The sequence below is a fragment of the Nothoprocta perdicaria genome, unplaced genomic scaffold (assembly GCF_003342845.1).
Source record: "Nothoprocta perdicaria isolate Ctin4 unplaced genomic scaffold, notPer1 scaffold_177, whole genome shotgun sequence".
NCBI lineage: Eukaryota > Metazoa > Chordata > Aves > Tinamiformes > Tinamidae > Nothoprocta > Nothoprocta perdicaria.
In genome coordinates, this window is record NW_020454949.1 from 591,749 (window position 1) to 660,197 (window position 68,449).

General features: G+C 50.8%; 6 protein-coding genes across 6 annotated transcripts in view; 2 read left to right on the forward strand and 4 right to left on the reverse strand.

Annotated features, from left to right (window-relative positions):
- Window positions 1–22,455: 22,455 nt before the first annotated feature.
- On the reverse strand, window positions 22,456–27,039 carry CRYGS (crystallin gamma S). Its single transcript, XM_026036404.1, has 3 exons — window positions 27,019–27,039; window positions 23,593–23,835; window positions 22,456–22,728 (listed from the first exon to the last, which is right to left on the reverse strand). The coding sequence occupies exons 1-3, from the start codon at window positions 27,037–27,039 to the stop codon at window positions 22,456–22,458; spliced, it is 537 nt and encodes a 178-aa protein (XP_025892189.1).
- A 2,299-nt stretch (window positions 27,040–29,338) lies between these two features.
- Window positions 29,339–34,533, reverse strand: TBCCD1 (TBCC domain containing 1). The gene is made up of 6 exons (XM_026036422.1): window positions 34,352–34,533; window positions 33,350–33,716; window positions 32,764–32,950; window positions 32,120–32,617; window positions 30,204–30,367; window positions 29,339–29,729 (listed from the first exon to the last, which is right to left on the reverse strand). Exons 2-5 carry the CDS (start codon window positions 33,663–33,665, stop codon window positions 30,238–30,240), a joined length of 1,131 nt encoding a protein of 376 aa, XP_025892207.1. The 5' UTR covers window positions 33,666–33,716; window positions 34,352–34,533; the 3' UTR covers window positions 29,339–29,729; window positions 30,204–30,237.
- Window positions 34,534–35,280: 747 nt separating this feature from the next.
- On the forward strand, window positions 35,281–43,768 carry DNAJB11 (DnaJ heat shock protein family (Hsp40) member B11). The gene is made up of 10 exons (XM_026036412.1): window positions 35,281–35,353; window positions 35,458–35,614; window positions 36,410–36,507; window positions 36,971–37,103; window positions 37,662–37,804; window positions 38,143–38,225; window positions 38,524–38,581; window positions 39,146–39,257; window positions 39,645–39,804; window positions 43,577–43,768. The coding sequence occupies exons 1-10, from the start codon at window positions 35,286–35,288 to the stop codon at window positions 43,639–43,641; spliced, it is 1,077 nt and encodes a 358-aa protein (XP_025892197.1). The 5' UTR covers window positions 35,281–35,285; the 3' UTR covers window positions 43,642–43,768.
- A 7,847-nt stretch (window positions 43,769–51,615) lies between these two features.
- Window positions 51,616–53,511, reverse strand: PROCR (protein C receptor). Its single transcript, XM_026036415.1, has 4 exons — window positions 53,457–53,511; window positions 53,153–53,389; window positions 52,127–52,393; window positions 51,616–52,048 (listed from the first exon to the last, which is right to left on the reverse strand). Exons 1-4 carry the CDS (start codon window positions 53,509–53,511, stop codon window positions 51,936–51,938), a joined length of 672 nt encoding a protein of 223 aa, XP_025892200.1. The 3' UTR covers window positions 51,616–51,935.
- A 464-nt stretch (window positions 53,512–53,975) lies between these two features.
- PFKL (phosphofructokinase, liver type) lies at window positions 53,976–64,047 on the forward strand. The gene is made up of 22 exons (XM_026036393.1): window positions 53,976–54,030; window positions 55,422–55,495; window positions 55,891–55,968; window positions 56,122–56,311; window positions 57,147–57,312; window positions 57,399–57,443; window positions 57,681–57,789; window positions 58,152–58,247; window positions 58,333–58,425; window positions 58,886–59,011; window positions 59,106–59,170; window positions 59,530–59,593; window positions 59,771–59,917; window positions 60,186–60,256; window positions 60,386–60,473; window positions 61,076–61,228; window positions 61,308–61,472; window positions 61,813–61,874; window positions 62,141–62,252; window positions 62,381–62,480; window positions 62,881–62,986; window positions 63,116–64,047. Exons 1-22 carry the CDS (start codon window positions 53,976–53,978, stop codon window positions 63,261–63,263), a joined length of 2,313 nt encoding a protein of 770 aa, XP_025892178.1. The 3' UTR covers window positions 63,264–64,047.
- A 1,774-nt stretch (window positions 64,048–65,821) lies between these two features.
- Window positions 65,822–68,449, reverse strand: part of CFAP410 (cilia and flagella associated protein 410) — a 5,441-nt gene continuing 2,813 nt past the window's right edge. Inside the window, exons 6-7 of the mRNA XM_026036421.1 lie at window positions 67,878–67,971; window positions 65,822–66,892 (exon numbers count right to left, since the gene is read on the reverse strand). Coding sequence (XP_025892206.1) covers window positions 66,767–66,892; window positions 67,878–67,971 — 220 coding nt within the window. The 3' untranslated portion in view covers window positions 65,822–66,766. The remainder of the gene's footprint in view (window positions 66,893–67,877; window positions 67,972–68,449) is intronic.

The following is a 68,449-nucleotide window of genomic DNA, read 5'->3' on the forward strand; positions in this document are numbered from 1 at the left end:
TGGGATTTATTCCAGGCTCTCTCTTGTTATTCTGGGCCAAACCACATACCATGCTTCTAGTCCATACTGGCAAAGGGAAAAACCTTCTTTCCTTCCCAAAAAGCTGCACAAGCTCTACAGAGCCATTTGACTTGACCAAAGCCTGGAGAAAGGCTCTACAGGAGAGAAAAAGTCCAGGTCTGTCATTAAGCCATTCAGATCCTTGCAAAAACTAAAAATACAGCACAAAAGTGCCAGACCTTCTTGGCAATTCAGTTGTCAGGTTTTTTTCTCCCTTAAATAAGCAGCAATGCATTTTCCCTGCATCATGCTCTTGAAACCGGCTGGACTGTATTTTACTCAGGCTTTATACACACACACTCGTGCACAGAAAGATCAGCCCAAGCCAAGGGAAACTGCAAAACTGAAAATTCAAGCCTGAATGCTGGCAAGAACACAGCACTGAAAACCAGCATCCCTTAACAGGAATTGTCTGGCAACCTCAACGGCAGGCACCACTGCCAGCTCCACCAGTAATTATAGCTCAGTTTCAGAGTGCTCACAAATAAATTTAATGGCAAGAACATTTGCCAGTGAAAGAYTTCTGGTCAGTTAGAAGTCAGAGTCATTTGCAGAGAGGACCTCAGACTGCCTGTTTCTCGTGAAATTCTCACAACATGGAACCAGAGAAAAGAAGGGGAAAAGGATTGGTACAGCATTTAAATCAGTGCAGACCTGCTGTAGAGCAAAATATTTGGAGGTAAGGCCCTCAAAGAGGGATGCATAGATAGCAATGGGAACTTCAACACTCCCCACAGTGGGAGAGTTGCTTTTGGCTTCCAAGTTGCAGGGGAGAACTCCATTAGAAAGACTGAAACATCAAAGCCCTGGGACTTCTCCCCATATGGTTTTCTCAGTTGGTCTAGATGATCTCCAAAATTCCCTTCCAGCCTTAATCATGCTGTGATGCAGTAGGCATCACTTCATGCTCAGTGTGAGGGAAGACTCCTGATATCTAGCTGGCATTCCCTTTGCTATAGCTTGTGTCCTTTGCTTCTTGCCTATTCACTGGACACCTCTGAGAAAAGCCTCTTCTCTATCAGCTCTGAAAGCTTTATAAAGTTATGTATTTTGGGGGATTAGTTGAAAAGAGTGCTAGATTCCTCTCCCTTACCCTCCTTTCTCTAGGCCAGATAAAATCAATGCCCTCAGCTTGGCAAAACCTCTTTATTGTCAGCATATTTGTTCAGTCCCTAAAAAATCAAGTTAGTGTATTTTTATTAAGTAATGGCCCTTCCTTTACTTAAAATACATCATTCAGCTAGAGGATGAGCCCTACAGAGCACATCCTGCCTCTTCACTGCAGCAGGCACAAAAATCATTCTCCGCAATCAGGTTGTAAGTGAGGTGCAGATGCCAAGAATCAAATCAGTGCTCTTTAAAACATCTCCTTTGTGAACTGAAGCACTCCCAGGAACAACAGTGTTTCACAGACAAACCTTATTTCTGGATTTCAGCTAATATTCTAAAGCTATTTAAAGCCAAAATGTCCCTTTTCTCTGAGATATTAACGTTCTTTTTGTCCTTAATTCCACTTTAATAACAGCTTTGTTTTAGAATTGTCACGGGTTTTAATACTGTCTTTAGCTTTTTAACCAGTCTCCAACACTTGGCAAAGATCTTGAATTCCTATCAAATCTGAGGCTGTGCTGGCAACCCGGTCTAGGAGTCTTGCYGCGACTCCAGAATGCAGAGGACAAGTATCACCATGCTCTTTCCATGCATCCCACCTGGAAATGGGTTTCCCATCAGTTGAGCCAGGGATGACTGTGGCTGGCAGATGGGATGCTGGTCACAGGGCTCTGCTAAGTTGCTGCAGAAATCAATGTGCTCAGGGCACAAACTGGCTAGTAGGGCTGCAAAAGCCACCAGCCCCTGTGTCCTTGGCACTGAACTTATCTTGATCCACCCACCAGTTCTCAATCTGCAACAGCACCTGAGACCTCAAAGGCTCCAGCAAACCTTCATCATCTTCTTACCTGGTAATGCATCAGAAGTCTCTTGCATTGGGATGAAACCTTGCAAGCATCCCCAGGGAGATGACTAATCTGGGTTTGTTTTTTTTTTTTTTGCCATCCTCTTCCCAGTTTACATGATGCTGTGATCTGTAAACCAAACAAAAAATAACCCTGGGTTTTCAGGCACAGTTTACATTGGATTTCTCAGAAGCATTTCATTTCAGCTTAATAAAACCTAATAAATCAAAGATATATTGATTAAATACCAGTTGAGCTGGTATAAATACTTTCTGTGCTTTACAGGGCTGCAGGCAACAAACTGTGTTACCACCTAATTATTCTGTCTGACTGGGGTCTCCAACACAGAACGCAGTGCACGTTTGTCACATTGCTGCAAGAGGAGGACCCTGGGTGTTTTAAACTTTGTCACTGCTCCATGTTTGCAAGGGAAGCAGAGGGAAGAGGAGCCAATTCCACCTCTTCGACTCACCCAGGGTTTTCCTGGAAAAGAGCGAGAAGAAGAGCCACTGCGTTACTCTGCTCACCAGCAATCACAGTTGCTAAAATAGCTTTCTGTTCTTACACCAATACTCCAACATCACTGTTTCAAGCACCAGTGAAAAACATCTCACTTGTGTGACCACATTCAGCAGAAGGGAAAAAAATATCTTGAGGAAAATGCTTGGAACAAAACTTCAAGACATTGGGAATCAGGTCGCTGTGTGACCTTGAGCAAGACTTTCAATTCCTCTTTGCCCACAGTTTCCACTCAGAGAACCTGCTGCTGTCTGGAATACATTTGTGGGCTATACCTGAGTTGTTATTGTCTTATTCCAGCCCCTAAAACAMCACAGTCAATCTGTTTTACTATTCTCATAGCCAAAAATAATTTATCCTAATGTTGCATAATGATGGGAAGAGAGTTCTTTAAAAAGGGATACAAAGGGCCAATTCATTCTAAATTAAACTGCCTTTTCTTTATTTTAATGCAACTGTAATCCAGTCTTTGTTCCAAGCAAGAAATCTACCACGCACTGACAACTGCCAGCCTCAGCTTTCGGACAGGATGTTGAAATTCTTTATCTTTGCTTGGGAAATGCATCCCCATGCACTTGCATCTAGCCTCTATGATGGCTGGTGCTGAGCACCTTCCCAGAGCTCGGCAAGAAAGGAATGACAGCATCCTGCCTAAGCAGCTTTCAGAACYAGGCCATAAGTGATAGACAGTAAAGAAATATGTCCTTCCTGTCTTGTTCTTTTCAGTGCTGGGGGCAGGCAGATGGAAAAAGGACATTTGTTTGTTTTTAAACACTCTTCAATAGCCTCTCTATTCCACATGTCATTTCCAGGCTTAAGTCATTGGGAGTCTTTATCCATTGACCGTGAATTCATTCAACCCCACAAATGCCAAATTAAAACAATCACACAAAATAGCATCCTACAACCACACAAAACATCCTCTTGAGTTGTCAAGTATACTCTAAGAAGGGGTGAAAAAGCATATGGTGATCCAGAGCTGGGTGTCAAGCTCACCCACAACAGAACTCAAAATAATTGTGCTGTTGTTTGACAGGGAGTAAAATTCATGGAGGGCTATTAAATCAATGGCAAAATAATGTGGAACACTGTAGATTAAAAAAAAAAAAAAAGGAAAAAAAACAGAAAAAAAAAGAAAAAAAAAAGACGGAGGGTTCACAAAGAGAGGTCCTTGGCAAGATTCCCTCTTGAGTTCCTAATAGGTTTGATTTGTGGCAAGAGAGGTTGAGAGGTGCATAAAAGGATGGGCACTGGAGAAGAGAAGAAGGGAAAAGAGAAGCAGGAAAAGGAAAATAAATGTAAAGGAGGAGACAAGTGAGGGGGAAACGGGAATGAAAGAACTTGAGAGTAAGTGCCAGCAAGTTATTAGTGCATATAGACACCTAAGTCTTACTACCTTTTCTGCATTAATTCACCAGTTACATTATATCTTTCATTATTTTGTTAATGGTCGAGAGTTCCTCGCATGAACTGTCAGCTCCAGTCTGCTCTGGCAGCCAGGAAGAGACGTATTGATTATGCTCAAAAGTGAAATATGCTTTCATCAGCTTTAGCAGGGCTCATCCCCAACATGGGAAAACCCTTCAATTTTACAAAAAGGACTTTTCCAAAGCACTCTTCTCCAGACTGGAAACCAAGATTGAAATCTGCATAAGGAATCTGGAGTGCTTCGTGTTCAGACTCCTGGTGTCAAGGACCACATCCCACTTGCGTCACATGAATTTTAAGGCAGAACAAGGAATTCTTCCATGCAGCAAGAACAGAATCTCTGATGGCATGATCACATCTGGTCCATAAGGTTGCATCAATCACAGTGAAGAAAAGCCGTCTTCTTCAGGGACCTGGCACCTGTTTCAGAGCTTGAAGTAGAGCCAACCTTTCTGAAAGCCATTTAGCTGTTACTACGAGGCACACCGTCGYGACGGATGCTCTGCTCTCCACAAGAGGCTGTCCCAGCAGTTAATTGCTCTCACTGCCAGCATCTTAATCCCCTTCAGAGTCTATCACACTTAAGTCCAATCGAGTGCTCATCTTAGGAGCACTCCGCTACACGAGCTTGGCTAGAAGTGCTGGGTCTATTAGACCAGAGATCCCTTCAAGACCAGAAGCCTGTGTTAACACCGAGATCCCCCAGTCAAACCGCCTCTCAAGCTTCCCTTGGGAAGACTTAACTCTGCATGGTAAGCCTCTGTGTGGAAGGTGTGTTTGTACCTCTCACTTTTTGATGTGCTTGTGACTCTCCCATTCATGTGAAGACTAACCCTTAAAGTGGTCTTGCAGTAAGGATCACGCCTGCTCTGTTCATGGAGGTGGCATCTCCAAATCCAGGTGTCACATAAGCCATCGTGCCTCAGCAGAACAGAAGCAAGAATATATTCAGCCACTGCTTTAGAATAACTGCCCAAATCTATTCCAATTCACTGCTTCCCAGCATACAGTCACCCAGCCCATCAGCAGTTTTTGCAGATTTTTTTTCTAAATATTTTACCTTGCGCATGGTGGCATTGAAGGGTATCTTGTTTGATCCAACYTAGCATGGCAGTGATGTGTCTGCATCATTACTTGCCATACCATCAGGTCTGATTTTGTCTACAAAATATATCTTTTTTCCATGCTACAAATTACATATTTCCACCTTGCCTTTTTTTTTCTGAAGGTCATAATCCCAATTTGCTGCACTGATATACTACCTAGTCATTGGTCAGAGTACATGACTAGTTACCATTTCAGAATTATCAGTGCATATTTCTTAGTTCATATGGCCCCAGGTTAATTTTATGAAACTAYTTTTTCCTCCAATTGGAAAGTTCTCCAGTATTATCTGAGTAGATCACAGAACTTTCATTCAAATAATTTTTTTCTTTGGTTAAAGTTATGATTCCACAGTATTTTTTTTTCCTCACAAAAATGTYGTCCTTTGCTACAAATTACTACATATTACTACTATTCTGTAAAGAAAGCATTGAGGGAGAATTTTTACTGGAAACTTTTTATTAGAGTTGGATGTACAAATAAGGGATCCTACTTTCTCCTATCAACCCAGTGTCACTGACTATAAACAATATAAGAAGACTGTTAAGTGTATTATGTCTTATTACTAGCAAAAATTTTACTTTGTTCACCTTGCAGRGAGCTTCAGACATAACTTATATCCTTTCAGATATATTCAAGTTCTGCTGAAAACAGAAACCTGCTTCACTGAATTTTTCAACAGTTGCAAACTTGTACTCCACATGTCTAAATACCCAGTGAAAGACAATTTCTCAACTATGTTCCCCCTATATTAAAAGTAATTCGTGTTCCCTTTTTGTCCTTAAATCTTTAGGCTATAGAGCTTAAAATTGTGTGCCATTTTTAAGCAATTCAGTTGAAAGTCATTAATATTTACAGTTACATAATTTTTCCATCACCAGATATCTCAGTAATTTTCCTCCTGACTTTAGTGCATAACTCTGGAGCAGCCTGTTCAATCATACTTCCTTAGTGAAGACTCTTCATTTCAAGGGTCATCCAGACATTTTAGTCCCAGAGTTCATCTACTTCATCCAAATGGGGCCAGATATAATATTTGCCTTGAAAATTCCAACAATGCGGAAGAAAGAACCAAATCAACCAATGGCATAAGAAAAGTAGAAAAGGAATAAGCCCCATGACATGTGATGTCGCATTTGCATTTGGTAATCTGTGAAATACGATATCAGAATTTGGGAACGAGAGCTATCCTATTGAGGTGTTGACACCTGATGGGACACTTGGCATCGCACAGGCTTGCGGTGCCCGTAACAAGCTCAACAAGGCGGCAAGGCAGCACTTGCTGACACAAACCATCCTTGGGCTAAGTTAGATTTGGGGGGCCTCCACACTTACCTGAAGTGCCTGACAGACTTTTATTTTCTTTATTTTCTTTCTTTTTATACAAGACCAAATAACTTTACACCTCAAAATTACTCCCAAGCAAAGATATTTCTAATAAATAGAGCTGAAGAATGTATTGTTGGGACTTCTCAGAAATACCTGACCACCAACAAGACCAAAGTGGCACTTCAGACTGGTCAAAAAGAATGCTAAGGAGCTTTTTGAAAAAATAAATTACCTTTTATTTTGTCCACAAGCTTTCATAAATTTCCATGGCTTGATCACTTAAAAACCTTTCTCCCACCATTGCTTAGCATCAGACCATCACAAATGACATAGTGMAGATAGACAGGAAAACTTTCAAATGTTTTCAGGGGTTAAGGACACATCAAATGAAAATTCACTTTAACGCAAGTGGAATAACCCCCTGATGAAGCAGAAGACATACACAGGTCAACTCATCTGGGAATCGCTAGATATGGATGAAATGTAGTAAGAACTTTGCAAGCAACAAGTCATTTGAGAATTGGGTATTGGGAGCCTGTGGAGCCTCTCCTGAACTCCAGCAGAGACGTAACCACTCGAGGAATTTGGAAGACACTTAAGAACATGCAGGATTATAAAGTGCTCCTACTTTTATCTCTCTTAAAAAAAAAAAAAAAATCCAAGCAGGCTTAATTACATCACGTTTAAAAGTCAGCCAAGGCTTGAAGTTACATTGTATAACAAAAAATAGAGACTTTAGCAAATGAAGGCATATGCATATAACTTCACTTTAAACACTGCCACTGTCAGCTGAGATTCTGTCATTGGCTACTGCGTCCTTTAGCCACCTTAAAAGAGTTTGCACAATAAACCCAGGCATTTCAATGGTAATTAAAACCCAAAAGCAATTAGCCTTTTGTTTATTTTAAATGGGGAACTTGACCAAAACCTAAACGGGAATACCAAAAAAAATAAAGAAAGAAAAATCTCCAGCTTCAGTATAGACCCAGATGTCTGAATGATGTTCTAATTAAGTCCTACTACAGCATCACAAGCTGCCCATATATATATGTGTGTGTGTGTGTGTGTGTGTGTGTGTGTGTGTGTGAATGTGAATGCTCTTCATTATGTGTTTTACAGTCCTGCCTGCCTCAGCAACTCATGTGCAAGATCTAAGCAAGTGGTGATTATGGATGGAGGAATTGGTCTGAGGAAAACTAACTAAATAAATGGGAAGAAAAAAGCCCAACCTGCATAAAACTTGGCTACAAATGAGCTCAGAACACAGGGATGCAAACAATTTGGAACCTGCATAATTGCATGGTCCTGTAACATCGCTGCATGGGAAGGTTTATGTCTCCCTGGCTATATTCATGTTGTCTTCTTCTGTATAATCTCAATTCAAGCCAGCAAGGCTGACTACCTACCTCCAWCTTCCCCTTGGAAAGGGGACTGAGACAGGAGAAGGAACTCCTTCCCAAGAGCAGAACCACAGCATGGAGAAGTACAAAATAAATGGAACTGATTTCTATAGGTCCAAAAAACCCCTCTGGAAATGCTGTTCTCAACAACAGACACCAACCAAATAATACCTTGATGGTATTAGCTGCCTGACTGTACTCTAGCAGCCAGTAAAAACCACATACAATATTCAGAAATATTTTTATGCATAAAAATAGCACGTGCACCAAGCACCTTCTCCCAGCCTCTGCCTTGTGCATTATTAATATCAACCACCAGATTTGCATAGCTGCATAGTCTATATGTTTATCCACAAATTCACCTGCAAATGTCCGTAGGAAAATTGAAGGATCACTGTTTGCTGGCAGTTATCATGTTGCAAATCTAAGCTAGGAGCATGAAGCAAGGAGTAGTCCCTGATTAAAAAGAAGGGAATAAAACTGAGGACTTTTATCCCCAACATAAATGTCCAAAAATAACGCTTCTGTTTTCTAAGCTAGTCTATATTCAAATAGCATTATACTGCATTGAATAAATCATGCTCAGCAGTAAAAAGAACACATGGTTACTTTAGTATTTTAGGACTCTGGCAGATAAAAGATCCTGCACCCCCCCGGCCCCCTGCCTCAACAGTTGTTTTTAGGGACTACCCCTCAACTTTGTATTTCCCACCATCTTCTGCCCGATGGCAAATGTATAAACTGACAACTCCATTTCAGAGTGAGAGCATCAACGTGGCTTTTCTAAGGGTGRTTCAACCTTTTCAGGTGCTTTCCAGGAAGTCTTCAGCTGGACAAGTAAGCATGGTTTCCAGATTTTCCTAGAGGTGTTCCAGTCACAACTCCCCCTTCCAGACATTTCCCACCTCTCTAAGGATCTTGGAGAAAACTTCTACATCCTTATAACTTGCATTAAACTCAATTTTGTCCCATTTGCTGTTACGCTTTTTGAAGTGATTGGATTCTTTCCTTCATTTCACTGTCTTCTTCAGATTAGCCCCTGAGCAGAGAGGCTTTGGGTGTGAAAACTGATCCAGCTTTGAGCAGGACACTGGGCAAGACTCATCAGGAGCCCATTTCAGCCTGAATTATTTTATGATTTTGTTTCTCAGTCACCATGTTATATCATCAAATGAGAGAAAGAAAACAGAGAAAGTCCCTCTGCAAGCTCAGGTATTCTGCTTTTGCTCTGTCTCTTCTAGATCACTATCAACCCCGTCTTTCCAAGGCAACAGACAATAACGAGAACGCACTTGGTGGAGCTTCCCCCCGTCAAAGCTAGGTCTAAACCCATGCAGCAGCTAAGGCCTATCCTGGGGTTTGTACGGCATATAGCTCTCATTGGTGCTCTGGAAGGATGTTTTCAGAGAGTTCACAATTTCAAGTACCCTCAGATCAGCTTCAAAGATCYCCTGGCATTACCTGTGGGCTCCCCATCCAGGTCTTGAGCTCTCGTGACTTGTAACACATCAACACACAAATGAGCACTAGGTTTCCCCATCCACTAAGGAGTTAATGAAGAGCATAAGACAGCAAGCGCTCAAACACTCAAAGAACTGCTAATGGCCAAACTCAAAGATCCCAGGCTCTCTCACTGCTGCTTCATCCCTTTCCCTATTTCCTCCATCTTCCTTCGCCTCCAAAACCTTCCTTTTTTTCCTCTCTTCGATGGAACAACTAGCTCAAGCAGTGAAAGGGAGAAAATAAACCAAAATAAAATAAAGAAAGAAAATAAAAATAACTCCATAAMAAATGCCTTTCAAATATTCACCCTCCAAAGGGATAAAATGATTTCAATTTTGGGCTGTCTCATTCACTTTCCTCCCCTCTCCCTCCCTAGGTATATATACATATCTGTATATTTAGAGAGAGGTTTTTTTTTAGTATTATTATTTAGTTAATATGAATTACAGGCCTCAAGCTGCCTCCCCTCTAAACCCAAAATGAAGCAGCTCTCTTTTTTTCCTCTTTTTTTTTTTTCCTCTTCTTTCCCCCTCACCAACACGATTTACATTCTCAATGTAATGTATTAAAAAGTTGACAGGGCCGAAAGGATTCACATGATGTCGGCTAAGAAACCCAATTTCCATGATGAATTGCCCGGAGCCCCTGAATCACAAACCATTTTTTCCGCTGCTCAGAAGTTGATTTTTTTTTTTTTTTTTTAAATCTTCTTAAAGCTTCTCTCCTAATCTTCGGCTAGAAGAGATGGGTGAAAGGATTTTTTTTTTCTAAACTAAGGAAAGTATTAGCATCTTGGTTGTTGTGCATCAAATTTGAAAATGCAAGGTTAGTAATATTTCAAATCGGCTACGGTCCAAGCCACTTGATAAGTATGCTCGCTGTCTCTCTCCCTCGCTCTCCCTCTCTCCCTAAGTTCCTGCTGGCAGGATGCTGCAGTGATGGTGCACAGGCACACGCGTGTGCGCCCAGGTGGGAAGGATGTCTCAGCCATCCCGGCGTTTATTCTTCCTCCCCTCTTTCAGGGCTGGATGGTTTCCCAATTCGATTCCCAATGGTTGCAGGATTTGGGATGAGGCAAAGGAAGTGATRGCAAAATCCTAACATGAGGACCAAGCAGAGTTTCCTGTTGGGAGAGACTGCTGAGCTCTTGCCTGGATGCTGGAGTACGAGCCTTGGGCTAGCACAGCACGCCTTGAGGGCAATTTGAAACTACAGAGAGAAAAACAGTCTTTTTGCCACAGCAATGACATATCCAGCCATGGATCCATGCATTTTTTCCCTCTCCATGCTCCAAGAGAAAAGACATTTGCAAACCTGGGACTCCTTCTATCCATCATGACACTATTCCCTTTCTAGGGTCATTTCCTGTCTTCTTGGTTTTGCAGGGGAAGGGTCCCCAAACTTCCTTGCCTCTGGGAATATAAAGTTTCTGGAAAAGTGCTTTGGCAGGTTCTGACTCACTTCTGCAGACCTCCGTTCTCCACGCTCCTTCAGTGTTCTCCAGATTTTTTACTACTTCTCCAGATGCCTGAAGGCAGGGAGTAGATGGCATCCAGCATTTTGCATACAAATCCTTCCTAGTGAGGAAAAACTCTGCTCTGTAGACAGAAAAGAAGCTGCCTTCAAATGCCATTTATTTTTTTTCTCTTGCTGGAAGTGGTTCTGTTATAGGTTATTGCCAGAGAGATGCTGGAAGCAACGAGTCTCTCTTGACCTTGGCAGAGCTACTGTGWGCGTCTCCACTGGCTCTGTGTCATATGTCTGAGCACAGAATCCAGGGGCCTGCTTTATTTTTATTCATAAAAATCTCTCCCTGATCATCTCCCAGACATGAAAAAGTAAATACACTGTCATTCCATTGCTATAACCCATCTCAAGAGCCCTTGGGCTCTCAGCCTCCTTACCTGCTGTTTTCCCACTTGCTCAGTCAATTCACACTCCAACATATCCCTCTCTTTTCAATTACCAGCCTCTTAATTAGAAAAACTATCTCATTTCACCTTCTACCTGGCACCATATCAGTACCCATTTCCACTTTGATCTCCAGAAAGCACACTTTTTAGAGGCTATTGCCTTAATCGTCAATTTTATCAATATGCTCCAGAAACACTTTAAGAAAAGCAGAGTTTTCTTTGCTAGAGCCAGGTGACAAGGACATGCAATTGGGGAAAGATTATTTTTGTTGATGGAGGGGCTCCTAAGAGTTATAGGCCAAAGGCCAACCACCTTCTTCCAGGTACAGCAGCTGATGTTAATGAAGACCAGGCCAAGTGGGTTTTAAACTCAGGAGCACCTTGGGAGCCCTCACAGGGTCAGAAAAAAAAAAAACCAGAACATCAGCAGCAGAGCCTTGTTTCTGCAATCATGTCACCAGACTTTACTTCCTGAATTTAGCACCACAAACAAGCATTTGAAGCAGCAGCAGGAGAGAGCTGACCTAGTGAGAACTGATAGACTGAGCAGACTGGATTAGCTCCTGATGGAGACCTCCTCCTGTGTCCTGAGCTCTCAATCCCTGTGCTGCCTTACCCCAGAGGTGTCAAGCAAGGCCTGCCGCCTATCCCGCAATCCCACTGCCCTCCTCCTCCTTCCCTAGTGCTGTCAAATCCAAGAGATGCCCAAAGTGATGGGTAGCCTCCCTATCCCAGGAGTACCTCCCCTCCCCTTTTTTTTTACATCCCCCTGCAAGGTATCCATCACTGTCTTATGCCCTTTTCTAGTACCTCCAGCCCAAATACACTTGTGCCCAGTCCTGGTCCATCCCACCTCCCACTCTGTTGTCAGCCTTTAACTCTGACCCACAGACTCTGCTGTTTCAGGCCAAACTGACCCCATGGCTCCACCACCAAGCTCAGTCTTAATCTGATACTCCCCTAGATACTTTTCACAGCCCCTGAGAACTTGCCCAGCAAGTGTTCCCATCAAGCTGGTGCCCGATGAGGCAACRAGACACACCTGGAGGAGCCAAGACAATGCAGGGAGGCTGGGGCGTCCCATGAGGGTAGGAATGGTTACCAGGATAGAATCATAGAATGCTKAAGGTTGGAAGGGACCTCAGAGGTCATCTAGTCCAAYCCCCCTGCTCACGCAGGGTCACYTAGAGMAYGTGGCAAAGGGCTGCRTCCAAGTGGGTTTTAAAGATCTCCAAAGAAGGAGACTCCACAACCTCTCTGGGCAGCCTGTGCCAGGGCTCTGTCAYCCGCACTGTCAAAAAGTGTTTCTTCAAGTTCCTGTGGAACTTYTGGTGCCTCAGCTTGTGGCCGTTTCCTCTAGTCCTGTCGCTGTTCACCACTGAAAAGAGGCCGGCCCCTCCTCCTCACTGCCTCCCTTGAGGTATTTACAGACACTGATCAGGTCCCCCCCTCAGCCTTCTCTTCTCCAGGCTGAACAGGCCCAGCTCTGGATAACTTGAGAAGTTTTCATACTAAGGGCTTGATCAAATTTTAACAGGCAGGAAAAAAATCCCATGGGAAATAACAGTTCCAGAAGTCACCAGCTCAGTTACTGGCACCTTTAGAAGGCACATATCTATGAAAGCTATTGAGTATTAGCACATTATTCCCATCTTAATCTCCACAGGCAGCAACAGAGGGCCTTAACATTCTCTGTTTCCCACAGCCATGGACCACAGGATTTACCAGTTCTCACCAGACCTTTGGTAACTGTTGACCTGCTAGAAAAATGCCTTATTCTGTACTCTGTCCTCTCACAGACTGGCCAAATTTAAAGCAGGAGACCACTGGGATTCCACCAGAAGCATGAGCTTTTGGATGACGCATGAACAGAAAACAGCAGGGAGCAGAAGAGRGGGCAAGAGGCAGGGCTGGAGATAAGCTATACAAAGGCGGCTATATCCAGCAGACAAGCTACACACAACATGGGTTCAAGGTCTACCAGGAGACAGACACAACAACCCAGGCCAGGCCTGAAGTGAAGGCCCTAGCCTGAGCTTAAACAGAGCTACTGGTACCAGGGGGATATGATGAGGGTCCCAGGTGAGTCTGCCAGGGCAATTACAGCCTGTTAGTGTCCCAGGGACCTGATGTTATATCAGTGGAGCCTAAAATAASTTGATAGGTGTCTCTTTTTATTTTTAATTTTTTAAACAATTTCTAAATCTAAAGGAAAAATAAAAAGAAAACTAAAAAATATGTATTTGGCATAAAAACTCACTAGGTAATGATTCATCAAGAAGATCATCCTGTTTTTTCAAACTGTTAGAGCAGAGACCCCCTTTTTCATCCTAGGATCTTCCTCATAGTCTTTTGCCTTCCTTTCCACAAAGGCAAGAAAGATAAGGGAGATGCCTCCAGCAGGCTTTGTGCCTCTATCCCACTCAAGGATATTACAAAGATGGAAGTTAAATAAAGAAAGAAACCTCTGAAGTAACACAGCACCTTCCCTCCACCCCATTCTCCCGCTACACCTTGCACCATACCAGGGCCCAGTGTCACCACCACAACCCTACCTCCAAAACACCAATTCCTTCAACTCCTCCTACCACTGTCCCACGTTCGGCCTTACTCTCCATGTGCTGGAGAAGTCCCTGTTCCTGCCTTGCTCTGCCAGTGGGGTCATGGGAAGGAGCTGGTGATTGAGGCCCAGCTTGAAGCTTGAGGTGTCTCATGCCCAGGCCGAGCTGGCAGTGGGCGCACAGGCAGCTGCTGGTGACTGCAAAGCCAGCAGCAGCCTCCAGTGGCCAGCTGGTAAACAACAGCAGCAGTGTGGCCTCCTGGCCAACAGCCCGTGACCAAGGCCAGTGTGTGGCCATGGTCTCACAGCAAGTTCCAGCATGGCCCTACGTCCAGCATCCCACGGCCAACTGCAGCATGTCCCTGCGTAGAAACTGTGTGCCACCAAGCCCAAAACCAGATTCGAGCCCCGAGGGACTTGTAGTTGGCCTGAAGCCAAAAGTACACAAGTGATATCTTTTTTTACCAAAGAAAACGTAAGTTTTGGCAACAATGGTGTGCTTTCTTGTGCAGGAACCATCCGTTTCCCTGTGTCTCAGAAGAGCTGAACTTCAGATCCACAGAGGACGTCCTTGTTTCCTGGATGCAACCTGTGACAAGTACAACCCAGTACCAAGGCACCAAGGCACATGTGGGTCCATGCATCAGTCCCACTGCCAGCAAGGAGGATGGCCCCAAGTTTCACCATGGCACAGCAAGCCAGCAGGCAGGATCCACAGAAACCCCATTTTTTCACTGTCCTTCAACCTGGTGTARTATACAACAGCATTGCGCATGGCCTGTCTCCTAGGCCAAGCATGGCCATGGGGGTGGTTGTGGAACCCAGGATTTCTTCACCTTGATAGAGGACCCCCCCATGGCAAGCAGGAGTGGAGACTGCCATCATTGCTGGCTAACCCTGTTCTTCCCTTCCCAAGATGTAGCCCCTTTGGTCCTTGGCACCACCATCCAATCAAGAACCTCCTCAGCCTTGAGTATTCCTCATGATAACACTTGGGTGCCCAGATCCTCACGCCCTTGCCAGCATTTTGGGCACCTGCTGTTTTTGCTGGTTGTCCTCCACAAAATGCTCCATGGAGAACATCCCAAGGAGAACAAGCCCACCCAGATGCCTGGAAAAGCTGCAAAAAATAGGAGTGGACGAGTTGGTTTCCTTGTCTCATTTTTTTTTCTGAGTCCTTTGAAATACTTGCAAACACAGCAATTATTGCAAGGATTAGGAAATCCTCACAGGCAAAGCTCTCCATCAATTAACTAAATCAATTCTTGCCTGAGAATATAATCCACAACAAGAAGCCACAGCAAGAAACAATTAAAAAAAAACCTAAATAAATAAATAAATAAATATGTTTGCAGAAGACAAGACATTTTATCAGCAGAATAATTGGAGGTGTTTGCATGTGAAGCAGAAGTACCCCAAAATACGTCAGCATAAAACATACTGCTATGCCTGGTGCACTGGGAGAGGATTTCTCCAGAACCTCTTCTCTCTGCCATCACAAACTGGTTGCCAATGCTTGGCTTAAATTTCTCCCTAGTCAGTTCAGCCCCATTTCTTCCAGTATTGATACCCTTTTTTAACTTTAATAGCTGCAAAGCCTCCGGTGCCCCTGTTTTGGGAGAGAAATAAGCAGCCTGATTCTCAGCCATCCTAAGTCTCCCGCAGCACCTGCAGATGAGGTTGAGTGCTTGCTTGCTTGATTAATTACTATTTAAATTAAAGTTATGCCTAGTGACTCCAGGCAGGGATCAAACCTTAGCGTCACACGTAGCTATAACAAGTCACTGCTGTTCGTACCATCCCAAGATCTTCTGCAACATGGAGCTCAGGGCATGAATTTCAAAGCGCTTGCCGTGAAACACATAGCTCCCTCATGTTTATATGCAACATTTCTGGGGTCAAATGCTTATTTTACACTGTTTTGCACCTATGTGCCTCTGCAAAGGTGCTGATAGAAGATGATGCATTTGCCAGTGCCTCCCATTCAACCAAGATCAGCCTCAAAGGGCCAAAAATTCAACCCTGCTTCAGAGACAAGGTCCCAGCATGGAGGAGAGACTCTATCCAGGACAATGGTGCAGGTCCAAGCAAACATGAGGTCAATGATGGGATGTGTGTCCTCCTTGTGCAAGGCAAGCGTTGCTCCATCCCCACGCATGCAGAAAGGACTGCATGGTTGCAGGCATCAGGACAGCCCTGGGCATCTCGTAGGTATCTCATGGGCATCATCTCAGGTCTGAGGCATTTCAGACCTCATCTTCCTTGGAATTCCAGAGCTCTTCCACGGCGCTAGAGAGAAACTGTACCAGACAAAAAGGCTACAGAAAAGTTGAGAACATCCTTAAGTGACAACTCAGGCTTCGGATGTGAGCCTTGGGTTTGTTTTTCCTTTGTAGCTGTACTTGAATATCCCTGCTAATTTTTTTGAATATTGCTGTCGCGCACAGAAGAACTGCTGATGACACATTTTCCCAACGTGCAGCACACAAAAGGAGATTATATTTTAGCCTCTTTCAGAGACTATAAAATCAGATTCATCCTAATGAAACAGCAAATAAAAAAGGGTTTTCTCTTTTTTCTTTTTTCCCCAATCTCTTTGGCGTTTTTTCCTCCCGTGGTTTTTATTCTTTTCCTCCCCTCCTCCCAAGCCCCCYGCTCCTCTTTCTTATGTTATCTGTGTTTCCTGCTCATTTCAACTTGATGACATGTTGCTGGGACAACTAAGTCTCGTAACCTTCTTAACTTTGCCATTGTTACTGCCTGGAGTATATTTAGGAGGAGTGTTTTAATTTCTTTTCCAATGCACAGCGCCTGCCCCGTAGAAAGATATTAGAAATAGAGCAGGGAGATGGGGAGGAGGGGGGGGATCTTTTCTTCTATAAATGTATGCTATTCAAATCATTTCTTTTTTTATTTCCTTTAAACCCATCATTTGTATGCTGTAGGTCGCTGCTTTAAAACCCAGCTCGCTGTTGCTGCAAGGATCACCCGTATAATGATGCCATCCATATTCAGCCGAAATCGCGGCACAGAGCTGAGCGTTTCCCTCCCCTTCTCCGGAAACGCTGCACTTCCAAACCCGCATACGAGCCCCAGCCAGAGGCATCTGCCTGCATCCCAGTTGGGCCACATTAAAGGTCTAATTGGACACATGTTGTCCATGCAATCTCCCCCATGTCAGCTCAGTGTCTCCCTGACACACTTATTGTACCTGGATCAATGCTCCTTTACCAGCTAATTGATCTTTTATTAACATATAATAACTTACTTATTAAACCTAAATTAAAGACTTAATTGAGACACTTAATCTAGAGCAGCTCAGTATATAACCCTCATAAGCATAATGTATAATTTAATTAATTGACAGAGCTGATAATAGCATGTCATCTGTCACCATTTCTAGTGACCTGGGAGCCGGGTGCAGTCCGGGATGAACTCAGGGGGTTCCCAGGAGCAGGGCAATGGGTCTCCAATTACTCTGCTCCACATGCCAGGCATCCCATTCCCCCTCTACCAAAATGCACAAGGGGCAAGTGGCTGGCTTCATTTCTCCAGTAGTCACTAGTTCTCTCTGGCTAAAAATTTGGGCCCAGGCACCACTTTTTTTTCCTCAGAACTGGGCATTTCCCCCCACCCCTACCCTGCTGCCACCATCTCAAAGTAATGAAGAATTTCATTTTGGAAACTAAAAGATTGAATTTAAAAATATAAAATGGCAAAGGGAGGGCTTTTTTTTTTTTTCAATAAAAAAAATAAAGGTAAAGAGATGATGGTTGGAACAAAATGTTCCAGAAGAAAGCTCTTCCCTTGGGGTTTCTTTTCTTTAAGCTTTGCATATTACAATTTGAAATTTTTGTAAAGAGATCTCCATTTTATATTCACACTGGTAGCCTGAATTTAAATATCTCTCTCACCTGAGATTAATACAGGCTTCACCCTGAATTACTTCCCAGCTCTGAAGTACAGCTCTGGAAAGCTCAACTCTCTGCAAATTCACTTCTCTTTTAGAGGCATAAAAGCTTATGAAATATATGAAATATTAAAATAGTGTGTGTGTGTTGGGGTGGAGAGTGGGGGAAGGCAAAGCAGGGTCAGTGAAGGGGGGCTTCTTTGATATGAAAACACACTTTTCTTTAAATGAAATCAGTTAGCCACAGGACAAGAGACCCTTTAATCTCCAAAGGCAAAAATATCAGTCCAAAAAACGAGAGTTTGGGGTTTTTTCTTTTTTTTTTTTTTTTCTTTCCTTTTTATTCCTCAGATGCTACAACTGGTGTAGAATGCAATCCCGGTGGGGAAGAACCCTGATTTCTGAAGGCAACAGAAAATATAAAGTTTTGCCGGAGCAAAACAACATATTCCCTGTGAATGAGGTTATACACGAGGTGGAAGCGCCTTATTACGCTAACTCAACCGTCGCCAAATCCACCTGATGGGTGGAAAGCTCCTTGTTTTACGCTCTGAGGGCCCATTATCTAATTGCCATAGAAATCCAGCATCGCATATAATCATTTAACCCTTGGGAAGCCCTGCCATCCGGGTCATTTCCTTGGGTGGGATCCAGGCACCCAGCTTGTAGGGGTTATCTCCCTTATTCTGCTTGCACATATCCATATGTGCATATATGTGTGTGGACCCTGGGTTGAAAAGCACTCGCTGCTACAGCAGAAGGGCTTCTGTGCAGCTGCTCCATCCTACTGCAATAAATTTCTTTGCTTGCACTGAATCGAATATAGTTCATTTTAAGAAGTCTTTTTTTCTTCTTTTTTTTTCTTTTTTTTTTTTTCATTTCAGGAAAATGAATGTTAGCGCCAGATAAGAAACTATAGTCTGCTTTCAAGAAGGTTACAAGAAAACTGCATCTTGCATTACTAATCCTTTATCTTTCATGTTAACAAAAAAGATTACTGACATATTTTTGAATGAAAGAAAATAAAATAGCAAATGCATCTAAAGAACTGTGTAACTTTCATGCAACACACAAATCGGTTGTTAAACGTGGCGGAAAGGAAAAAAAAAAGGAGAGGAATGAAGGGAAAATTCCTAATACATTTCCCTTTGTAAAGTGAGTGAACCAACTTTCTGTAATAAGAGAAACTACTGGTGGACTAGGAGATGCTCTTGGCATAAAGCAAGAACATTATGTTTAGCTGGAGGCTGGATTTTGGGGGCAGAGGAAAAGGGAGACCGTGGCCAGGTGCCTGCCTGGGGGCTCTACACCACGCTCCTGTATACCTACATGCTTGGGAATTGCTTTTCCCCGCTTCTTTGGGACACCGGGAAGCCTTTGTGTCATGCTCCTGGATACGGAAAACCTGAGAGGAGATCCCAAAATGAAAGTTGCTCTGGAGATGTGGACCTTGGGACTTGTCTCCTGCAGTCCCTCAATCCCAGAGCTGTCTAGGACAAGGGATTTTGGGCATYGTCTCCAAGCATCCCTGTAAACTGCAGTCCTGATCCATGTCTCTATTCTGCCATGAGATGCCCTGCCTAGGCACATGGCAATTCATTAGGAACCCCCTAACTGAATTCCATGACCATGCCGCTCTAAACCCAGTCTGATTAAGAATTAGTTCATTTGGCTCAACCCAGGATATTCCTTGTTACGGATTTTGCCCATGCTCCCAGATAGGCGATGGCAGGCACCTCTCTCATGGTGTCCTTTGAAGGTATCCCTGTTCGTTAATAAGTCACCCGCAGAACTACTCCATCAGAAAGGATCCATCTGCTGCTCGCTTGAGCTCCAATGAGTCGTAATAATCCCAGTGTAATTGCTAATGTTAGCCAGCAAATGTGCTCCACCTGGAGAACAGGCTGGAGAAGAGCCGAGAGGGAGCATGTGTCCTGCTTGCTCGCATCCCCACTGCCAACTTCAACTCCAGGAAATGCATCACAAGCAGTGGCTCCGCACGGTGTACTTCTTCCTTGGGTGGCAAGGAGCACACCTGTCYTAGGGACAAGGCAAGCAGAGATAAGGCGCATCTGAGGCTCAGCACCCAGAGCAAGCATCTCCAGCCAGCACCATCTCCCAGAAAAAGCCAGTCCCACTGTCCCAAAAGAGCCCTCCTTTCCCCCAAGGCTTTTGCCTAGCTTCATGTGTTGCTCTCCTTGCACATCGCTCTCCTAAGCAGCACTCTGCTCGCACATGGCTCACCAAGACTTTGCTCTTCCATTTGCTGCTATTGCCCTCTACTGGGGACTCCCAAAGGGAAGGTTCGTCCCATGGCCCCGCTTCCAGGGGCTACCAGTCCCCTCTCCGGCCTCCAAAAATGCCAAAGCATTTGGCATGGGGACAAACCCCAGGGATGGGATGGAGGGGGCAGCATGTGCCACCGTCTCACATGTTTGGGGCTCACCCTCCTCACGCTCCATCCTGTCAATAGCTTTTTATATTTTATTGGGGAAAAAGGGGGAAGAGGGAAGGGAAGGGACTGGAGACCAGTTTCCCTCGACACTGGGGAGTTCAGCAGTGGAGATGAGTTGCCTCACTGGTCACAAATCACCACAAATTGTCACAAATTGTCTCTTTCTCTGGTGCAGATCTAGGGGGCTAAGTCAGTGAACGATGGGGGTTTCAGTGGCCATGGCACCATTCTGGTGGAGGGACAGCTCCTACACAGTCACCCCAGCCAAAGAAGAACCATTCGGTACCATTGGTGAAGGAGACACTGGACAGGAGTTCCCCCGGCTCCAAGGTAAGCTAGGGAGAGGTGGAAAGGGGAGCCAACAGCATGACATCCTACATCATCACCCTTCTGCCCACATGTGGGGCATCTGGGGACGGACAGCCTCAAGGAATGAGTCTGTTTCTGAGATCTCAGTCCTCAGAGGGTGGTTAGACTCAGCCAGTGGTGCCACACACCTCAAAAAAGCCATTGGTGCCGGACAGCTGGCCCAGATGACCACTGGCGCATCCCAGGACCATCTCATCCCACCCACAAGGAGATGCATACCCCAGAGCTCCTCACACACTCGATGGATTACCGATGAGGGAGAAGATGGCTGCCTTATACCAATTAATTCCCCAAGTGTAATTAACATCTGGGGCAGCTCCATAGGCTCCCCAGCTTCTAAAAAAGCATGGCACCATTTTAATTCCTGCAATGCCCCACCATCTTCTCATTAAATCTGGAAGTGGGCTCCATCACATTTTCCCTTAAAGGGGAAGAAAAATAAAGGAAAGAGAGAAATGGAGCAGGATTTGACTCAATGAAATAAGAGAGATTAGAATTTGAGGATAAAGAAAGTAGGAGGGAGAGGCTGTAGCAATATGTGCAGGTGCTCACTTGCATGTGCAGGCAGCCGGATAGTCCCTTTCGCAATGACCTCCTTCTGCCCCATCCATCAGCCTCAGGTTGGCTTATTCTAACGAGCAGCTTCTTTTCTGGTGTATAACAGGCCCCTCAGACCCAATCTGCATGCCAATTACCACAGCAGCCCTCCTGATACCAAGCCATGGAAATTAGCTGTCAAGCCCCAGCATCAGCCACCGGGCTGCGCAGCCCACGCTGTGGCTCATAACCGTCCACACTCAGTTCTGTGTGCCACCACAGCAAAGGGAGCCCCCGATGGGGAAAGAAAAAAAGAAAGAAAGAAAGAAAGAAAGAAAGAAAAAAAAAAGGAATCTAGACTAATAATAGTAATAATAAAAATAAAACGGCATGTTTTTTTGTTAGGTGCAGTGGTCGCCAGCATTTGGGGGTGCAGTGCAAAATTCACCAGAGGGCACAAACAGTTTGGAGAAAGGAGAAAAGAAAAAAAAGAAGTGTTGTAATAACTGCATATTATTGAGGGGCAGATCAAGCAATGGAAGGACACGCAGAGGAAATGCTGCCATAAGGGCACAACAAAGAGAACAGCAGGAATGAGACTCTGACTTTGCCCCATCTTTCGTGGATATACTAGGCCCCACTACCTAAAAAAGACATTCCTTTAAAAAAGGGATTAAAAAAAAAAAAAGGAAAAAGGGGGCTTGCCATGAGCTCACTGCAAAAAGCATGACCAGGTCATGCTCAAGGGCAGTGTTTTGCCAAAGTAGCATGTGGCTCTTGAGGAGCTTGGAGGGGAATCAAGCAGAAGAGGGGACCTTCAAAGGGGTGTCAGCACAGTCCATTGGTTACATATTCCTGGAGCCTGTGGTTTTGGATGCAGCTAAGGGGTCCTGGCAGCACTGAAGAAAGAGGGCTCTCTCCAAGCTCCCCCTTTGAGCATGAGGATGGTCCCATATCACCCAACGCCTCCTCGGCATTCCGCGGAGCTGGAGCTGCCCATCCTCAGCCCCACGTGCTGCCGCAGGCTCCGCTGCGCTTTGACAAGCGTCACTTAACCTGCCTTCCCGCTCCCTAATTACCTCATACATCACACGGGAGGGGGCTGCAGAGCCCGGCCGCAAGGGCTCTGCTCCTGCATCCAATATCATTATCCCCGAGTCCCCCGGCCCCTGTGCTTGATATGCAAAGAGGCTGCTGGTCCCCGGGGTGCCCGGCGGGGAGACGGATACGGCCGCGCACGCAGGCCCAGCCTGACATCTAGCGGCACTGGACAAAATGGGCCTGGAGCTTGGATTGGTTGCAGTGGTTGCCCTGTCAGGGCCTACAAGAGCCTGGGAATAAGGAGAGGTCCAAGGAAGCGATTCCATAGCTTTATTGAGTGCCAGGTGGCCCTGGTCCTGCTCCCACGGGCCTTCACTCGGCAATGTTGCGGAAGGACTGGATGGCAGCAGTGCCGGCACCCCAGTCAACCGGCTTGCGGTACTCGCCCTTGGGCAGCAGGTACTGGCGGCCCCGGTAGTTGGGGTGCTCGTAAAAGACCCAGACACCCTCGAGCACCCTGCAGGCGTGGATCTCACGCAGGCGCCACTCCTCCATGACCGAGGGGCAGTCCTCAGTGGCTTCGAACATCTGCCCGCCGAAGTCACCCTTCTCGAAGACCTGAATGTGGCCCCGGCCTCCACCTGGCTGAAAACAGGGGAACAGAGTCACAGACGCACCAAGGGGGAGCAGCCCGCCATGGGCAACGCTTACGCAYGTGGCGTTTCACCCAAGGGAGGATAAAAGCACACCCTCACAGGGAGACCTGCCAGCACCAGGATCCCCACACCAGCTGTTGGCCCTCAGCAGGGGGAAGGCAGGACTGACCCTCTGCACACCCAGTTCTGTCCCAAGTGTGGCCCAAGGAGGGCCTCAACCCTGGTCACTCCAGGCCTGCTTTGGGAGCAACTCTCCTCATGTTGATGCTATTTCTGCCAGAGTCAGAACAGAGCCATGACTTGCTAGAGGCACATGAAGTGCCTRTCTCGGCAGGGATTAAAACCTGGACTTGGCTAGGCCAAGCGACTCCAGTCCTACAAAGCATCTCCATTCCCTGAGGAAGTCTGAACTGGAGGGGGTGACTTCTGTTTCCCATGGGAAAAGTAGCCAAAACACTCTGTTCTAGCAGAAAGCTCAGCAATGGAGATGGGGAGAGAGGAGAGAGCTTCTCCTTGGAGATCTTTGTGGAAACTGAGCAACCTGTCCCTTCTCTCTGCCAAGAGCAGTAGGGACCACAGCACCAGCAGTGCCCTCAGTAATGCCAGAGGTTCATAGAGTCACTTGCCTGGACAATCAAGCTTCTGGGGAAACCTGGGGGTGAAACCACTCTGCTGGAAGCTGCTTCTCCCCATGGTGAACAAGAGTGGAAACACCTCAACTTCCCCAGAGCAGAGCTCACATCTCCATAGGATCTTACAGGTCCCCACAAAGAAGGGTGCCACTTGCAAGCGTGCTGAATAGACATGATAGACACATAAATTAAGCTGCCCCTTGAGAACCATCCACACTTACTATCTGGATGGTTTTGCATGAGCCCAGACGATCGTTAAGGCCCATCCAGTAGTGGTAGTCAGGATATTCCCCGTGGGTCAGAACGTACATGTTCCCAGCAAAGTTGGGCCTCTCGTAAGCTACCCAGGTTCCCCCTTCCACCCGGATGGAGTTACAGCGGTTCAGGTAGGTGTGAAAATCAGGGCAGTCACTGTCACATTCATAATAACGGCCTAGGAAGTTCCTGTCTTCATAGAAGGTGACCTGCAACACAAGCAGAGGAGGGAAAGCAGGGAGGCTCCTCATCCCACTGTACAGAGAGAGGAGAGGACACCACACAGAGAAGGACCTCTGCCCAAAGCATCAGGCTTCTTTGCTGATGTTTCCATTTCTCTCAGACTGCCCAGGAGACTACAGGATTAGTCCTTGCAGARAGAACAGCTGGAACAGACCAGAAATATTGAAAATGGAGCCCTCAGGAGACATCAGGAAGTCCTGAAGTGCCATAGCAGAATAGGACTAGCTGCATCCAAACTAACCCAGGCTGAAGACCCATCAGCCTGGCCCCTACACTCCACATTGCCATCAACTCCTTGCCATTCTCACYTGCCTTCCAAACCCAAAACTCCCTTGGTAAAGTCTTTTTATGTGCTTGCTGTGAAGGTAGTCTGTTTTATTTCCTTTCTACACTCTCTACAACAATAGCTGCTGAGGCAGAGCTAAGGAAATCCTAAGTGGTTAACACAAATGCTGTAACTGTTCCTTTTTCACAAACCAAGTATTTGCAGATAGATCTTGACTGATACGGGGTGGTGAGGTCTCTTTTCATGGGTCATGCTTTCTAGCCCTGCAATTGCTCTCCTTGTCCACCACTTTATCAACCCATAGCTTTGCTTTCTCTAAAGGCCATGCCAAAAAGCAAACAACATGCTCCACCTAAGCCTTTAAAGTGCCCAGAAAAGCAAAAGGAGCATTACACTCTTCCGGATGGCACAGTTCTCTGTATATCCAAGGATGACATCTGCAATTGGCTTGTCGTGTTCCGGCGCTTCGTTGTTGTTGTTGCTGCAAGTTTGGGTTATAGTTGACAAATTGCTAAACCATCACCACACTTCTTGCTAAAGAGGTGCCAACAGCCAGACACCTGATTAAAATGTGCTTCATTTAGGACCTTGTTTTTCCTGCTCGTTTCAAAGAGATCTTGAGAGTTGGTGAGCAAATACATGTCCGTTGCCCAAACAACCCAGCCAGATGCGGCAAAGTGATGTGCATGTTCTTCATGCCATCCTTGGAGATCCTTTACTGGGTACTGCCAAGTCTCAAAGCCAGGCCAGTTGCTTGTACAATACCGTTTCTAGACTCTTCCAAGCATTAATTACTCATCAAGAGTTGGTCTTTGGAATAAGGATGTCTGACTATATCTCTCACTCGTCTTGCCATACTGCAAAGTCGAGCAATAGCAAAAGTGTTACCAATATGCAGGACAACCTGCTCACTTCTTTTCCTTCCACATAGCTTTTACCAAAGCCAACAGGGCACTGTGTCCCCACCACCCTGAGCAGACATCTGAGAAGCTGGACTAACCATGCCAGAGAATTTGTCCTTGGGTTTGTGTTCCTTACTTTCCAGAGACTGATTTCTCATTATGAAGGAGCGTGAACGTACAAAGCAACTTGTCCTCGTGCCTCTCCTGAGCAAGCTATGCCCGTGTTCACTGCAATGGAGGCTGGGCAGATCATTACCATCTTTCCTGCAAATAAATAAAGGTGGTAAAAGGCCAAGGAAATCACAGCAAGCAAGCAACACCCTCCGCAGAGCTGTATACAAGGATGCCCCTCTTCACAGCTCAGTTGTCATCCTCCACAGATGCATCATCAACTATGCTTCATCGCTTAAGCTGACTTTAATTTAGTCAACTGAAAGAAAGATTCGTTTGATGCACGTTCCCACACTGGCTAACACAACTGAACTTGAGTTTGGCAAAGCCATCTGTGTTTCCTGGAGGATWATTTCCCTAAAAGGACGCACAGACAAAGATATCCAAGAAGACATTAAAGGCCTGGCCAAAGAACATCAAACAACTGAAAATTATAGTTTGTTTTCTTAGAGCATTTAGCAGACAACTTAAGGAGATGGCTTCTCCCCACCCATTCTCCACCAYAGTTTGTTGCACACACCTCCCTTCACTCCATTTCAGGTAGCAGAGCTGTTCAGGCTCAGTGCTCCTCAGCTTTACTCCAATGGCACAGGCACAAGCAGATTGGACAGATGTTTTTCACCTGCAGGATGATGACAGGTGAATTACAGATTTCATTTCCAGATTCATCAGTTCCTTTCAGCCAAATCTTGCTCAGACACAAATCGCCTTCCCTCAGCAAAGCCATCAAGCACTTACAGCATCATCCCGTTACTGCCCAAACTCTGCTCGGGGACTTAAGAGGTAGAGAACAGATCTTCCTTACACAACTGCAATGCTCTTGCTAACTTGGACACCTCTTAACAGTCATCATCTTTCTTCCCAACATCACTTGTGTTACACATTAACTTGTAAGTGGGAACAGCACAGTGTGGTAGTGCCCTCTGCTTACTAAGGAAACAGTACAGGTGGGCAGTGACTCCTTTTTAAGGCGTATCACTTGCTTAGGTAGAAAGAAATAGCACGTTCAATTCTTTGTCCTTTTGTTTTTCCTTTGAAATCTGTCAAGCAAGAGCATGGCACAAGGGACCACTGAGATTTGCATTCTCATTGACCTAAGGCATCTTGAATGTTTTGCTGGCTGTAGCCTGGTCACACAGCACATACCATTTTCATCAGGAAAGAGAAGCAGTAGGTGAAGTATCTTCAAGTAGATAGGGGAACTGAACGTGGACTGGTTACATTCCCAAACTCTTCTTTAATGCAACACGTGGCTCTTGTCACTTTGGGTCTAACAACTACTGTATTGGAAGGAAGTTATACACCACACTCGGTTTCTAAAGACATCTCCAAAATGACAGGTCACCCTGAACCAAAATCCCAGGTAAATATGCAATAAAGCAGAGACTGAACCCAAATCCTTCATAACACGAGCCCGTGCCTTCAAGACTGCTCTGCCTCTGAGCTTTCTGCTCCCTTGGCTCTCTCCTCTCCACAGGTTAAGGAGAATGTAATGCAAGGAAACTAATGCAATGGAAAACCATTCACTTCTCCCTAACACGTGCCTGCCACAGAAGGCACAGTGCAGCCTTTGCCTACCAACAGGTTGGTGGCAGCTGCTGTTGGAACTCAGCTCCCCGCTGCAGAGCCTTCCACAGGATTGCTTCCTGCAACCGTTGCTCATCACACTCACAGCTGAAAAAATAATCTGTATTCCTAACTCCTCCTACACCTCCTGCATTTGGAAGCAGAAGTTGTAGTTGTGCCCCTTCATTGAAAGGCTATCCTTCACAGACTGCAAATACACTTACCTTGGGGCCAGCTCTGAACATTTTCCGTTCAAGCCCAACTCCACACTGCTAGAGGAATGTCAGAAGCTGTTATAAACAGTCAGGAAGCGCAGCACCCTTTTTATAATGGGCTCATTTTAAACCAGACAGCCGCTTTGTCATGAGAATAGGATCCAAAAATTGAGTCAGTGATTCTGAGGCTATAGCCAGTTTCCAGAAAAACAAACAGGATTATGGAATAAAGGAAGGCTCTGCCATCCTCTCTTTGTTACCGTTTGCTGAGTCAGGACACCAAAACTCTGCCAAACACACTCAAAACACCCAGCCCCCTGCCAAGTCCTGGGGGTCGGAGGGTGGCATTTTGGCTGCTTTCTTCCTTGTAAGCACAATAAACAAGAAGGCACCCTAGTCAGCTCTAAAACGGCCCGTCCCTGTTTGTTTTAGGGCTCGATATTAACAGAGAACATTCCCAAGCAATGAAGGATGTAGCTAGGAAACAGGAAATGCATACTTGGATCTGAAGGCTTTGCAAAGCACAAACTCTGCTTCAAGAGCTCATAAAAACAGCTATGCAGTAAAGAGGCTGCATATTTGCACAGCACATCCTCAGCTGGGCCACATTGCTCTTGGCAGTGGCTGACAGAAGGGGGTAAAAAAAAAAAAAAGCATTCCTGGCTCACAAGGGGATGATTTCAGGCATGAAATAATGAAGAACGTGCCCAAACTTTTGGTAAAATTAGCCAGTGTCATTAATGTAACTCGGAACTCTTACAGCACTGCCTGCTGCTTAAAAGGGTTCCTTCTCCAATGCACCCTGCAGCCCACTGGGCAAGGAGCAGCAGAAGTGATGCTTTTTCTGGTCCATGACCCCAGGGCCTGGGCGTTGTGAAAAACACTATTCACTGTGCCAAACAAAGGCTTAGGGAAACAAAGGCAAGTGAATCTTAAAAACCTGACAGAACAGGCAAACTCAACCACAAATCTACCGTACACTGCCACAAGGCTACTGACTGCAGCTTCCTGCAGCGCTTAGATACAACCAGAGATAGAAAGCAGCTCAGAAGCATCTAGTTTCCTTCCACTTCCAGGTGTTTTGAATATCTAGTGCTATTGCTCAGAGCTCCTGAGAGCAAGTTCTTTAGGACATCTCCAAGCTCCGATGCGGTCACTTTGCATGTCACTCCTTTAGAAGCTGGTTCAACAAATCAAGGTCAGCCTCTTGATTCCTAACCTAAAACCACAGCAGTGGATCAGTCCTGGAAAAATTCCAATTTCTTCTAAGTGTTTGGGACAGTTTCCAAGCTCAAAGGATGTGTTATCAGATGAATTTAGTATAATTGTTATATTTGCTAAAAAGCAGTAAAACAAAGCTCTGCATTTCATTAATGAGAACTAAGTGGTCTGGACAGCACTACCAGCTACAAGTGAAAGACCACATCTATGGGGTGGGGGGGAAAAAAAACATCAGTAGATCTTCATCAAGTACAATCATCACAAAAAGCAAGCAAATATCATCAAGCAGCATCTGCAGCTACAGCTGGGCAACTACTGCCCCGTGTCCTACACAGACACCYCTGCCAGCGTAGCGATAAACTATAAATACTTCAATATAAAATTTGCCTAGTCTTGCCTTAGTGCTTTAAGGATCAAGTTATACAATTTCATGTAAGTATAAAAAAGTCAGATGGAATTACAACTAAAACATTTGTCCTAGAGAATGAAACGTGAATGCAGTATATAATTTTATATACATACATATTAAATATATACTACTTATGTGTATATATACACTTACAAAGTACATAATTTTATACAATTTGTACACCTGAGTACTGAATCCCACTATTTTCCTCAATTAAGATAGCTCTTCACAAGCCACATGCTGGCGCTGTCCTTGGTTATCCATACAGGGCCATTGCTTTTCTGGCCTTCTAAATTAGGTTCTAAACTAGGTCAGTGGCTAGTAGCACAAAATGAGAACAGGATTCCCACTCTTTACAAGGAATTTTTTTTTTTTTTTTGATATAAACAATACTTTGTCTTTATAAAAGTGATGTGTTAGGGTACCCTTCAAAATCCTCAGCTCCACAGCTCTTCAGGCTTTCTCTCAGCTCAGAGGCTCCCATTTTATTATGGCAATAAAGATATTGGGACCTGTTAACAAGCCAAGTTAAAATCTTTTCCCCAGAACATATGCCAGACTTATGTGACAATTCTTTTATTGACATTTGTCAAAACAAACCAAACTTTRTAAGAAAGGTAATGCCACAAAAATCTAAGTGCCATCTTCACATTAAAAAAGAAAATCTATTGAATTTCATTCACAAAACATAAAATCAAACATCTGTTTTTCACACATATAAAAACRAGGCAACTGTCTTGTACCGTAGAGCTGCAGGTGACAGCCAGCCAGGACTTTATATCCAGCTTCACACCTGGATAGGTGCACACCAAGGACACAGCCCACAATTGCCTCCCAACTGCAGCACCTGCAGCAAGAGGCAGGCAAACGTGTTCAGCACCCTCTAGTAACATACACTTCCCTGGTTATCAAGAGAATAGCTATAGCACATTCCTGAGAAAGCCAAAGGGATTAAAAATCCTGAAGTGACCAAAGAGTCCAACCCACGCTGAGGCTGGGCATCAAATCCACATCAAGGATATCCAGCTAGGATGGCTGCAAAGCATTTGTGAGAACTGTTTTCAGGACATCTCCGTCTCCTCCCAGAACTCTGTAACAAAGCAAAGCAAGTTTTATTTGCACCAACAAAGCCATTACTAGCTAAGACTATAATTCAAAGACTGCAATTCTAAGACTACAGATCTAAGACTAAAGAATAACTAGTGTTCTAATAGCTTGAAATACATGGCATAACAGTATAAAAAGGACCTAGCCCCGATTCCCAAACTACTTCCCCTTTGGAAGAGAGGGACAGGCTACATATTAAGAATTATATGAGTCTACTTTAATTCTCTTCTGGAGCAGAAAGAGACAGGTAAGTACTGACATTAATAGGCACCTTCTTCAAAAGCAAAGCTGRTCAAGTAAGATTTAACATCAGCTTGCATACAATATGTCTGCAGTCATATACRTAAGTTCCTAAGAAATCAAACTGCACATATACAGAGGAGATGGAAGCTGGAGCACACAGAGAATGCATTTTTAAATGGTTTTGACTGCAAATTTGAACAGGCCCCTTACTCACCCTTCTTTTCCTTTYGTAGTCCAGCAACGCGACGCTATCCTGCCGCCTGCTTGGAGCCTACTGCAGGGGGGACAAGGCTATCCAGCTGCTGACGRTTCCCTGTTTGCACCAGCCATTCGTAAAATTTGTTTTCCACCAGCACTTGGAATTTCTTCCTCTGCTGTCTGAAACCCAGAAGAGTATCAGCAGTGCAACACGCAGAGGTGACATTTATTCAGAGACTGTTATGTTTCTAAATCTCTCTTTGGTCACAAGACCATAGATGAGCTAAATGGTCGGGCACCTCAAACAGAATCTCATGACTGATAATTAGTACTTCTTTTGTAAGGCTTCTTAAATATCCCTTCCATGACGGAGGGGGATAAGACCTACTCCATACATCTATTGCTTTCAGTGAGGCATGACCTCGACCTCCCTTTATAAAAACTACATTGATTTCTCTATAGCACATTGCACATCCATGTGGCCAGTGATTATGTTTTGATTGTCCTTTGCCCATGAGCATAGCATAGATTGCAGGTTTGCAAGTCTGTATCCACTCCCCAGATTCCTCCGTAAAGGAATTTTTCCTCTGGGAAAGAAGAAAAGCAGTGCTAGCCCTCAAGTACCAGTGCAGTTTAAGGAAGAGATTACAAACTACAGTTAAATGGTTATTTTCTTCTCAAGTTCTTCTGGATCGTTTCGGTAAAGAACATTTGCTCTGGTTTATCATGACGATTTGCTCTCATACTATCACTTCCTTTTGAGCCACTCTCTGACACGTCCCCAGAAAGAAGGGTTCTAGGATAGGAACTACCCTAAATTCCTCCCTGGTGAATGCGAACACAAAGASAGCCACGTGTTTCTTCTCCTCTAGTTTTATCTTTTCCAAGGGCTTATTATACGCTTTGATCTTCCACTGACCCTGAAAGACTTTGTCTGATGGGTTTGGAAAAAGAATAAACAGGATTTTATGCTTGTGTAAGTTGTTCCTCAAGCTCTCTTACTGGTCCTGCCTTACAGTACATTTTACATTTAGCCTGGCAGGGTTTACATTATTCTCTCCCGCGCTTTCCCCAACACAGATAACTTCAACTTTTTGAAGGATGTCTGCTTATGTCTAAGTCTCTTTCAACCTCACTAGTCAAGCATGGCAATTTTTTCTTCTAGGAGTCTTCCCAAASCACTTGTTCTTTTTAAACAGATGGTATTGTGTCTGCTCTAAGCTTCCTACTTGTCTCTGTAGCAGCCTGCAGGGGAGGCTAAAATAATTATTTCACTGTTTGTTGGCCAATTTCTTTTCAAAAAGCTTCTAGAATTTATGTAGTTCTCCTCTTATGAAATAAGTCACTGCAGCATTGAGCTCTCAGCTCCTGCGATTGTGAAGAGGATGTTAAATCTAAGCAGATCACCTCTACTACCAAACATTAAGTTTCTGCCCAGAAAAAACTCCGAGGTAAAAAGCAGTAGCCCTGGCATGGAAGACAAMAGCTAGAGAAGCAAAAAGTGCCTTAAATGAGGGTAACGAGGAACAGGGCAGATGATTCGAGTATAAGAGCTTAATTTCCAGCTTTCCTCTCTGTTGCCCTTAGGGACTGGAAGGTTTTTACACTTTGATCATCACTGCTGGATWACTATGCTCAGCCACCCTCCATCCCGACGACAATCCTGCCCCAGAACTCTTTCTTGCTCATGGATTTCATGAGACAAGTCGCCTACTCTCACAGCTCTGAACATTATTTCTCTCACTGCTATAGCACCAGAGATCAGGATAACTAATCCCTAGCAGGCTAGGAACAACCTGTGAGATGCAGCTCTCTCGAACCAGCCTATTTCCCAAGCACTTTTGTGAAACCACCTCAGGAGAAGCTTCCGTTTGCAGCGCCAAGCTTCAACACAACTCTCACATTCAACTCCTGCCAGGACGCYGTACTCACTTGGTCAGGCCTGCCTCCTTGACAGTTTTCTGCCAGTTCTGTACCTTCTGCTCCCGCTGGCTCAGGGCCATCTGGTAGGCATTGGGCAGACCTCCCGGTGTTTCTGTCGTGTCTCCTTCCATCTCAAAGGGAATCACAAAGGTGTAAAACTCCGAGGGTGGCAGGAGGCGAAAGGTGCTCTCATTGCTGCTCTCTTTGCACACCAGCATCGGGCTGTCCCAGTAGTTGGGCAGCGTGGCCAGGCCCGCCTGAGCCATGTGGTCTTCTAGCATGGGGTAATGGGTGTGGAAAGGAGCCAAGCTGACTGCTTGGTTCCCCGAGAGGATGAGAGGCTGCGTAGGTGTGAGAATGTAAAAAGTACAGCCTGTGGTGGAAGAGAGAGACAAACGATGGCAAACAGCAATGACCTTGACATTGTCGCAGCTGTGGACGTGGACAGAGGTCTGCACAGGGCCAAGAATGAAAGTGCTATTCCGGCACTTCTCAATGGTCACAGATCTGGCAAAGAGCGAGGGAAGACACTGTGAGGCAAAAAGACCAAAATCTGGACCCTTCCAACTGCTTGGCACATCCCACTACAACTTAGCACTTAAACTGACCTGTTAAATGATACCTGGCTGTGGCACAGGAGAACAAAAACTCACCTCAGAGGGGACAGGAGGTAAAGGAAAGACTCATTACAGCGATGAATTCTTACATGAGCCCCCACCAAGGTGTCAGAGCTCTTGGCCAGCGTCTGTTTGTACACCTGGCTCATGATCACCATGGGGAACACCTCCGGGATGCCATGGGCATGGCAGGCAATCTTGGCTCTTCTGGTTGTGCCCTCAACTGCAAAGGAAGTTACAGGAGACACTTGACAAGAACAGAATGGTTCGCTAGCCACCATCATCTAGCAGCCACACAAGAAAAGCATCAGCTTTGAAAGAACTGTCCAACTCTGTCGTCTCATACACCAGCCATACCACCACCAATGCAACTTTGCTGTCCCATCTAACACGCTGCCACTCTGACTAGCATAAACAAAACACTAACCTTATTTTTCCCCTCTAAGCTGAGAGGGGTCTAACTCCACTGCACATCTTTGCAGACACAGGACTGGGAGTCCACTCAGAGTCCACATCACTCCTCAGCTTCGCCACCAACACCCGAGCACCCAGAGACAGATCACTACTTATTCAGAACCCCACTCAGGACAAGGAGCTCAGGCTGAGAAGCAGCTTGTGGTACCTTGCTGTGCCCAGGCAAGTTTCCTCCCAGACCTGAGGCACGCAGTCATCCCAAAGGGGTTTGTCGTGAGGCATGAGCGTATCCAACTCTCCAGCTTGGTGAAGGAGAAGCCTTTGGTGATCTTCGAGTAGCCATTTTCCCCATGAAAGGGTTGCCAGAGAGCAAGCTCGTGCAGAGGATGGACAGTCCCCGAGTTGTTCACAGTGCCTTCAATAAGGAAGCTGAGGGCACGGACAGCTTCACAGGACACTAGARGACTATGCGTGGAGTGGAAGGAGGCAGGGAGCTGCTCCGGATCCAGCAGCAGCTCCAGCATATCCGAGAGGTGGCTCTGCACGAATACTTGGTGGTCCTGATCATTCCAGTTCTGAGCGAGAGGGAAGAACAAACAAGAATAAGATGAGTTCTCCCAAATCTTGACGAGTCCCATCGACATTACACAGGATTCTTTGCTTGCCCTAGAATCACGGTGGCTCTAAAAGAACGAAAGCAAGAGAAACGCACCGTTCTCTCCTTCTGCCCGCGGCTACAGCCAGTCTGCACTCCCAAATCAAACCAAGAAACATTTATTAAGTCTTTTAAAGTTACCAAACGCCCCTTCATTCTGAACTCCAGGTCACTGYGTCACATGGCTCTTAATGTCACAGCCGGGACAGAAATGTGCTGAGGTTTCCTGCTGGCCTTTCTAACATTGCTGACAGTCTGCGATTAGCTCTCACACACACAGCAGACCACGAGCTGGGACTGATAACTCCTGTCTATTTATTTAGGAACACCTGATGCAGGATGGTGTCACGCTCATGCTGTTTACATGCAGTTGAGCAGCCAGTCACCTCTGCAAAGATACAGCAATATTTACATAAACGCTGCTCTAAAACCCTTAGTATTTCCCCAAGGCTTAGAAAAACGACTCAGACTGGATGCCAACTTTGCAGGCGTGCACCAGGCGGGGCTGTGCACCCTTCCCAACGCCCCTGGAGCCCGCAGGCACCAGCCAAATACCTTGTGTTGGCCGTGGGCTTTGCCAGCCAGGCTGGGAGCCCTGGCCCTGGGGCTGGGCCATTCATCACCCACGAGCGAGGCGCGCAGGGACACCTTGTTGAGCTGCTGCACGTAGAGGAAGAGCAGGAACTGCAGCGTGTCCACCGAGAGCTGGGCAAGCAGGGAGAAACGGCGGGTTAGAGGCGGACAGAGTGCGACGGGAAGCGAAATCACGGGAATTTCCCTCGGGAAAGGGGGTGCCTGCCTGGCTGCGCTGCCGCTCGAGCTCTTCGGCGCCGCCGCAGGCCGCCGCCTCGGCCTCGTCCCAGCGGTGCCGGCGGCGCAGGCTGAGGAAGAGCTCGAAGTAGAGCCAGGCGAGGCTGGCGGGGAGCTGCAGCTTCCCGCACGCGATGTGGCGCCACCGCGGCCAGCGCAGCCGCGGGAAGCAGCCGCGCCGCGCCCGCGCGTACGCCGCCATCTTGCGCAGGTAGTGGCGGCCCAGCCTGGCGGGCGGCGGCGCGCGCAGCGCCCCCAGCAGAAACGGCTCCGTCCTCGCCCACAGCCGCGCCGGGCCCGCCGCGGCCTCCGCCATGGCGCGGGCCCACACGAGCGCCGCCGCCGCGCGCCGCCCGCTCCGTGGCCCAGGAGCCGCCCGCCATTGGCCGTCCCGAGCACCGCGCCTCCTGATTGGTCCCCCCGCCCGCGGCAGGTCCCACCCTCGCGCTCGACAGTTTCCGCCGCGCCGGCGACTCTCTCCCGATCGCCGGGAGCTGATGCCGCGGCCCTCGATTGGCCGACAGCGCCGAGGCGGTGGTGAAGTGTGCGCGCGCCATTGGCTGGCGGCGCGCAGGGGGCGGGGCGCCGCGCTCCCATTGGGCGGCGGCCTCGGCTCCGTCTCGATGGTGAGCGGCGCGGGCGGCCGCGGCGCTGCGGGCCGCGGGTAGAGAGCGCCGCCATGTCCCCCGCCTCGCTCGGCCGCCTCTGCCTCCTGCTGCTCTGCGTGGGCGGCCAGGCCGCCGCCGGGTGAGTCCTCAGGGGGCCGCGTTACCCCCGCTTCACCTCGCCCTGCGCATGCCCCCCCCCCCCGGTGCTGACGGGGCCGGTGTCCCCCTCACCCCGTGTCACAGGAGGGACTTCTACAAGATCCTGGGGGTGTCCCGCGGCGCCTCCGTGAAGGACATCAAGAAGGCCTACCGCAAACTGGCGCTGCAGCTGCACCCCGACCGCAACCCCGACGACCCCCGCGCGCAGGAGAGGTTCCAGGACCTGGGTGCTGCCTACGAGGTGAGGCCCCCCCGGGCAAAGCCGTGGCCTCAGCCCGCTGCCGTGAAGGGCCCCGTGCGCTTAGGGAGCTTGTTTTGCTGGAGGAAAGTCTCGGYGTCCCCTCTCAGCATCCAAACACCTCCGCCAGCATCCAGGCATCGCCCTGGCGGAAGGTAAAGACAGCGGGTTCAAGGGTTTTTTGYTGTTTGGGGATGGTTTGGCGTGTGGAGAACACAGGGGAAGAAAGAGAGCTGCAGAAGAAACCAAATCGGAGCGTGTAGATGGACTGTGGGTGATTCTGGCTCGCGTGAAAGGTTTTCAGCTTGCCTCTTTCTGGGCCTATTAAGGTGCTGGGGAAAAATGTAGCAGTGAATCATACATGCATGAGGAATTTTTATTTTTTTTTTTGCTACTGTACAAATAACGCGTTAATAGTTTTAATAGAAGATACTACATTAAGCGAAGCGTCGTCCTTCAGCTGGCAGAGCTGCTTCCCCACGTGTTTCTGCTCGAGCCTTCTGGGAGCTGCCCTGGCGATTCTAGTCTCCGAAAACATAGTCAGTAGGTCAGGTTGGGGAAAAACCAGARCTGAATCTGATCCTGAAACCTCATGATCCCCGGAGGGCGGAGCAAAGACCTGTGCTGAGAAAGGACATGTGTGTTAGGATACTTAATTCTGCCTCAGTGCTGCAGTTACTCCTTGCTGCCGCTCAGGAATGAGGACCCCATTCCTGCTATCACAAAGTTACTGCCTTTGGAGGTAACCTGGTTGAGACATCGCTAAATTCCTTGTCCCTTTGCCTTCCGCATGCCCAGGTGCTGTCAGACGAGGAGAAGAGGAAGCAGTACGATGCGTACGGTGAAGAGGGGCTGAAAGACGGGCACCAGAGCTCCCATGGAGACATCTTCTCGCAGTAAGGAGGCCTTGTCCCTGCTGGATGTTCTGTGCTCAGAGTTCTGACCGTATCTGCTGACCTCTCGYCCTCTTCTGCCTGTTCGGTTCCTGTGTGCCATTGACGTTTAATCCATTGTCACAGGTCATGAGTGCACTTTGGGGGTCCTTTTTCTCTTACGAGCCAGTGCTGCGCTGATAAATACAACAGAGCAGCTGTGGAGCTTGTTGCATGTTGCTCAGTTTGTTTAACATCATTAATTTTGGCTGGGAACAAATTCCCTAGCATAATTCAGTAAGGTGCTATGATCCTTCCAGGTGAGAAGGGTCTGTCCGCGGGGCTGTTTTGAGGAAGACCGTTCAAGTTTACTGCAGAGTTGTTTTCTCATCACTCTTGTCCCAGGCTGCAGCCCATTGCTCTGTGCAGCAAAGTCTTGTCTGGTGGGAATTTCTTTCCGGACTAATAGGTGTCTTTTGCTCTGTAGCTTTTTTGGGGACTTTGGATTCATGTTTGGAGGGAATCCTCGCCAGCAAGACAGAAACATTCCCCGAGGAAGCGACATCATCGTGGACCTGGAAGTTACCTTGGAGGAGGTTTATTCAGGAAACTTTGTGGAAGTAAGTTTGCTTTSCTATGTCTTAGTCTCCTCAGTGTGCTCTTAATTTTGAGAATTGCTGGCCTGGTGGCTGATTGAAATGATGTTTTCTGAAAAAAGTGGTACTAAAATAGACACTTGTTTTCTGAGTACCTGGCAATGAGAGCAGATGTTGTGAGAGTATTTGCTAGTACTTAACTGAAGAAACAATAATATTTATTCATCTTTTAATGTATAAAGTTTGCCTTCAAAGAGATGTGTCTTGTGATAATTATTACGGTTTAAGAGTTGCTAGTTCTTAGCTGCTCCCTCCTTGCAGTAGCCTGCTTGAAAAAGACATTACTAGTCCCYCCGCAGGCACATGGCTTAATTCTTGTGTTTTCAGCCTTTCTTGTAAAGTYGCATTGTGCGTTTTAATGTCCTCTCTATACAGCCAAATATTTAAAAGCAACTTTCTGGGTTACGTCCCTAGCAAACAGATGGTGCATTTTGCTTTTGCTAGCTGTATTTATCGGCTATCAAATATAGCAGTGTCGTATTTTACAGTGGGATAAATGCAGCCGTTCTTTCTCTCACACAGGTTGTTCGAAACAAGCCCGTGGCAAGACAGGCACCTGGCAAGCGGAAATGCAATTGTCGGCAGGAGATGAGAACCACCCAGCTGGGCCCTGGCCGTTTCCAGATGACTCAAGAAGTAGTTTGTGATGAATGTCCCAATGTCAAGTGAGTCTTTACTGCAGTGTGTCTAATCAAAGTCTGCCACTAGGTGGGGGAAAGTRCCTGTACTACAAGTAAGTTTGGAGAAGCTTGCCGTTTCCAAGCAGGCAATCTTTACTCTTACAATAAAGCTCTTTATTCCTAGAACAATTTAATTGTGGCATAAGTTCCACAATTAAATCTGCATAAACAGAAGCAAAGATGGACAAGCCCACAGTTCCCAAATGTGAACATCTAGGCAGGGAATACTGCGTCATAGTCACATATAATTATAAAATAAGTAGGTGCCACCACCTGCTGCTGTTGACACAGCACGACCCTTTGCCTGCTTCTGTCCTTTACAGGCTTGTGAATGAAGAGCGGACGCTAGAAGTGGAGATAGAGCCTGGTGTGAGAGACGGAATGGAGTATCCCTTCATCGGGGAAGGTATGTGTAGGGTCTCTGCCACGTTGCTCTGCTTTACTTGCTCCTTCTGCCACACGAGGCTGGTCTTCATGGCAGTGTCCTGTAGCATGTGGGCAAATCTTTTCAGAAGAGCAGAGAGTAGAAAATCATTGAGACAATGTGAAAATCTTAGATTCTTGATAAGGGAATAGATGTTAGCAAGGTTTTAGCCATGATCTTGACTTTTTGAAACCAATGTGAAGAACAGGCTTGTCAGGTCTTTAGTATGCTATTGATTTCTCTAGCTGCTCCTTTTAACAGAGCTTTTCTTATTTCACAGGCGAACCTCATGTGGATGGAGAGCCAGGTGATCTGCGCTTCCGAATAAAAGTTCTTAAGTAAGTCACTTGCCTAGTTAGACTCCTTTGATTATTATACATGAAGCTCTAAAGCAATTTTCTGGCTGGTGTTGCCTGCTTTGCTAGCACATAACCTACCCCTCAGTGGTGGTCTGGTGCTTAGAGCTGTGCAGAATGTTTTACCCTAAGTGTGCTGGAGTATCCAGACTGACCACTGTTAACATTCCTTGAAGYTAGTTTATTTTTCCTTTGGCTTGAATTCAGCAGTAAGTTTTAGCTCCTGCATGAGTCAGAAAATACTTCTTTTTTTCCCTCCATAAACTTACTATCTCTCCCTGTTGTGTGACTCACAATTTTCTTAGTAGTATATTTCCTTACAACCTCCTGACAACGCCTCACCACCCATTGCACTAAAATAGAAAGGTTATTAGTGGCATATATTTTAATTAGGAAACAATGCTGGATTTCATTCATTCTTCCTTTCTCTGAAGTGTGCGAGTTCTCTGAACTCTTTCCCAAAAAGAGTCAGGGGAAAGCAAAGTTCAGATTTCTTTCTTTTTTTCTTCTTTTATTTTTTTCTTTTTTTTTTTTTTCTCCCCACAGGCATCCAGTCTTTGAAAGAAGAGGGGATGATCTGTATACAAATGTGACAGTCTCGCTGGTCGAGGCACTTACAGGCTTTGAAATGGATATTGCCCACTTGGATGGGCACAAGGTGAGGCAGCTGTTTGCTTTTCTGCTCTTGGCAAAAAAATCTGAGCTGCAGGTTACTTACGGCCTGGTCTGCTTTGTGCAGGGCTSTCTGTAGCTGCGGGTTATATTCAGTATCCCCCTCTGCTGCGGACTCTGAATAACCAAAGAGATTTCTCAAAGCAATACAATGTGCCTTTTGCTAAGGAGTACATAATGCAAGTCCAGGCTTTCAAAGCAGCTACTACATTTTTTTTTTTGTCTTGGGTGTTGTGAGTAGTGTGAATGTTGATGACTTTTGCCAGAAATTAGTATCAATTGTAGCTTTTCAGTGGGTTGGAAAGGGCGTTTTGGGGCATTTGGGTACGTGCACAGAACAGTAATGCTGTTTTGAAATTCCTCTTGTCTCTAGGTTCACATTGCTCGAGACAAAATTACAAAACCTGGGGCCAAGGTGTGGAAGAAAGGAGAGGGCCTTCCAAATTTTGATAACAACAACATCAAAGGCTCATTAATAATAACATTTGACGTGGAGTTCCCCAAAGAGCAGCTGACAAACGAACAGCGGGAAGGTGTGTGCTTTAAAACTCCATCGTGGCAGCAGGTTGTGCTGATCTGTCACCAAAGCTGATAAGTGGGTGCAACCAGACCAGGGGCCTGTAGTGGCCCATGAGGATTCAATAGGATTCTCCTGTCCATGTATCCATTGCACAACATAATGTGGTTTGCCCAAAGCCCTGGGAGCAACTTTCACTTGTTTTCTTTTTGGAGGTGAAYGATCTTGGCTGCTGTAGCTGCAGGGAACCAGATAAGGTTGGATGTAGTTTTTGGCAGGCCTGCTTTTCCTTTGTAGCTGGCCATCTGTCTGAAGGAAAGGACTTAGTGGAGCTAGCCCCTGCCTGCTTCACGTTTGCTAGAATGGGATCCCTTTCCAGGCCAAACTCTCACTTTTTTTGGAGAAAAGATTGGTGGAARAGCATCTTACTGTTATGGGTAAACAGAGCCATGCACCATTAGAAGAAGGATTGTTCCTCCCTACTTCTCCCATCTCTGTTAGCACTTCACAGCGAGGAGGGAGGCGGCAACACRGACGTGTAGACCTGTTTGGTAGGGAACATCTGCTGCCCAGCTGTAGCGCTCGCATGGAAGCTCATGATTGAGCCTTCTAAACATCCTGGAATTGGTAGGAGAATAAATCCTCCAGCTTGGAGTCGTGGCTGGACATKCTCCTCCATTTCAGGAAGTTCTGTTGAAGTACTCAGGGTGTCAGAGGAGGCATCAAGGGATCCATCTTTTGCTGTGGGACAAAGATGTTCCTGGCACGGTTCCTGTCCCCAGAACTTCTTCCCACCATGCCAAGGCATAGTACTTCCTTGTTCAGAAGGTGCCGTTTGCTGGATTTTGACAGCTGTCTTGGTGAAAGGAGGCAAACGTGAGGCTCTTCTGGACTGTAGGAGTGTGTAAGGGGAAGTCGGACCCTGAGTGGAGTCGTCTCAGCCCCACAGGTGGTTACTGCTGCCTTGGCAGGTGACGTGCATCAGAGGTGGTCATCTGCAGTGACCGCTTCAGCGTGATGTCCCCTGCCACCAGGCTCTGCTGCTGTTCTCCAAACTTTTAAGGCCGCTTCTCTCATTACAAGTGACATTTATACATCTCTTGCTCTTGGCAGTTTACGAAGAGGCTGTGGGCAAAAAGCAGTGACGGAAACCTGCATCTTTCTGTTAAAACTGCCAGCGTGCCCGTACAAATACCCCATGAACAGGGAGATGATAGTGCTGGCATGAGCCTGTTTTAAGAGGGTATGAAACATCGGAATCCTGAAGTGATTCCACCCATCCTAGGGCAGGGATGACTGTGTAAGCGGCCACRTTTGTTTCTGTGTTTGGGAATATACCCAAACATTCAGGGATTTGAGGCGTTTAAGCGAATAGCTGTAGGCATGTCACAGGGCTGCAGCTCAGCGTACGCATCCAAGACTGTAGGCCTCAGAATTCAAAACATCTTTCGTGTTCTTGGCATGGGGCCCGAGTTCTTAATCTCATCAYCATATTTACAGCTTCTGGGGCAGGCAGGAGATGCTCTTGCTCGGTGCCCTTCGCTCAGCCTGCAGCCACCGAGTCAGGGAAACAATGTGTTCTCTTTCCTACTGCTTTAACATTGGGGAGCTTGTTGCCTGCTGATCAAAGGACTTTCTTTTCTTTAACTTGTCCAGTTCTTCTTTAGCAGTGTTTGCTTATGGTACTTTTTGGGCATTTGAATCCTGTGCTTTAAATCTAGAGCATTAGGGGAATAGCAGCAGGCAGAAAGGACCAYGGGTTGCTCTGTAACCTGCGAGCAGCAGAAAAGGAAACCTGAGTTGGCTCTGGTGTATGCRTATTGGGTTTGGTAACACCAAACCGTGGGATTCCTGGCCAAACCAAATGCGGAGAGTTGGGGTTGGAGTGCTGGGAATCCGTCGAAATATCCTGTAAGCTCCTGACTCTGTTCTTCAAGTCAGGATTCAGTTACCTGGAACCAGCTAGCTGGAAACGTGAGGAATGGGAAYGTTGCTGACCCCATTTTATGCCGGGCTGCTGGAGCACTCCTTGCTGCAGCTATGTCCTTCCTTTCCAAGAGCTCCATAGCCCTGGGGCACAACATCCTCTTACACATTAGCCAGGAAGCAGCTTTGAGCCCTTCCTTGACTGCAGAGGGGAAGTGAACTTACCTTCCCCTCCCCTGAAACAGTTCAGAAGCACTGCCGTCTCTGACAGCAGTGTCCATTCCAGGTCTTGCTTCCAGGCTGGTTTTTATTTTTCACAGGGTTRCTGTGGCCTTAATGCATCAAAACGACCATCTTAAAGGACGGTACTGTGAGAATGGGCTGAGCATAGAAAAGCAGGACAAGGTTTAGAGGGATATTATCATTTAATTGGGTCTCCTGAAGAAGGACTCGTATGTGTAAGTGGAGCAGCCAGAAGTGACCAGCACAAAAGAAGGTTTGTTTTTCAGGAACATAGCTTCCTCGAGCAGCTCCCAGTATGGTTTAACGGGGAGGACAGGAGCAAAAAGCTACAGTCTGGACTGAGATGGTCCATGAGATAACATGCTGGAAAAGAGGCATATTCCTCCCCTGGGTCAGGCTGAGGTGCAAGCCAGCTGCCAGGATGCTTCCTTCTCTAAAGGTTGATGCTGGGGCATTTCCAAAAGTGTTTTTATAGCAACTTGGCTTAATTTTTTTAGCTTTTAAATCCCCTGTGTGCAGGCTGACACGGAAGAAGGAGTCCCTTCAGGTTACTCCCAAGGAAAGTGTCTCTGGAATTTCTTTGGAAAAGCAGAGTGAGCCGAGTTCTGGGCAGCCTCCTCCCTTGGCCCACRTCGTGCAGCCTTGACCCGAAACAGCAGCAAGGGCAGATGTCTCTCCCCACTGACCCCAGCATTGGGCTGCTGCGGCTTCAGGGCTGAGTCACTCTCTCTTACATTGTCATGCCCTGATAAGAAGCCAATGCTGACAGGACGTGCGCACACTCAATCCYTTTGAAGTGTTTTATGGACAGGTTTTCGCTCTTTTGGGGATGCTTTTTCTTTGCAAAGGCAGGATCCAGGCTGGGGATGTGATCTGCTGGCCTCTGCTGTAAAGCAGCGGCTCTAGAGCTGCAGCTTTGCGTAGCGCACTGAAGCCCTCTGMTAACAAGTTGGCTTCTCACTTGCCTCCAGGGTCTGCCTGTCCTGGATGACAGCAGCCACAGACACCACGTGGGAAGCTCTGCTCCGGAATCACTCGCGTTGATTCCTCCTGAATTTGCACACTAGAAAAACCCAGCGTAGCCCTTCTGAACTTTGCACTAGCTGATTTCCTCCTGGCCGCAGAGAGAGCGTGGGGAGACAAGCTCCACAAGGCCAGAAGTAATCTTCGGAAATAACCAAAAAGCTATTGTTAGTTTTGCTTAGAGTGGCAGAGCTGCTTTTGGCTTCAGCAGGGAAGTGCCTCTGGAGGTCCTTTTCACATGTCACCCATCTGTGAAGATCTTGGAGCACTGAATTTGGAGCTTGCAACACAACAGTTTTCTGCCTGGATCCCGTGGTGCTGCGTGGCCTCGAGTGTATAGGAAAACACAGTTACAGCATTATTAGCCTTGGTCCTATTTACTCTTCTAAAAATACTGAACAAGCAGCAGTAAAGGTGTTGCTCCTTGTTTTTATTTTTCTAACAAAGCTCTTGGTGTCAGAGCTTTAGCCCTGTTGTTCAGTTCTGGACCTTGGAAGGCTAGTGCCTGCAAATTGGATGCAAAGTGTAACGGGAATGGGGAATGCAGAGCCCTGTCGGTGCTGTGCTGTAACTCCTTCCCTTCTCTTCTTTTACAGGTCTCAAACAGCTATTGAAGCAAGGATCAGCGCAGAAGGTGTACAATGGATTGCAGGGATATTAGTTTGGGGGAAAAAAAAGGACTTAATTGTGAAATGAAAAGTCAGGTTTGTCTGAAGTCTGTTCTGCCCATTGTAGAATGAGAAAGAGGGAGGGGGGAGCAATTGTTGAGGTATATATAATTTTTTTTTTTTTTTTTTTTTTTGTAAACAATGAAAGTGCTCAGATGAGTTGGGGAAAACTCTATCCTTTTCAGGACATAACTGGTGCTGCCTATAGTGTTCAATGTCCTGGAACAATGAAAAGACTTCTTGTGGGGAAAGGAGTTGTAAATTCCATGCAGGTTGGAGTTTCTGGTTTTTAAATATATTTTGATGTGACTTTTCTTGGCCATCTCAACATATTTTCATAGTTTCTCCTGCTTTTTTGTCCTTTGTGTCAGTCTCTTCTAAGTTTCTCTTTCGGATTGAAGCCCTGTCTTCCTTTTCCCTCCAAGTCCAGAGTGTGTTCCAGTTTCAGAGGGCGTTTCTGGGGCCATAGTACARGTGCTGTTGAGAGTGGACTGCAGGAAGGGCTTTATATGCTGTTAGGGCTCCACATGTGATTGAGAAAACAGAGGAGAGAAAACGGGTAAAAAGCCTTCCTTGGGCTCTCTTATCTGCCAGGAAGTCCTCTCGTCCTCAAATTTCACAGCGGATCTTGTTTTTTGGAGTCACAGCTACTTTCTGGCTTAGCAAAGACACCTCAGACCTTCATACCATGGGATTTTGGAAGACATAATGAAAAAGACTCCTTGTGATCTTGGTTTTTCCTCAACTGTAACTGGCAGCTTGGCTGGAAAAGTTCACTTACCTCTTGCACTCTGTCCTCTATGAGGACAGGTGAAGCTAACAGCACAGAAATAAAGATATTTGAGTTGGAAGAGCAAACTACCTGGTTATGTATTTTAGCAGAACTGATGCTGCTGTAGCTGTGAGTTACTGGACTGATGTAGGAAGGCTCTGCCTGTGAGAGGAGCATCCAGCTGCTCTTAAGTGGTGAAACTAGAGCTGCTGGTGCCAGCTAATGCTCTGTAGCTGCTTTATTTGAACTGAGAGGCCGGTGCATCAGCTGTGAAGTACCTGTGCTGCTGTGCTCTGTGTCGTGAAGGCAGCCCTGTTAGAAGTGTTCACCTCCACATGTCCTTTGGTGCTTTGGGAGCAGTAGCTTAAAAAAACAGACCTCAGAGGTGCCTATGTAAAGTTTTCTTGTGTTGTTTCTTTTCACTTGTGCAAAATGCCTCTGAATGTGGGAAGGTGAAGAGCCCTGGAGCCCCCCTGCTTACTGCCAGCCAGTGGCCCAGCCCTGTCCAACGAAGCCTCCACTTCTCACYGAGCAGCAGAAGCTGACGCATCGGAAACACAGCGCAGGGAAGGCTTCCTGTTGGATCCCTTGCACGTTTGCCTTGGCAGAGGGAGATGGGGGCTTCACGAATGGCCAAWAAATATGGGCCAGACAAACCCTGTCTCCAAGGCATTCAGTTGTGCTTTTAGCTCTTCCTCAAAACCTTCCTCTGGCTGAGCTAGCCACCTGCAGCGGCAGCCCTTTTGGGGACTGGCTTCTCCCAAGCCCACAGTCAGCTGCCCCCCGCCAGCTTGGCTTTGGTGGAGTTCRCAAAAATACACCTCATATCCCTGTGCGCGAGGCTGCTTCCAGTTACACCAGCCCCAGGAGAATTCACCTACCAAAGGCTCCCCTCAGCCCAGTGGCCTTGCCTGTCTTCCTTTTCTATCAGCGTATGCCCATGCTGCCAAATTTCATCTGAATTGCCTCAGAAGTAGCCTGGATTTCACAGAAACTGGTAGGAATCATGTGCCTGACACTGTGAGACTCTTGCCCTGCTTTTGCCTTGGCTCCGTTCCTCCTGTCGCTTTGTAGCTCACCGTGCGCTCCGTGTCTGTGCCCTTTGGTGGTCACCTGTGGTCGGGTAGGGACACAGAGATGTGATAGCTGGGTGCATTCTCCRCCAGCGACAAGGGACTTTGGGGGCTCGAGGGTGCTGCGAGAAGCGCAGATGTACAACTGTCCTCTCCGCAGAGCCTGTGGGAGCAGCGTGGCCCTGTCAGCATCAACAGGAACTGCAGGAACTGGAGCCAAAGAGCCACGTTTCCCGTTCAGCGCCTGTTGCTTTTGAGCAACCCACCCTGACCCAAGAGGCTGTGCCTGCTTTCGGGCTCTGTGCAGAAGAGGTAGCAAAAAACCCGCTTCCCTTTTGGCACTTCTATAGGTAGGGCTGGCCAACCCTGTGTACTTTTCTTAGAGCTAAAGAGGGGCTTTCGCTCACCTGCTTCGTCGCACTGCCTGTTGTGACAACAGCAAAGAACTGAGAACTTGCCCCTGGACACGGCCCTGGGCATGAGGGTTTTGGCATAGCCCCTTCGTCTCCACACCCTAGCAGCGCCCTCATTTAGAGCACAAGTGCTTGTTCCTGCCACCGCTTTCCCTTTCCCTGCTAATTCTTTTTCTTCCTGTGAGTGTTTTCTTAAGCTGCGCGGGTTTGCGCAGCTTCAGGAAGCCCGTCAAGCAGCAACAATAGCAGCTGCAGAAGCAGCAGGTTTGGCCAGGGGGAGACCCAGCGACAATTCAGACTTACTCCCATGTTTGTGCTGCAGGTAATTCAAAGAAACATGAGCCAGGAAGGGGAGAAGGGCAACCCCCCTAATCCTACCAACTGATGCTGCTTCTGGCTTCCTTTCCTGCCCTGCATTGCGCCTGCGCAGCTGCAATTCTCCATTCTTCCTACCTGCCGGGGTTTCTGTGCTTCCTTTCTCTCCAGGCAGTAGCCTACCCTAATGCTTCCCAGGGTCCAGTTAGGACCAAATAGGTCCAGTTACCTATTTCCACTCTCTCGGTCTTCGTCTGCTTGCCCCATAGTGACTGCAAGTCCTAGAAACATCTTTCAAGAATGGCTCACAATGAGTTCTTGGCATTTAAAGGAGCTCGTGGGCACTGCTTGGCTAAAATGGAACCCTGTTTTCTCAACGGAATGGTTTTGATCACTTCCAAAAGCGGTTCAGATAGACTTCTCCAAGCAGAATACTTGCCTGCTCACGTAAGATATCTGGGGAAGGCCACCTGTTTTTCAGCCGGTTTGTTGAGCAGGTTCGCTTACTAGCACGGTTTTACCGAGTTTGACCTTGAGGTTAAGAGTAGGATTCAACCCCAAAAGTATATGTTGCTTTTGCAAAGGGCGTCTTAGCAACCAATGTCTTTTCAGGAGCTAGAGAAGCAGAGGCTGCTGCATTCACCTSGTTCAAGTTTTCACGGCACAGTCTGGGCATGCTGAGTATGAAGTTGCCTGTCCCAGAGCAGRTGATGCTCTCGTCCCTGTGCTTTGAGGCCCAGACACTACAACCTGCCCAAAGGTGTTTTGAGGCCACACAGAGAAGCTTCAGAATGGAGCAGCCAAGTCGTGAGGAGACACCTGGCACCATGGAGCTCCGTTCCCCAGGTTTGCTGCCCTTCCACAGCGAGTTAAACTGCTTATGGAGAGCGTTCCCTCCTCTTGTCCTCTTCTCAGACCCCAGGCAGGGAGTGAAAGAGTCCCCGGTTCCTCTTCCGTGGAAACATGTCTGTAAAAACAGTGTGGACTGGTTTGTTTTTTCCTAAGACCTTGTTATTTTAAAGCACTTATCTGTATTTGAAGTTTTTTATTTGTATGAGACAGCGGAGATAAGAGAGGAGACGCGGCCGCCGCCAAGAGAAGACTGCTCTGCTGCTGAAGGTTCTTAGGTTTGGCACACTCGTTCCTTGAGCGCAGTTCCTCACACACCTCGCCATCTCGCAAAGGGACCTCACTGTTTTGCAGGGGAACCGTTTGCTCAGACCACAGCCGTCCTTGCCACGCAGGTAGCCACAGAGCAGAGCGAGGGGCTGTGACAGGAAGGGTGGCACAGAGGGCTCTTGGGCGTCTCGTTTGGCACGTCACAGTGGTGTCCTGCTGCCCAAAAGCCTCCTCTTGTGCAGATTGCTAAGGAGCTGCACTCAGTATTGACTCTGGCCAGAAGCCAGCTTTCTCCTCCTATTTCCTCTGGCCGTGTCAGGCATAGTGACCTGGGAGTTGAAAGGAAAAGGGAAAGGGCAGTGATGGTTCCTGGGCACCCACATGCCCTGCAGGGAGGGTCTCCAGCATCAGCACAGCCTCATCCTCCACCCTTAAATATTTCAGGCGATGTGCCTGCTCTGCCTGCATGGGGATGATGGAAAACAGGCATTGAGTCAGCTTTGATATCCTGTGCCCTCTCACATACCTCGTCACCCAGCCTCCTCCCGTGCTCTTGCAGGAAGAAGCAGGATCTCATGGATGAGGATGATACCCTGAGCACCAGGAGGACTAGTGAATCTGGGCTGGAGAAGGCAAAAGTCACATGGGAACCCCACATTACTTGCTCCACTATGCAAGTAACTGCCAACCTTCTCAGTGTTGTGGCCTTGTCCTCATATTTATTTGCTCTGTGCAAACTCAGCTATTGCGTATCTRGAGAAGGTCAGTGCGCAAATGAAAAAAGGCCAAGATGGATAGGAATAACGTGACATGAGCAAATCCTCGTGCCYAAGAACCCCAAGTTCAGCACAGCTCAAAATCATATTGCCAAAAAAAGGCAGCTCTTTTGCTCTAGGAGGACATGCTAGCTCTGTCTCAAGACTGTCCACGTAACAGAGCCGCTCGCCCCAGCACTGATGTGGGTTACATCTGCATTCAGAAAGTTGGGCTAAAACTGGAAATTCCAAAAGCAAAAACATTTGGGGCTRTGAAAATGTGACCTTTGAGGAAAAGTTGGAAAGAACAGAACTTGTTTAGTCCAGAAAAGAGTGGATGATGTCATCCTAGGCACCAAACGCYGCATGTTTATGAAAATAAGCTCTTCTTCCTGGCCCCACTGTGAGTAAAGATTAACGGCTTAACTTTGAGGAAAGGAGACCTCAGCTCTGTGATAGATGGAGAGCTTGGCATAGCTGGAGGTCCTTGGGGGTGATGCAGGGACAYGGCATCCTTGTTCCTGAGAGAACAGGAGGAGGGGGATGTGAGGGGAGATCCTGACCCATGGAGGGACAAGACACCAAAAATGATCCACTTGCAACCATCCCAGCTCCTGGTGGTCTTCAAAGGCCCCAGCTTATCCATCCCTGTCCCAGCACGAGCTACAGCTTGTCACCGAGTGCGGCAGCCTCCCAAAACAGGGCCTGGGAAAGGAGAAAGGCCCGACTTGGAGTCCACCAGTCTCGGCTGGTGCTTGGAGCCAAGGCTGCTTTGACACCAAGGCTGGAGACTCTTGAAGGCCACGGCAGAGGGAGGCTGACCTTGCACAGAGCCACTGTGCAAAAGGCTCCAAACAGGGAGCTGGGAACAACAGGGGATCGCATGTTCCTGCCAGACTCTGAACACACTGACCCACCTTCAACCCACAGATTCGCAGCCTCCTTTTCCAGTACCTCCAGCCTTGCGTGCTTGAGCAGGACCCCATGGTGAGTGATGCCGTGCCCATCTCTGAGTCAGTAACGGAGGAAAGGAGCTTGCCGTGTGCGCAAGTGCTCTTAGTCGTCGCATGTGCTGGCCATGTGCCGCCCCTTGGAAGGCGTTTGCAAGGGATTATTCATTCCTGTGGCATCGGCTCTGAATGAAGCAAAATGAAGTCCTCAGCCAGGACAAGCCCTGTGTAAGGGGAGTTGCTTTGGTTAAACCCTCTTGTGGGATGTTTATGGAGGGGAAGAGGAAATTCAACTGATAGCATGTTGGCATCGCCTTACTGGAACAACATACTGCGTTCAACAGTGAGCATCTTATCTCAACAGCTACCCAAAATAATGATAGCAGAGCTGAGTGATGGAAAACAAAGATAGCGATGAGTGAGGCAAAGGGTTTGGTGAGTGGAAACCCAAGCTCGTAAGGCCACTAATGCACAGAAACGGGGGCTGTTTGCTCTGTGGAGTGCACGGAGCTCTCCAGAAAGCAAGAGCCACAGGGCGGATCTAGAGAGCTCTCATTCTGCACCGTGCGCTTAGGCCTTGGCATGTGTCCCGAGCCACGAGCAAGGACGGAAGCATGGCCAAATTTGGAGAAGGACCAGCCGCGGACATGGACACCAGCTGCCAAAGAGATGGTAAATATTTAGGTAGCKCATTGGATCCTTCCTTTCGCTCTCTGCTGGTCTCTCCATCTTTGGTCACAGTTTGGGGGAAAGATGTAGAAAGTTCGGACAAAGATGTAGAAAGTTTGGACAAAGGGCAACCTTTTTTTTTTTTGCTGCCTTTCTCCACTCTTTTGGTATTCCTGAGGTCCAAACATTGCTGCAGGCATGGGGGGGATTTTGCAGGCATGGAGGGGGCATCCTGTGTATGGGCGGTGAGGAGCCCATGGGCCACCGTTTGAGCTGCGGGATGGATCCCAGCAAGTGCTGCAGAGCCCGGTTCTGGACTAGCTAGTGCTGATTGCAATCGCTGGTAGGCTCAAGAAGGCAGCAATGAGGTCGGCCTTTCTTGCAGCGCGCGGCCGCACAAGCTCAGGGGCCCAGGGGAGAGGAAAAAGGCTTTCCCGGAGCTGTTTAAAGTACGGACTTCCTAATCTGCCCCACAGATGACGCATTTCAAAAGCGAGGAGCAAAACAAGCCCTGTTGTTCCAGGCGCTTTGCTTTCTCCTGCCCRCAGCACCCTGGGTAGCAGCTCTGCTCAAAGCCCATGTCTGCCCAGAGCCCATACTGTGCGTCCCCCATGAGCTGATTTTGAGGACCAGGAAGCTGAGTATGGAGCAGGTCTCCCACCCTGCTGTGACAGGGCACCTCRGGCCCTGTAAGTGAGTTACCTGGCTGCACCCCAAAGCTATGGCCCTGCGGAGAGCTTTGGTTGAACCTGCCTCAACTCTGGCCCGTTGCTCTCTGCTTCTCATGAGGGAGTGAGGAGGCCTCGGTAGGGAAACTGCTCAGCTCAAATGTGTCCCTGTATGGGAAAGCCAAAAGCGGAGGCCCACAGAGATGTGGATGCAGAGGCCTCTTCCTCCTGGAAGTGACTAACAAGGAGATACAGGGATGGCGAGGCTGAGATGGACCTTCAGACCATCACCCCATCTCCATGCTAGGGACCATGCAGCCGTGCAGGGCTTGCCGTGGAGCAGAGCTCACAGCAAGGCCTGCTGAGATGCTGCACAGTGATGTTTGTGTGTTTTACTGTCCCTGTTTTGATTCCCCTTCAAGCTTGGCCGGCATTTCGGTTTCGCAAACGAATCCACTGAAGGGTGGGGAGAGCTGCGGTCCCGTCGCGGCCGGACCTGGCTAGGGGAGAGCGGCCACATTGCTCTGGTGGAGGAGCAGCCATGAGGGCCTGGCAGCTCGAGTGGATGAAACACAGTCTTTGGAGACCTCTTTCCACGTCCCTCGTTGCAGGCACCACTATGTCATCCTCCCATCCCATTTCGATCACTCATTTCTTTCCCCGGCCCACCCTTGCTTTCTGGTGGTTGCTCTGACCAGGAAGAGAGGGTATTTAGAAATGGAGAAGCTGGAAGTTAAAGTGGGAGAGCTCCTTGGTGCCTGGAAATAAGTGGCATTTTTGTAACAGGCAAAAGGGACAAAAGGGCCAGGAGTTTCTTACGGGCGTACTCCAAGCCATCAAACCAAAYAGTCCCAGTTTCAATCTTGTCCTTGAAAGAGAAGTGAAATGAAGTCTACCATGCAGCAAGAGGGTCTAGCCTGGGGCATTCCAGTGCCAACCCATGTCCTGGTGCCCATCGTCCCATGCCATCTCTGCCCAGCACTGTGTCCCCCCTTCTCTGCCACCCCACTGGCCCATGTTGCTTGAGACTACCTCTAACTACGAGAGTCAAAATTGCCTCGTTCTATACAGAAAAAACATCCAAAAGGAAAAGTTGGATTTTATTACAGCCAATCTCCAAGCGAGATTATTTTCTGTGCTCGCACACCCAGGCACCAGCCAGCACCAAGACACCCACAAACGTCAGTCAGGACCAGGCTCCCACAATGCGGGCACCACAGGGTGCTGGCCGTCTGCTCCGCGTGCCCTGGGGCCCTCCGGATGGATGACACCAGCCCTTGCGTGCCCATTAGTGGCCTCCTGGCCTTGCTCTGCCGCATATCCCCTTGCGTCGCTCAGCTCCCGGGCATGGGCAAACCTCACGTTTCTGCAGCATGTGCAGACGTCAGCAGCAGACCTGGCATGGGAATAGTCCCCAGAACCAGGTGGGATGGCCCCTGGTGCCAAGCACGCTGGGCAGCTGAGTCCACAGCGCAGTCCGGCGGTGTCAGAAAGGCCAGCAGTCTCCCTCGCTGAGCACGGGCACTGCTCCATCCCCTGGTGCGCACGGGCTGCTAGCAGCTCCCGCCGGTGCACAGGAAGATGCCTGCGGCCATGGCCACCAGGGCCAAGGCCCCGAGGGTCAGGCCCACCACCAGCGGTGTGTGCGAGCGGCTGCTCTGCCTCCCTGCGGGAATGGGAACAGTCAGGGACATGGACACCCCTGTGTCCCTGTCACCCGCCTCGCTCTCAGCACTGCACCAACCTGTCCCAGCACTCTGAGCCCTCAGGATGTCCACACACGTGGTATTGAGGAAGTGCTGGAGGTCCCGCGTGGTCTCAGGGTACTTCATGAGCTCCTGGTGGGCGAAGGTGGCCACGGCGTCCTGGTGGGGCCAGCGGCGCTCCCACGTGGCTGTGGGCACATGGAAGCTGAGGAAGGCTGTGCCGTTGAGGGTCATGTCGTAGAAGCTGCGGGCCGTGCCGTTGGGGAAGAGGTGGCAGCCCAGGAGGCAGCGCAGGATCTGCGTGTCTGCAGTGCGAGGAGAGGAGAGGCAGGTCAGGCACAGCCCTGTCCCCGCTCCCATCCSYATCCCCACTCCCATCYTCGTCCATGGACAGGTCTTGGTACYACAGTCTGTGATAATTGGCTCTGGAACTGCAACTGTTCAGCGATTCAGCTCTCCGGACTTGGACTATAAGAGAGGTGCCCTGCCACTCGCCTGTCCCCGGGCTGCCATCCCAGTGTCTTTAATAGTGCTGCCTGGTAGGGAGGGCTCCCCTTCCCCACTGCCCTGTGGGGTCTGGTGTTCCCATCTTCATGGGTCCATGGAGCCCATTTTCATGAGGTCCCCATTCCCACAGAATCTAATATCCCCATCCACRTCAGGTCTGAGATCTCCATCCCCATAGGATTCATGGTCTCCATCCCAGTGGGGTCCAGCCTCCCTACCCCACTGGGGTCTCCATCCCCACAGGATCCAACATTCCCATTCCCACAGGGTCTGTCATCCCCAGTCCATGGGGTTTGGGGTCCCCATCCCTGCAGGATCTGGGGTCACCAGTTCATGGGCTCCAGGGTCCCCATTCCCAGCACAGGGTCCAGCATCTCCAGCCCATGTGGTCCGGGGTGGCCATGCCAAAGGGTCCAGCCTCCCTAGCCCCACAGGGTCCAGCATCCCCATCCCTGCAGGGTCCATCCCTATGGCATCCAGCATCCCCATCCCCATGGGATTCAGCATCCCGCTCCCCGGTCCCTTCCGGTGTCCAGCTGCCCCGTCRCACTGCTCACATTCAATACGCCTCTCCATATGGATGAGCTTGACCATGTTGGCAAAGTAGTCCAGGTAGGTGGCCACATCCTCCTTCCTGCGTGCCCAGGCGGCCGGTGGCTCCAGGGGCAGCAGCTGGCTGAGGCTGCGCCCCTCGAGGCGGTGGCTCGAGCGCCCGCCCAGYGTCGCGTTGCCCCAGAAGCTGCAGCGCCCGTCGGACACTCGCGTCACCTGCAGCATGGTGAAGGCCAGTGGGGCTGCGGGAGAGGCTGTGGCCACCCCGAAACCTGCTGCCTGGCGGCGACAGCCCCCCGCAGATCTTACCCGCCTGCTCGGCACCGCGCGCCAGGGCCGCGCAGAGGAGCGGGAGGACGAGCATCCTGCGGCGGGACCGGGACGGCGCGGGCACCGCGGCGCTGGCGGCGACGGGGACTTAAGCGCGCGGGGCCGGAGGTGGGGCGCGGCGGCGGGAGGGTGGGCGCGCGGCCAGGGCGCTCCCACTTCCTCAGCCGCGGACACGCGCACCCCTTCCCTGCCGGACGGGACGGGACGGGCTGGCGGGGCCCGTGGCTGCGCGGCGGCCCCGGCAGCGGGGCCGGGAGCCGCACGGGCGCCAGGGGGCGACGCGGGGACACGCGGCCCGCGCGTGACTCAGTTTCCCCCACTAGGGACCAGCGGGGGGTGGGCGTGGCCTCGTGGCTTGTGGGCGGWGCCTCTGCCGCACGTGGGCGTGGCCTCCGGCCTTTGTGGGCGTGTCCTCGGGTGGCGGGCGAGGCTTGCGGGGCGGGGCGGCGGCGGGAGGGCGCAGCGATGGCGGCGGCGCAGGAGCTGGAGAAGCTGCGCATGGCCGGGGCCGGCATGGCCATCGCCGTGCTCACGAGCGGCGGCGACGCGCAAGGTGGGCCCCGCGGCACCTGCCCCCGCGCGTCCCCTCCCCGGGCGGACGGGTGGCGCGGACGCTGCGTGTCCCCACGGCGCCGCGCCCGCTACGTGTCCCCTGGCAGGAGGGGGGGAGGGGAGTGGGGCTGGCCCCGCCGCCACGTGACACGGATGTGTCACCGGCCCGGCCGTGTGGCGTGGATGTGACACCCCCCATCCCGGGGTGCCACCGCGCCCCTCCCCCCCATGGGGCACTCGTGTCCCCGAGGTGAGGTCAGCCCCCCCATGGGGCACTCGTGTCCCCGAGGTGAGGTCAGCCCCCCCATGGGGCACCTCGAGTGTCCCCGAGGTGAGGTCAGCCCCTCCATGGGGCACTCGTGTCCCCAAGGTAAGGTCAGCCCCTCCATGGGACACTTGTGTCCCCGAGGTAAGGTCAGCCCCTCCATGGGGCACTCGTGTCCCCGAGGTGAGGTCAGCCCCCCCATGGGGCACCTCGAGTGTCCCCGAGGTAAGGTCAGCCCCCCCATGGGGCACTCGTGTCCCCGAGTTGAGGTCAGCCCCCCCCATGGGGCACCTCGAGTGTCCCCGAGGTGAGGTCAGCCCCCCCATGGGGCACTCGTGTCCCCGAGGTGAGGTCAGCCCCCCCCATGGGGCACCTCGAGTGTCCCCGAGATAAGGTCAGCCCCTCCATGGGGCACTCGTGTCCCCAAGGTAAGGTCAGCCCCTCCATGGGGCACCTCGAGTGTCCCCGGAGTGGGCTCAGCCCCGCCGTGTGGCACTCGTGTCCCCAGGGGGGCCCAACTCCCCCCACCCCATCCCGTGTGTGACCCTGCACGGGCCCCACAGCCCCCCAGGGGTTTGTGTCCTCCCCTACACACGTGACGCACCGCGCCCAGGCCGTGACACACGCGTGTCCCCTGCGTGGCCGCAGCGGGTCCAGAGCCCGCCCTCCCAGACGCCACCTCCAGAGGGGACAGTGCCRCCCGCACAGGGACGCGGGCCACGGCACTCAGGTGGGAAGGGACGGGCGGGCGGGCGGGTGGATGGATGAACACGCTGCAGCCCGCGAGGGCGCCCGTGTGCCGAAAGGTGCCCGGGGCGACGTGACCTCCCGGGCAGGCCGGCGCCGGCCGACGCGCCGCATTTATCCCACTGGGATTAGCTTCACGGATGAGCCGGGGCCGCCGGGCCGGAAGGAGCACTTCCCGCGGCTCCGGTGGCCGCTTACGTAACCCTGTCGCCGCCGGCGGTGATGCTTCTCCGGCTGAGCACGGAGCGGCCCCTTCCCAGAGCTCCCCAGAAAGACTGAGCGGAAAAGCGACTTTTCCCCCCCGTGCATCCCAGCTGTTTGTGGCACGGRTCTGGGATGGGATGCTCGGCACTGCGCGTGATCACCTCTTCCCTTGGCAGGCATGAATGCGGCTGTCCGCGCCGTGACCCGCATGGGGATCTACGTTGGAGCCAAAGTTTTCCTCATCTATGAGGTTCGGTGATCCCGTTGCTCCATCCGAGTGTTGCTTGAGGGGGGTGGAATTGCTCCGTTGGGCCCCTCTTTGGTAGAGAAGTGTCCATAAATGACACCAGACACRGGCTTGGACAGTGTGTTTCTACCGAGCCGTTTGACGCCCTTGTCCCGCAGTGTGGACCAACGGGCTGGTCCTGCTTTGGGCCAGCGGGAGACACCAGAGTCTAGTGATGCCCTCCAAGCCCGGCCCCATCCCAAGCCAGACACGTAGACAYGTCACCCTGTGCCCACATCTTCCTTGCAACCCCCTCGCGTGCCCAGCGGGCCTCGGAGGCTGAGATTTCATGAGACTCCTTTGGTTGGAGGCACGAGGGAAGCAGCTCCAACATCTGCGTCTGCCTTCTGTCCTGGCAGGGCTACGAGGGGCTGGTGGAAGGCGGCGAGAATATCAAGCAAGCCAACTGGCTGAGTGTCTCCAACATCATCCAGCTGGTGAGGCTCGGCCGGTTATCTCCTCCCGAGGTCGGGAGCTTGGCGGACGCCAGAGCTCGAACGTCACCKCAGGGGGACGAAGAAGGAGCTCGCGGGGCGGTCATGGGTTCTGCTGGTGCTGGGGCTGATGCTGCTTCTCCGGGGTGTCCGCAGGGCGGCACCGTCATTGGCAGCGCGCGCTGCAAGGCCTTCACGACGCGCCAGGGCCGCCTGCGCGCCGCGCGCAACCTCGTGCAGCACGGCATCACCAACCTGTGCGTCATCGGCGGCGACGGCAGCCTCACCGGCGCTGACATCTTCCGCTCCGAGTGGGGTGGCCTGCTCGAGGAGCTCGTTAAAGATGGTGCGTGCAGCTGATAGCCCCCAGCTCCTGAGTGCGGCAGCTTGGAGCCTCGTGCGGACGAGGAATTGGGCACGATGTGGCCGAGAGGTCCGTGTGGGGAGAGCACTTGAGAGGCATTTGACTCGAGGGAGCACGAGGCGGAGACCAAGCTTCGCTCTGGAGCTTTTGACCCCCAAAGAAGCTTGTCTGGAGCAGAAAATGACAAATTCCTCCTTTCCTGGGAGTTTCTTGCAGGGATTGCAATTCTTGCAGGATTCATGCCTCCSACCTTGCCCTCCCACAGTTAAATTACAATTGATTTCATTTGTTTTCTAATCTGGCACTGCTTTCCAGCCGCTGGCCCCCGCTCTGCTGTCTCTGTGTGCTGGGAATCCCACTTGCTCGGGTGCTCTTGGAGCCTGAGGTTGGAGCTGCTAAGTCTCTCCGGAATTTAGTCAGCAGGAGGTGGGAAGCGCAGCCCTGTGCCGAAGCCAAAGGGGAAGCTGCTTCCCAGGCCTTGGCTGCACGCTTGGGCTTATTGACGTCTTCAAAGAGCTTGGCCCCGCGGAGGAAATTAGGGAGCAATTAAAAAGGGTTTGCTGGCGGTGAGAGAGGCAAGTGAGAAGCTGGGCMTTGTTAGGAAAGGGATGACAAGTGACCATCAAACACCTGCCTTGTGGCCTGTAAAGCCGGAGAAGAGAGATGTGGAGGAGCTGGAGGAAGGAGAGGGAGATGCCACTGTTGCTTGTCCCATCCTGGCGCCGCCCTTTGGGCGAGAAGCGCCCCRTTTCCCCAAGCCTTGCTCTACCGGAGGCTCTCGCGGGGCGCTAGAAAGTGCCTGCCATGCCGCCTGCAGGGCAGATCAGCGAGGCTGTGGCCAAGGAGTACTGCCACCTCAACATCGTGGGCCTCGTGGGCTCGATCGACAACGACTTCTGCGGCACCGACATGACCATTGGCACCGACTCGGCGCTGCACCGCATTATGGAGGTGATCGACGCCATCACCACGACGGCCCAGAGGTGAGCGCGCCCCGCCACCTGCCCCATCCATAGCGGCTCATCGAGAGGGCGCTCACGCCCCTTCTCTCCCCTTGGTCTCCTTGCAGTCATCAGAGGACCTTCGTGCTGGAGGTGATGGGCAGGCACTGCGGGTGAGAGCTCCGGGAGGTGCAGAAGACCTTGAGCAAGCATCGGTGGGGCTGAGAGAGGGAAGAGCAGCTCAGTGAACGTGGGACGGTACCGGGGAAAACCCTGGAGCCACATTAAGTGGCCCAGAGGCTGCCCAGGGTCTCCGCTGTGCCCCGCAGTCACGGCCTGGACCGGGTGAGACGCCAAGGGATGCCCATGTTGTCACCTGCTGCCGTGCTAATGCCTTCTGTCCCCTCCAGGTACCTAGCACTGGTGTCTGGCCTGGCCTCAGGGGCTGACTGGCTCTTCATCCCGGAGTCACCCCCAGAGGATGGCTGGGAGGACCGCATGTGTGAGAGGCTTGGGGAGGTAAGACGGGGGCTCCCTTAACTGTTGTGAGGGTTGTTTGCCCAGTCCAGGCTTTTGGTGCCTCCTTTTGCTCCCGGATGGGAGTATTCCCAGCAGATCCAGGCTGGAATACCTCAGTATTTTGCCCGAAGCCCTGGCTGCGGCGGCACTGCGACGTTTCGGGAGCTCGGACTATTGTGTCCGTGAAATGGAGCGCTCAGCCGGACGCAAATCGGACTGGCACGAGCCAGCGGGCGCCCTGGAAAAGTCTGGCCTCGGATCTCAGTTTGCAAAGCCCCTGGGCAGAAAGGGGGACGCGGTCGTGCTCGCAGACGGGTACTCTGGGCTCAGACGGGCTGCCTGGTTTTCCTCCCTTGTGCCAGACGCGCAGCAGGGGCTCGCGGCTCAACATCATCATCATCGCCGAGGGTGCCATCGACCGCAGCGGCAAGCCCATCTCCTCCAACTACGTCAAGGATGTAAGCGCCCGCTTGAGCGCCCTGTCCCGCTCCGGCGGCTGCGGCCACCACGTCCCCTTGCCCTGACAGCCCCTTTCCTGTGCAGCTGGTGGTTCGGCGCCTGGGCTTCGACACGCGCGTCACTGTCCTGGGCCACGTGCAGCGTGGAGGGACACCGTCGGCCTTTGACCGTATCCTGGTAGGTTTTGCAGGGCAGGGGGGACAAGGAGGCATAAGCATAAGCATGATATGGGAGTCCCGAGGTTATGCAGCGTGGATCGTGGATGCTGTGGGTCTCAGGCCCCCATTCCTTGCATCCCTCTGCCAGCTACGAAGGACTTGCCAGCTCAGATAGTGCTGACGTGCTCCCTGCAGCTGTGCCAGGCAGGACAGGGCACCCGCTCCTCTGATCCACCRCTGAATTTGCTGCTCTTAAATAACTCAGCAGCTCCCTGGCTGTAAGTCAGACTAATGGAGCTGCACGAGCAGCCGCATGACTTCCACACACGTGTTCACTCCATACAAACACGAGCCTGGGGAAGGTCTCGCATCAGCAGGGCTGCCTGGGAGCTTCCCAAGGTGCATCCTTGGCTGGCAAGCGGGGCCGCTGGGTGGCGGATTGGCCGAGGCATCCCGGAGCCTTGGTGTCCCCTCTGCAGAGCAGCAAGATGGGAATGGAGGCAGTGATGGCGCTGCTGGAGGCCACGCCGGACACCCCCGCCTGCGTGGTGAGCCTCTCGGGGAACCAGTCCGTGCGGCTGCCCCTCATGGAATGCGTCCAGGTGGTAAGTACACGTGCAGCTGCCGTCGTGGCGGGGACCGTGGTGGCTTGTCCCCTGCTCGTACACATGTGCCTTACATTGCTGTGTCTCTCTGCAGACAAAGGATGTTCAGAAGGCCATGGACGAGAAGAGGTTTGAGGAGGCTATCCAGCTCCGTGGCAGGTGAGGAGAGGGGTCACTGGGCTTTATGGAGCACRGATTGATCCAGATTCCCTTTCCTCACCAAGAAGTTCCTACATCCCTCTCCAGTGTGGACTGCTTAGCTCTGGAGCACATGGGAAACGTGGAGCTGCACCTGAGGCTCAGGAGAAACTCAGGAATAGCCCAAGAGGGGAGATGTTGCTGTAACCAGCTCCTCCAAATTGGAGGTCATGGCCAGCCCTGGAGCTCTCCAGGCTTTCCATGTCCCCATGTGGCCACTGTCCGAGGGTCACAGGGCTGTGAAGCAGCAGGGCTCCCTCCCCACTGAGAATGGGCGTTTTCAGCTCCCTCTCTGCTGAGAACAGGCGTGTTCTTTGCAGGAGCTTTGAAAACAACTGGAACATTTACAAGCTGCTGGCACACCAGAAACCAGCCCAGGAGAAGGTAAGGAGGAGAAGGAGATGTCAAGAGCCCTGGGCATAGGCTCTTGAGGATCATCCTGATCTTGTCTGGCTTTGGRAAGGAGGAGCAGAGAGACAAGAGGTCCTCGTGCTCTATCGCTGGAAGCTCCATCCAGCTCTCAGTCCTGATGTTCCCCACTCCTCCATGCCGTCCTCGCAGAGCCCCTTCAGCCTGGCCATCCTGAACGTGGGCGCCCCGGCTGCGGGCATGAACGCTGCCGTGCGCTCCGCTGTGCGGATCGGCATCTGCCAGGGACACACCGTGTATGTGGTGAACGACGGCTTCGAGGGCCTGTCTAAAGGGCAGGTGAGCGCGCTGGCTTGGGGGTGCTCCAACACCTCGTGAAGCCGCCTTGGCTGGTGGCCTCTGACGTGGGTGCAGATCTCTGTGGCTCTCTGCTTAGGTTGGGAGGGTTTGGGAGGATGTGYGTGGTGGGGGTCTGCACACAGGCAAGCTGGGGTCCTCCAGACCCCATTCGTGGGCATGTCGGTGGGTGCTCTGGGTGGCGTGGGTGGGCCTGGAGGGAGAAGGCCAGGCTGCCACCCACCTGCCCTCCAAGCCGTGCTCCTTGCAGATCCGCGAGGTGGGCTGGCACGACGTGGCCGGCTGGCTGGGACGCGGCGGCTCCATGCTGGGCACCAAGCGGTAAGCGCCACGCCGGCCTCAGCCGCGGGTCCTGGCCCTGCCATGCAGCCCCCCTGGGGCAGTGGGAGGGGACCTTGTTGTCATCGGTGGGCTGGCCCTGCTGATCTCGCTGTCTCTCCCTCTCTACAGGACTCTGCCCAAGACGTGCATGGAGAAGATTGTGGAGAATGTGCGGAAATTTAACATCCAGGCCCTGCTGGTCATTGGGGGGTTTGAGGTATGGAGAGTTTCTGACGGAGTTGTGGGAAGCTACGTGTTTAAAATCAGGCCATGGTATCATGGAAATGAGGGGATCCCGCTGGGATGGGGTCCCCCTCTTTGTCACCTTAGGACCTGATGCCTCGGAGAGGCTCATGTGAGACAAGGCAGGGAGCTGAGATCTGAGCTGAGGGCACAGGCTGGCTCTTCTGAGCCTCTGCCCACTCCTGGAGGGCTGTCCACACCCCAGCCCATGCAGACGCCCCTGCAGACGGTGTGTTGAGCATAAGAGGAAGGACACGTGAGCTGCCAGCTGGATGCAGCACGGGTGCGTGCTCATCAGAGCCGGTGCTGGCCTGTTGCCACCAAGCACCTTCTCCCAGCGCAGGGGATGCAGATGMTGCCTCTCAGCTCTAAGGAGCTTCCTTCCCAAAACTGTCATGATCCATGGTGCTCAGAGTGGTCCTCTTGGGCTGGTTCTGATGGCTGTCACTGTGCATTTGCATCTCCCAAACTGGGCATGTTCCCAGTGCAGCACAGGGAGACTCAACCAAGCTGGAGACGCAGATGCAGAGGCAGGTCCCTGGTGATGGCGCATTGCCCACCCACCTCTTCTTGCAGGCCTACGAGGGGGTGCTGCAGCTTGTGGAGGCACGCGGGCAGTACGAGGAGCTCTGCATCATCATGTGCGTCATCCCAGCCACCATCAGCAACAACGTGCCCGGCACTGACTTCAGCCTGGGCTCGGACACCGCCGTCAACGCCGCCATGGAGGTGAGGCGAGCGGGGAGCGGCCTTTAGGGAACCTCTCGTGCCCCAGCCTCCTCGCTCGTCCCTTACGCCCCTGTCGCAGAGCTGTGACCGGATCAAGCAGTCAGCCTCGGGCACAAAGCGACGCGTGTTCATCGTGGAGACGATGGGCGGCTACTGTGGGTACCTGTCAACTGTGACCGGCATCGCGGTGGGGGCGGATGCTGCYTACGTCTATGAAGATCCTTTCACCATCCATGACCTGAAGGTGAGCAGAGGAGTGCAGCTTGGGTGGCCATGGAGCTGCACAATACGAGGTGCCACTGAGATGTGTTTGGGATTGTGCAGTTATTCGACAGCTTCATGAAAAAGAAAGAAGATGGGAAGAAGCGCTTGGGAAGAGGGCAGGATATGGAAGAGCGTGGGACGGTGTGGGGAGATCTTTACAGCACTGCAGGGTAACATCTGTGAGATGTTAGTGGCTCTCTTGTCTGAAGTTTAGGAAGCAGCAGGATGAGGCAGCCTGTAGGAGCTGTCCTGTCCTGCTGGGTTGACTGCAGAGAGGGGACAGGAGCTGTTAGGATCGTGATCAATGTGTTGTCTTGCAGGCTAATGTGGAGCACTTGACTGATAAAATGAAGACAGATATCCAGAGGGGCCTGGTGCTGCGGTGAGTCCGTACCCTCCGCCATATCACGCACTGTGGGATGGTGTCCAAGGAGCCTGGGAACGAGCCCAGCTGCCCCAGCAGCCCAGAGCCAAGCTGGACAAGCCTTGCTGCCATGGGAAGGCAGGGATTGGAGTGGCATCCCTGCCTTCCCCTCCTGATCCCCTCCTGCATGCAGCACTCATGGGTCCGGGAGTGGGATGCTTGGTGCGCTGGGTGCACAGCACCCTCCATGGGCAAGCAACGCCACCTTCCCTCTGCTCCCCCAGCAATGAGAAGTGTCATGAGCACTACACCACCGAGTTCCTCTACAACCTKTACTCCTCCGAGGGCAAGGGCATCTTTGACTGCAGGATTAATGTCCTGGGCCACCTCCAGCAGGTACGGGTGGTAGGCATGGAGAGGGACCTGCTGGCAGGCACCTTGCCCCTGGAAATGTCCGGGGGCAAGCAGCGTTGCTGCCGCCGCCAAAGAGCTCAGGCCTGATGCCAGTGTCCCTCTGCCACCAGGGAGGAGCCCCGACACCCTTTGACCGTAACTACGGCACCAAGCTGGGAGTGAAGGCTGTGCTGTGGATGTCGGAGAAGCTGCAGGAAGTCTACCGCAAGGGTGAGYGAAGGGCTGGCACGCGCCTGGACCCACAGTCCTGTGCCAGAGCCTGCAGGAACTCCTGGGAATGTGTGTGCCAAGCAGGGCTGGTGCTTTGCCAGCCCGCGAGGCTGCAAGCAGGCTTGTGTCGCCCGTGCCAGCCCTGTCTAGGGGCAAGCAGTGAGCAGCGGGCACGTGTCCCTGTCACGCGCATCTGCTCAGCGGGAGCAGCGAGCGGGCAGGGGAGTTGGCCTGGGGCGTTTTCACCTGCCAGGACACACGCACCAGGCTCAGAAGGCTCCTCTGCACCCTGCTAGCTGTGAAGCAGAGGCGTCTTGGCCCGTGGTTGCCAGGAGAGGCTGCGAGCAGGCTGGCTTCTAGCCACCACGCTGCATGGTGACGGGCGCCTGTGTCCCCGCAGGGCGTGTGTTTGCCAACTCAGCCGACTCTGCCTGCGTGATCGGGCTGAGGAAGAAGGTGGTGGCCTTCAGCCCCGTGACGGAGCTCAAGAAAGTCACCGATTTTGAGTAAGTCCCTCTTCTAAYGCGCCTTCTCTGCCCATGGGTCACCAGGGGTGAGAACCGGGGGACCTTTGTGGAGCAGGGTGCTGCTCGCTGTCCTGTGGGCTGCTCAAAAGCTCTGTCCCTCTCTTGCAGGCACAGGCTGCCCCAGGAGCAGTGGTGGCTGAATCTGCGGCTCATGCTGAAGATGCTCGCCAACTACCAGATCAGCTTGACAGAGTACATCTCCGGGAAGATGGAGCATGTCACCCGGCGCACRCTCAGCATCGAGAAGGGCTTCTAGTGCCGCCAGCCCGAGCTGTAGCTCCCTGCTCCTTCTCCCTTCCACTAATGCCTCTGGAGTGCCGTGTAGCCCAGGACCACCAGTGAGTGGGTTGCAGAACTGTGAGACACCGTAGCCATCCCTGAGCACATGCCCCTTCCCCATGTGCTGCTTGGAGAGCAACCAGGCCCCATGTTCTSCATAGCCAGTCCTTTTACTCCAGAYACTGTAAGGCAGGCAGAGCCTGGCCTYGATTCCTAAACCAGCACAATCATGCCTGAAAACACTGACCCCGGGTCCAGTCCCTGAGCAGCTGGGGGAAGAAGCGGGAATATTAGAGCCCGGCTGCATGGCCTGGATGCTTAACCTCTCCCTTTTAGTTTATTCTCACTATTTAATGAGCGAGGGTCCAGATTCCTTCTCTCGCGGCCTGACCGCATGAGCCAATTGCTGCTTTTAGTTCCCTGCCCTCCAGTGCGGGGGGCAGCTGAGGAGGAGGCCCTGCTGTTCCAGGGCAGGTAGGGGCCGACACTGGAGACTCGCTGCTGCCACATGGGTCCCCAGGAAAGCTCCTTCGGGTTCTCATGGCCGTGCTGCAGCTGGCACGTGCACATGGMCCTCCGTCTGCCCCACGTGTTGCCTCGCGGGATGTCTTGAGCAGCAAGTGTTGGTCCTGGCAAGCCTGGCTCCCCAAACACCTTGCATGATGCTTGGCTCTGACCGCTGCTCTGTGGCGCTTGGCACGGGTGCCTTTCCAGCCCCAGAGCCCCTTTGTGCCAGGTGCTCTTGCCACGAGCAGGGCCGTGTCCATCGTGACACCGTTGCTCTGTGAACCCCGTGTCGTGTACTGTCCATGGCGCTGCTTGTGTCTTCTAGAGATAAAACCTGCTGGAGCCAAATCTGCATCTCTGGCAGCTGGTCATTGTGGGGTGAGTCCCACATGGGGAGAGAGGGGCCCGTTTCCCAGGCTGGGTGTGAATGCGGCGGGATCCTGCTCCTCTGCCATGTGTGCCACAATCCCAGGGCCATGCAGGGCTGGGCCAGTGCCAGCACCAGGGAAAGGTATTTGGATGAGAGAAATCAATAAGAGATGCTTGGGGCTTGCTCTGGAGTTGGACTAWTGCAGAACCAGGAGGGTCGCCAGGAGTGCGGCTGGGTCCCCAAGTGCATGGCCTGCTCCCACCCTACTCCTCGGGAACAAGAAGCAAGACGGCCAGGGACCTCTGCCGTGCACAAGTCCTCCTTGTTCCTTGGCTGGTGACCAGTGGGCTCAAAATTGCCATCCCTCTGGGAAGAGACTTTGCAACCCTGCAGAGAAATCCTTTCTCCCATGATTTGTTTCCCATCTTCAAAGAAAGGTCAAAAATGGCTTTATCAACATGACATGGTTTATAACAGAGCTTCTCAGGGCAGCTGCCAAGCGCCTCCGCTCCCGCTCCGGCCTGGCTCTGCGCTCAGGCGCCTTGGCCCAAGGTGGCTCCCCGAGCACAGCCCCTTTCCCAGGGCTTCCACGCCGGCCGCTCCTCCTGGGGTTCTGTGGGACAGCGCCAGCACGAGGACATGTCCCGGTCCTTTGGCTTGGATGTGCTGTGATTCTCCACCCTGCTGCACTTCTCTCCAGCGCGTATCTGCTTGGGAGACACTGGCAGCAGCCCCCTGTCCCCCAGGGCTGGGAAAGGTGGGAGGTAGAAGGGGGCTTGTCCACCACCTGGAGAGCTGGTTTATGGACCTGGAGGATGCCTGGTGCTGCTACAGACACACCGAGTCCTATCCTGCTCTTCAGCATGCCCAGGGCTTTCATTCGGCCTCAGCAGAGCAGTCTCGCTGCGCAGCGGCGGTCCCGCATCGCCATGCTGGGAACATGGCTTTCTGCCTGGACCAGAAGCCTCTCAAGGTCCCCGCGGGGCCTTTAAACACGGGTTGTGCTGGGTCAGCTTCCAGGGGCAGGCGGCTGTTGGCTGCAACCACTGGGAACCGTTTGTCCTCACTGCTCCATCACCAGGGGCGAGGCAAACCCTGCTGCAAGATCCCTCCGGGCAGAGCCCCGCGGGCCTCTGCCACCTGCCAGGGCACGCTGAGCACCAGGGCCTGTGAAACGCTTCACGTGGCAGCTCCAGCCCTGCAGGAGCCCGTGCAGGGGCCCTGATAGCGCCCGGCTGCAGCAGGAAGCAAGCGCTGGTGACGGACGCGCTGCCTCCTGTAGGGACTCTCCCCTGCTCCCGATCGCACGGCGCCGCCACAGCAGCCGACGGCACTAGGAAGTTCACCAGGTCTCCAGAGTGAAACGGAATGAGTCCAAGGGTCAAACCTACTCCTTGGGCTGCTTGGAGAGTAAGTGGGGGTCACCCTGCAGTAGGAGGAAGAGGGGGGTCGAGACCAGCAAGAGCAGTGCGGCTGGCAGTGGGAGCAGTAGCACCAGCCAAGAACGACAAGCACGGCACGTAGGCGAAGCCGAAGGGGAGGAGAGTTGCTTTCCCGGGAGGAGAGCGTGGAGGAACGGGGCAGCTGCTGAGGGAGCCGCCGCGCACCCTGGGCACGGGCCGGCCCCGCACTGCGCTTACTCTGTGCACATTCATCCCAAGAAAACCGGAGTCCCCACGAGGTCTTAGCTGTGCTCAAAGCGCAGGGAAGTCCAACAGTTCAGAAATTACACCGACTATTTAAGTGCAATTGGTTTTCATGCAGAATTCAAGACCTAAGTGGCAAGGGGCAAATCCTACCCTCTCCTGCCAGTCAGTGGTTCTCATCCCRGTTCTTGACATCAGCCACAGCTTACACAGCCTAGAGAGAAAACKCTATTTGGCATGGTACAATGCTTTAATTACTATTTAACAACTCTGTGCAGCTCTTGGAATTCAGCTCCTTTCGCTGCAGAGAAATCCCACCCATGATACCTGTGCAAACTGGCCCGTAATGTTCAACATGTCTTCTCAACTGCAAAATGCACATGTGGTTTTTATTGCTAGCTTAAGTTTCCTTCAGCTGCTCTGAACCTTGCAGGGCATGGCATGTCAGCACATGGGACAGAGAAACTTCCGCTTCAGCTAAGTTGCTCCAAGCAACTTCAGGCCACCTTGTCACCAACTCGGATGCTGGATACACTTGCAGGGACCAAAAGGAGTCGAGAGTTTAAGGTAAACTAAGCATATGACATAGAGCTGTCTTTGGGGCAACTCTCGGTCATTAGCTGAGGCAGCGTCCCCTCAGACASGTTTCCTAAAAGCAGGTCTCTGTGGCAGGAGCTGCCTTCAACCTCTGCTATGTGCAAAGAAAGGCTGGTACCAGGTCAGGGCCAGCTGAAGTTCAGCAGAGAACAAGCAGCAGGCTGAGCCACCCCACCTGGTAGCACAGCCATGGGCCCCTCTCACTGCACCCCTGCTTGTGGCTGCTGCCTGCCCGCAGGGCAGCGTAGCGGGACACGCCGAGGTTTCCTCTGTAGCCTGAAATGTGGGGGCCGAAACGGTGCTGCTGGTCCAGGGCTGTATCCCCAAGGAGGGCTCTGGGGAGGGGTGTGCCGAGCGCTATCACTCCTCCTGCAGCTCCTTCTTCCGGAAGGCCTGGAGCCTCCTCCCCGCAGTTTGCTGGACAATCTCCAGCCCCTCTGCATCCAGTTCCTTCATGAGGAGCAAGATGGCATTCAGGACGTTGTTCTGCCACAAGGAGAAAAGAGTGTTTTRTAGCAACGTGTTTCCAGTCCTGAGAAGAACTGCTTCTTCTAGGAACTCCAAAAACCCCTGCAACGGTCTGGAACAGACACCTGCAGCTACAGGGACAGATCCAGGGAGGCCCTTGGGACCGACAGTCGCACCTGACGAGTCTAATTGGAACGTGGAACAAACATGGCCATCCAGTCCCACACGGCTGCCCAAAGGCCTCTGGCTCTCGGTCTTTGAGCTGACTTCTGCAACACAGAGCAGATTTGGCCAAGCCACCCGCTCCCTCCATTGCTGACCATGGTAGCGTGGGAAAGGACAGGCACCCTCTGCTCTTGATAAGAGGAAGAGCTGCTAGAATCACAAATGCGCTAGTTGGAAGGGCTCCCTGGATGTCCCCAGGCCGATGTCCCACCAAAGCGGGACTGCTGCCAGGACCCGGCCACGGCTTCATCAAGCCAAGAGTTGAAAAACTCCAGAGACAGAGATTCCACAGCCTACAGCCAATTCCCCTTGCTCTACATTCTCTTTTCCCAAAGGCCAGAGCCAGCAGTAGGATACTGCAAATGAATACACCCAGGTTAGCTTAAAACAYCAGTGAATTAGAGTTTGCAGGCAAGTAGTATAAAAATATGGCCTTCCAAAACCCATCGAAGTGCTGTCCCCGAGCCCAGCATAAAGCAGCTCCCAGCTGGACTCAGCTTGACAGCTGACAGGTTCAACTCAGGCTGCATCTCAGGAGTGTGAGAGGAGCCACTGAAACTCAGAAGCCTCAAGCCCACGAGGGCAACAGCTTGAGCTGCTAAGATGTTGGGCTGCAGCTACTGCCCAGCCACCTCAGCACAATGCCAGCCTAAGGGACAYGCTAGTATGCAGCCAGACCAGGAATGCAAACCCTGCCAGGCCGCCTGCCTTTTTCGGAGGAAAAACATTAGACATTGAGTTGAAGATGAAAAGCAGTGTGGGCGTTACAGACACTCACTCTCTTCTTTCTGCTGTAGTCCGTCTCTCGTGGCGAAAAGGATGAAAATTTGTCCCTGGGAACAGGCTTCATACCGAGCTGCTCTCGGATTTTGCTGARGAAGAGAGGAAAAGCAGACATTAAATGACCAGAAGTGAGCATGTCCACCAAGGCAACTCTTCACCATCACGACCACGACAGAGCCATGGAGGGTTTGAGGCACATTTGCCTCACCCACCATGGCTGCCAGCACTGCAGCATGACCACGTAACAAGGCCACGCTGGCACACCACGTCCCGCAGCACTAACGGGTGCCAAAGCAGGTAGTGGAAGAGCCAAGCGGGAAYGGAGCGGAGCACTCGTTCCAGTGAGGACTCCTCTCTGTCCACATAAACAGCTCACATGCTCGTGAGCCAGCACCACCTATGGAAGAGCCCGTTTGGCAGTCACAGAACCAGACCCACATGTGCTGCTAAGCCCACGCAGCTCCCACACAGTAACTGGAACAGGAATTTGCTCCAATCGCAGGTCTGGCTCACGTGACACTGGAACTGGCTGGCAGGGTCCTTTCACGCCCCCCAAATCCCAACAGC

Coding starts and splice junctions, on each gene's coding strand:
- CRYGS (XM_026036404.1), bottom strand. CDS start 27,039: ATGTTCAGAGCTGGCCCCAAG. Junction 23,836..27,018: donor TGTTCAGAGCTGGCCCCAAG/GTAAGTGTATTT, acceptor CTTGTGTTGCAG/GTCACCTTCTATGAAGACAG. Junction 22,729..23,592: donor CATGCAAAACCATCCAGATA/GTAAGTGTGGAT, acceptor CCCTGTTTTCAG/CCAGGTGGAGGCCGGGGCCA.
- DNAJB11 (XM_026036412.1), top strand. CDS start 35,286: ATGTCCCCCGCCTCGCTCGGCCGCCTCTGCCTCCTGCTGCTCTGCGTG. Junction 37,104..37,661: donor ATTCAGGAAACTTTGTGGAA/GTAAGTTTGCTT, acceptor TCTCTCACACAG/GTTGTTCGAAACAAGCCCGT. Junction 38,226..38,523: donor GTATCCCTTCATCGGGGAAG/GTATGTGTAGGG, acceptor CTTATTTCACAG/GCGAACCTCATGTGGATGGA.